General features: G+C 35.5%; 1 non-coding gene across 1 annotated transcript; it reads left to right on the plus strand.

Annotated features, from left to right (window-relative positions):
• Positions 1-31,734: 31,734 nt before the first annotated feature.
• LOC148549040 (small nucleolar RNA R71) lies at positions 31,735-31,842 on the plus strand. The gene has a single exon (XR_015897152.1). It is a non-coding gene; the product is annotated as a small nucleolar RNA R71 (small nucleolar RNA).
• The last annotated feature ends 40,247 nt before the right edge of the window (positions 31,843-72,089 follow it).

Below are 72,089 nucleotides of genomic sequence, written 5' to 3' on the forward strand. Positions count from 1 at the left end.
CCCATTGGGATACATAGTCGACTGCCACCAGAATATAAGTGTTTGAGTATGATAGTGGGAAAGGTCCCATAAAGTCAATACCCCATACGTCAAACAACTCAAACTCTAAGATTCTTTGCTGAGGCATGGCGTAACTGTGAGGCAGATTACCAGCTCTCTGGCAGCTGTCACAATTACGCACAAACTCTCGGGAGTCTTTATAGAGAGTGGGCCAGTAGAAGCCACATTGGAAGACTTTTGTGGCTGTTCGCTCACCTCCGAAATGTCCTCCATATTGTGATCCATGACAATGCCATAGGATCTTCTGTGCTTCTTCTCTAGGAACACACCTACGGATTATTCCGTCTGTACATCTCTTAAAGAGATATGGTTCATCCCACAGGTAGTACTTTGCATCAGTAATTAATTTTTTCTTTTGTTGCTTGCTGTACTCCTTGGGTATGAATCTTGCAGCTTTATAGTTTTCAATGTCTACAAACCATGGAGTTTCCTGGATGGCAAACAGTTGCTCATCCGGAAAGGTTTCAGAGATCTCAATAGAGGGGAAGGACGTCCCTTTTACTGGCTCTATCCAGGACAGATGATCAGCCACTTGGTTCTCTGTCCATTTTCTGTCTCTTATTTCTATATTAAACTCTTGCAGAAGCAACACCCATCTTATGAGCCTGGGTTTTGAATCCTGCTTTGTGAGTAGATATTTAAGAGCAGCATGGTTAGTATACACAATCACTTTTGATCCTACTAAGTATGATCTAAACTTGTCAATGGCATAAACCACTGCAAGAAATTCTTTTTCTGTGGTTGTGTAATTTTTCTAGGCATCATTTAAAATGCGGCTAGCATAATAAATGACATGCAGAAGCTTGTTATGCCTCTGTCCTAGTACTGCACCAATGGCATGGTCACTGGCATCACACATTAGTTCAAATGGTAATGTCCAGTCTGGTGCAGAAATAACTGGTGCTGTGACCAGCTTAGCTTTCAGAGTTTCAAATGCCTGTAGACACTCTGTGTCAAACACAAATGGCATGTCAGCAGCTAGCAGATTGCTTAGAGGTTTTGCAATTTTTGAAAAATCCTTTATAAACCTCCTATAGAATCCTGCATACCCCAGAAAGCTTCTGATTTCCTTAACATTGGCAGGTGGTGGTAATTTTTCAATTACCTCTACCTTAGCTTGATCCACCTCTATTCCCTTGTTCGAAATCTTGTGCCCAAGGACAATCCCTTCAGTCACCATAAAGTGACATTTTTCCCAGTTTAAAACCAGGTTAGTCTCTTGGCATCTTTTCAGAACCAGTGTCAGGTGATCAAGACAGGAGCTGAATGAGTCTCCATATACTGAGAAGTCATCCATGAAGACTTCCAGAAATTTTTCCACCATATCAGAGAAAATAGAGAGCATGCATCTTTGAAAGGTTGCAGGTGCATTACACAGCCCAAATGGCATCCTTCTGTAGGCAAATACTCCAGATGGACATGTGAATGCTGTTTTCTCTTGATCCTGGGGATCTACTGCAATTTGGTTGTAGCCTGAATAGCCATCCAAAAAGAAGTAATAATCATGACCTGCTAGTCTTTCTAGCATCTGGTCTATGAATGGTAAAGGAAAATGATCCTTTCTGGTGGCTGTATTGAGCCTTCTATAGTCAATACACATGCGCCACCCTGTAACTGTTCTTGTAGGAACCAGTTCATTTTTTTCATTATGAACCACTGTCATGCCTCCCTTTTTGGGGACAACTTGGACAGGGCTCACCCAGGGCTATCAGAAATAGGATAAATAATCCTAGCCTCCAGTAACTTGGTGACCTCTTTCTGCACTACTTTCTTCATGGCTGGATTTAGCCGTCTCTGTGGTTGAACCACTGGCTTAGCATCGTCCTCCAATAGGATCTTGTGCATGCATCTTGCTGGGCTGATGCCCTTAAGGTCACTTATGGACCACCTAAGAGCTGTCTTGTGTGTCCTTAGCACTTGAAGTAGCGCTTCCTCTTCCAGGGGATTTAAAGCAGAGCTTATGATCACCAGAAAAGTGTCACCTTCTCCCAGAAATGCATATTTCAAGGATGGTGGTAATGGTTTGAGCTCGGGTTTAGGAGGTTTTTCCTCTTCCTAAGGAAGTTTCAGAGGCTCTTTCAATTCCTCTGAATCCTCCAGATCAGGCTGAACATCTTTAAAGATGTCTTCTAGCTCTGATTCGAGACTCTCAGCCATGTTGATCTCCTCTACCAAAGAGTCAATAAGATCAACTTTCATGCAGTCTTTTGGAGTGTCTGGATGCTGCATGGCTTTGACAGCATTTAACTTGAACTCATCCTCATTGACCCTCAGGGTTACTTCCCCCTTTTGGACATCAATGAGAGTTCATCCATTTTCTAGAAAAGGACTTCCTAGAATGAGAGTAGCACTCTTGTGCTCCTCCATTTCCAGCACTACAAATTCAGTGGGAAAGGCAAATGGCCTAACTCTGACAATCATGTCTTCAATCATGCCTGATGGGTATTTAATGGAGCCATAAGCAAGTTGGAGACATATCCTGGTTGGTTTGACTTTTTCAGTTAAACCAAGCTTTCTGATAGTGGATGTAGGTATTAGGTTGATACTTGCCCCAATTTCACATAAAGCTGTCTTGGTGCAATCACCCTCTAATATGCATGGTATCATAAAGCTCCCGGGATCTTTAAGCTTTTCTGGGAAGCTTTTCAGAATGACTGCACTACATTCCTCAGTGAGGATAACTCTTTCAGTTTCTCTCCAATCCTTCTTATGATTCAAGATCTCTTTCATGAACTTGGCATAAGAGGGTATTTGCTCAAGTGCCTCTGCAAATGGAATCTTTATTTCAAGAGTTCTGAGATAGTCTGCAAAGCGAGCAAATTGCTTATCCTGCTCCTCTTGGTGGAGTTTTTGAGGATAAGGCATCTTGGCTTTGTATTCCTCAACCTTGGTTGCTGCAGGTTTATTTCCTACAGAAGTGGTTGGAGAAGCCTTTTTAGAGGGGTTGTTATCAGCACTTGTGTGTGTCTGATCCCTCACTGGCGTTTGAATGCCAGGGTTAGAAGCTTGATTGGCGTTAGACGCCAGCTTCTTACCTGTTTCTGGCATTTGATTGCCAGAACTGAGCTTCCATTGGGCGTTTGACGCCAGCTCCTTGCTTGTTTCTGGCCTTTGAACGCCAGAATTGTTCCTCTCTGGGCTCTTACTATCCTCAGAGGGATTTTGGATAATATTTTGCTCATCCTCTATCAGTTGTTCTTTCCTTGGCTTTCTGCTGCTCTGAAGTGAGGTATTTAATGTTTTTCCACTTCTTAATTGAACTGCCTGGCACTCATCTGTTATCTGCTTTGATAACTGCTGTTTTGTCTGATTCAATTGTGCCTCCATATTTTTATTAGCATTTTTAGTGTCTTGTAGCATCTCCTTGAGTTCCGCTAGCTGTTTTGTTAGAAAGCACAATTGTTGATTGAGTTCAGCAACTTGTTCTGGAGGACCAAGTTCAGTGGACACTGCTTTGGCTTCTTCTTTTATGGAGGACCCATTACTTATGTACAGATGCTGGTTTCTAGCAACTATATCAATAAGCTCTTGAGCCTCTTCGATAGTTTTCCTCATGTGTATGGATCCACCAGCTGAGTGGTCTAGGGACATCTGAGCTCCTTCTGTAAGCTCATAGTAGAAGATGTCTAATTGTACCCATTCTGAAAACATTTCAGAGGGGCATTTCCTTAGCATCCCTCTGTACCTTTTTCAGGCATTATAAAGGGATTCATCATCTTCTTGTTTAAAGCCTTGGATGTCCAGCCTTAGCTGTGTCATCCTTTTTGGAGGGAAATATTGATTCAGGAATTTGTCTGATAACTGTTTCCATGTCCTTATGCTTGCTGTGGGTTGGTTATTTAACCACCTTTTTGCTTGATCTTTTACAGCAAACAGAAATAGTAACAGCCTGTATACATCCTGATCTACCTCTTTGTCACGTACTGTGTCAGCAATTTGCAAGAATTGTGCCAGAAACTCAGTAGGTTCTTCCTGTGAAAGACCGGAATACTGGCAGTTTTGCTGCACCATGACAATGAGCTAAGGATTTAGCTCAAAACTGCCTGCTTTGATGGAGGGTATACAGATACTACTCCCATATGTAGCAATAGTGGGATTACCATATGACCCTAGAGTCCTTCTGGACTGTTCATTTTCACTTAGATCCATGATAGATAAAATGGAATTGATATGAATTGCAAAGAAAATATATTTTTAAAATCTTTTTTTTTTGAAAACTGAAATTAAATAAAATAAAATAAAACAAATAAAAAATTGACTATAATTTCGAAAATTAGAAGAAAAAGAAATAAAAGAAAATTGAAAACTAAATTAATTAATTAAAAAGATTTGAAAAAGATGTGGGTGAGGATTTTCGAAAAAAATTAAGAGAGAGAAATTGGTTAGGAAGTTTTGAAAAAGATATGTCTTAAAATTAAAGATACTTGTAAGAAAATAAAATAAAATAAAATAAAATAAAAGATATGAAAATGATTTGATTTTAAGATTTGAGATTAGAAAAGATAATATAAGCTAGGTAAGAGAAGATAAGGAATTTAAATTAAAAAGTTTTAAAATTTAAATTTGAAATTTGAAATTTGAAATTTGAAATTTGAAAATTGAATTTTGAATTTTCGAAAAAGTCAACAATATAAGATAAGGATTTGAAAAAGATTTAAATTTTGAAAAGATTTGATTTTTAAATTTGAAAAATTAGATATTGAATCTTAAATTTTGAAATTTGAATTTTGAAATTTTGGAAGTTGAAATTTGAAATTTGAAATAAGATAAGAAAAAATTTTGAAAAAGATATGATTTTTTTTTTTGAAAAAAAATTTGAATTTTGAAATTTTTTAAAACTAAGATAAGATAAAATAGAAAATTTAAAATAAAAATCTGAATTTTTTTTTGAAAAATTTCGAAATATTTGCTCAAAAATAGTTAGAGAATATATTTTTTTGATTTTTGAATTTTATGATGAAAAAGAAAAACACACAAAAGACACACAACTTAAATTTTTTAGATCTAATGCTCCTTGTTTTCGAAAATTTTGGAGGAAAAACACCAAGGAACACCAAACTTAAAAATTTTAAGATCAAAACACAAGGAAGACTCAAGAACACTTTGAAGACTCACAAGAACAACAAGAACATAAAGAAAGAACACCAAACTTAAAATTTTTAGAAAACCAAAATAAAATTTTTGAAAACTAAAGAAAAGTTAACAGGAGAACAGCAAACTTAAAGTTTGGCACAAGATTTATTCAAAAAAAAATTATTTTTGAAAAAGTTTTAAAAAGAAGATAGCCAATTACCAAGAACATAAGCACAACGCTCTAGCCAATTGAGCTATAAATTTAACGTGTTTTAATAAGGTATTTAATAAATAATTTTTTTTTGAAAACTGGTATTTTGAAAAAGCACAAGAAAAACAATAAAAGACACAGAACAAGAAAACTAAAGATCAAACAAGAAAAATTGACAAGAACAACTTGAAGATCAAGAAAGAACAAAGAACATGCAATTCGAAAAATGAAAGACAAAGAAAAGCATGCAATTGACACCAAACTTAAAACATGACACTAAACTCACAGAAAAACTAAAAATTGATAAAGAAAAATAATATTTTTGAAAAATTTTTTAAAAAGAAAATAAAAGACTCTGACCCAAAAGACAAAATTTTCCTAATCTAAGCAACAAGATGAACCGTCAGTTGTCCAAACTCGAACAATCCCTGGCAACGGCGCCAAAAACTTGGTGCACGAATTATAAATCACACTTTTCACAACTCGTACCACTAACCAGCAAGTGCACTGGGTCGTCCAAGTAATACCTTACGTGAGTAAGGTCGAATCCCACGGAGATTGTTGGCTTGAAGCAATCTATGGCTATCTTGTAATTCTTAGTCAGGATATCAATTATAATTATCAGTTTGGATTGCGAAAAATAAAAGAGCATGAATTAAATACTTGTTATGCAGTAATAGAGAATATGTTGGAGTTTTGGAGATGCTTTGTCTTCTGAATCTCTGCTTTCCCCCTGTCTTCTTCTTCACGCACGCAAGGTTCCTCCTATGGCAAGCTGTGTGTTGGTGGATCACCGTTGTCAATGGCTACCATCCGTCCTCTCAGTGAAAATGGTCCAGGTGCGCTGTCACCGCACGACTAATTATCTGTCGATTCTCACTCATGCTGGAATAGGATCCATTATCCTTTTGCGTCTGTCACTACGCCCAACCCTTGTGAGTTTGAAGCTCGTCACAGTCATTCAATCCCTGAATCCTACTCGGAATACCATAGACAAGGTTTAGACTTTCCGGATTTTCAAGAATGCTGCCAATGGATTCTAGCTTATACCACGAAGATTCTGAATAAGGAATCCAAGAGATACTCATTCAATCGAAGGTAGAACGGAGGTGGTTGTCAGTCACGCGTTCATAGGTTGAGAATGGTGATGAATGTCACAGATCATCACATCCATCATATTGAAGTGCGAATAAACATCTTAGATAGAAACAAGCGTGTTTGAATAGAAAACAGAAATAATTACATTAATTCATCGAGACACAGCAGAGCTCCTCACCCCCAACAATGGAGTTTAGAGACTCATGCCATCAAAGAGTACAAAGTTTAGATCTAAAATGTCATGAGGTACAAAATAAATCTCTAAAAGTTGTTTAAATACTAAACTAGTAACCTAGGTTTACTGAAAATGAGTAAACTAAGATAGATAGTGCAGAAATCCATTTCTGGGGCCCACTTGGTGTGTGCTGGGGCTGAGACTTGAGCTTTACATGTGCCTAGGCTGTTTCTAGAGTTAAACGCCAGGTTGTAACCTGTTTCTGGCGTTTAACTCCAACTTGTAACCCGTTTCTGGCGTTTAACGCCAGAATGCAACATGGAACTGGCGTTGAACGCCAATTTACGTCATCCATCCTTGAACAAAGTATGGACTATTATATATTGCTGGAAAGCCCTGGATGTCTACTTTCAACTGCAATTGAGAGCGCACCAATTGGACTCCTGTAGCTCTAAACAATTTATTCCGAGTGCAGGGAGGTCAGAATCCAACAGCATCAACAGCCCTTTTTCAGGCTGAATCAGATTTTTGCTCAGCTCCCTCAATTTTAGCCAAAAAATACCTGAAATTACAGAAAAATACACAAAGTCATAGTAAAGTCTAGAAATATGAATTTTGCCTAGAAACTAATAAAAATATACTAAAAACTAACTAAAGCATACTAAAACCTACATGAAATTGACCCCAAAAAGCGTATAAAATATCCACTCATCATAGGTCAGCTGAGGTGCTGATGGTGGTGGTGGCTGCCTGAAAGCTGTAGATGTTGCAATGGGTCTGGCTACAGCTGAAGAAGATGATGGCCCAGATGCTGCTGCTGCTGAGCAGGCTCTGGCTCTACACAGGGCTGGTCTGTCGTCCACCCAGGTCCCCTACGAAATAAATCTCTCCTTTCTGTGGATCGGGGGTGGTGACTCATCATCCTGATGCCATGGCACTCCGGCCCGCTGAGCCATCTCGGTGACCAAACTGGGAAATGGGAGTGTGCCTCTGACATGTGCTCGCCACATAAACTTTTTGATCAGGCAGGGAAAGTACAACTCCTTCCCCTCCATAATGCACCGAATCAGAACGAGCATGTCGACTGGGATCTCCGTGAAGTACGTGGTAGGCATAACATAATGAGCAAGAGTCTGCTGCCATACCCTCACCTCCCTAGTCAGATAATCAAACATCATCCCCTTGGGTTTCGTTTTATTGGCATCCATCACCCAAGGGGCGTCTGGGTGGGCAACTATACTCCTCAGTGCATCATAGTCATATGTCAGGCAATGCATCTCCACCTCAGCCTGCTGAAAATCATCCGTATCACTGGTCTTGGGCTGACAGTGGAGTGCCTCTTCAATATCCGCCTCCGTCATCAGAATCTGCCCGCCTCTTAGGTGAATCGAGTCAAGGGTCGGTGTAGAAAAGTTACAGTAAAACTCACGAACCCATGACTCGTTCACCCTAGCTAGCTCTCTATCCATGAAAGACAGGCCCAACCCCTCAATTTGAAGCTCAATGGACCGCCTCAAATCTGAAGGAATAGCCAGCTTCTTCTCCAGGTTGAGCTTCCGCTACTGAAAAAGCGAAAAGCGGAGATCACAGTACAGATTGGGAAATTTCTCTGGGTTGGAGGAAGGCAGGAGCTGATCCTCCTTATCCTTGTCAGAGAGGTATATCTTAGCATAACCGGAGGTCACAGAATTAGTGGAAGACTGAGACTTCTTCCTCTTCCTGGAGGTAACCTTTGCTTTTTCCTTGCCTCTGTCAAACATCCTGAAAAACAGAAATCACAGGATACAACATATTAAGCAAAGCAGAAGAATGGAAAAATGAGGAAACAACCACAGATAGAAAACAGACAACAGAAAGAAATTGAGATACTCTTATGAAGTGAGTCACAGGAATGAATTCTTGGAATGCAAGCAAAACAGAATTCCAACATCAATCAAAACACAATCTAAGAAATCATGCAATGATGGTAAAGGTGCTTGTTTGTTAAGCAACAACAATTATCATGCCTCAAAAAGGAAACAAAAAGAGTTAATTTGAAAACTGAAAGAAAAGTCAGAGAGTTAACTAAGTCAAAGTTAGAAAACTAGATTAGAAATCAGTGTCATAACAATTATTGAACTTAACCAAGAAAAATTCAAAGAGTATAAGAAACAAGCACACTCACATTCATGAGGACGATGCAAGTCATTGATGATGAAATATGAAATGCACAAAAGCATAGAAAAGGAATGCAAATCATCATCAATGTGGTTGGTCACTTAAGTGCAAAAGTTTGGGTTGCAAAATTAAGAATCCACTCATGTAGCCCGAAGTAAATTGGACAATAAAAACGGCTAAACAAGTAAAATTATATCAACAATTATAACTTAAAAGAACCTCAATTGAAAAGCATAAGATTAAAACACTTGAAGATAAATGAAAAGAACTACCATGGCAATGGAAACTACACTTGAAAACGACCATGGAGGATAGAGATTGGACCTAACTTGTGTAATTTAAAACATAGAAGAGGTTCAAAATGATTTAGTTAATCAAGATCCTAATGGACACAGAATTCCATCAATTAGTTCCTTGATTCCGTCAACACACATGAAAATGGAACCAAGAAGAAAACGGAAATGCTTACCAAATTAACTTATGAATTGAACTTGGTGTAAGCCAAATGAGTCTTAATTCAAAGAGTGCCAAGTTCAATTCCTAAGTTGCAAGTTAACAATAGGGAAGTTTCCCAAAATTTTGGCAGCCTTCCGGCAGTAAATCGAATATTCCCAGATAAACAAACAGTAACAAAACACTCATATGAATCCAGAATTAATCAAACATGTATAACAAGCAATGATTTCATATGATTCAGGCAGCATTAAGCAAAACAAAACAGCTCAAATCAGCATAGCAGCATTCCCTCTTTGAGAATGAACAGAAATAATGACTTGAAACATAACATCAAATCAGCAATAATGCACAAAAGCAGTAGATGCAGGCAGCATTTCTTCGTCGAATTCAGCAATCAATTCCAAGCAATAAAAACTCAAGCAATTACACATAGCTTAATTCAAGAATGAAGTTCAATTTGAAATACAGACTCAGCAGTGAATACAACTCAAATTCAAAAACTTATCAAAAATCATCATCACTGCAATAGTCATATCCAAATTAACATGAACATAAACCACTCAAATAGCATGAACGGTGCAATTATCAGACCTAAGTTCACTAACCACATCCTAACTACCTAACCACATGCAATTCTAACTAGCCTAATCAAACAAAAACTAATTAACTACTGATATAATCGTGAGAAGAAAAAAATGAACTAAAAGAAAATTAAAATAGAGCAGTAGTTGATAGGGGAAGAGCATGGAACCTGGGAGAGGAGAAATAGAGATGGAAGGGAAAGGGGCAGTGACCGAAAGGGGCTGAGACGTTACTCACTCAGTGGTGGTGCTATCACAGCGGTTCTGCAGTGACAGAGGGTGGTGCAGACTCAGAGAAACAGGGGACAGTGACGCAGAGCAGGGCACCAGATTCTACCCTGGGTGCGGAGACAGTAGAGAAAGAAGGAAAAGGGGGGGGAGAAGAAAGGAGTTGGTGGCAATGGAAGAGAGTTCGCTGGCGGCAATTGGTGTAGCCGCGGTGGTTGCTGGACGGAGCAGAGAAGGAAGAGGGTCGAACAGAATCAGGAAAGAAGAGAGAAGAGGGAAAAGAGAAGGGATGGAAGAGAAAAGTGTGATCAGCGGCTGTTTGGTTGCCGGAGTGGTGGCCGATAGTGGCGGTTGAAGAAACTTGGGAGTGGTTATGGTGGTTCTGAGTTTGGAGGGAGAAGAAAAGATGGAACGTTGAGAGGGGAAAGGGATGCGTCTGGCTAGGGCTTGCACGTCAGGGGTGTTAACGATTTCGAGTCCACGCGTACGCGTCACTGACGCGTGCGCGTGGGTGGGCAGAAGAAAGAATCGACGCATGAGCGTTAATCCCGCGTAAGCATAGATGTGCAAAAGAAGAATCGACGCGTATGCATCATAGACACTTACGTGTGCATGGAGAGAGTGTAAGTCGACGCGTACGCATGACATGGAGTTGTGCTAAAGGCACAGTTCCAGCACCACTTTGGCACAAGTCTCTAAAAAATGTATGGGGCTATGTTAGCACATCGACGCGTACACGTCGGGCACGCGTAAGCATGCCTGCCCCTTCTCTTTTTTTTTTTTGAAAACAGGGCTTAAAAAAATGAAATTCTCCATACACTATATACAACTTTAAACCAACCAAAATACAGATTAACAAGATTTTTGAGTTTTTGAGGATTTTTCACAAAATTTGAGAAAACTTGAAACTCAAGCAAAAACTCAAATTCAAAGAATCATCCTTAATCAAAACATAGAACCAGCAAACAACCTAACAACCATACAAAACATACAAAAGAGTAAAAGAACAAGACTGTAAACATTCTAAAGCACTAGAATTCGAATATAACAACACAGTTTTTAGTTTTTTTTTGAAAATTTCCACGTACACCACAAATACAACTCACACTTCAAGCAAAACACAATTCAACAACACTATTCTAATCAAAACATAAATCTAATAAACAACCTATCAATCAAAGCAATGTAAAGAGCATAGAAATTAAGGAAAACTACTTACAATGATAACTCAAATCATTCATTGATTATATCTACAAGAGAATGGAAAGAGGTTACTATGGTGGGGTATCTCCCATCTAGCACTTTTATTTAAAGTCCTTAAGTTGGACAACTTGGGAGGCTTCTTGTCAAGGTGGCTTGTGCTTGAATTCATCCTCGAACTTCCACCAGTGCTTGGATTTCCAATAGGCTCCAAAATTCACAATCAATAGCACTAAGCTTTGATGAAGTTCTACACAAGCTAAGGGCTCCCGAAGTTGATTTTCACATATTCCCGGATCCCATATCTTGTTTCTACCCGCATCTTCAAGTTGATCAAGACAATTCCACACGGGTGGCAAGTGATCCGAATTCTCAAGTAGACACCGAAAAATCCTCCTGGACCCATTCAATTTAAGAATCCTCCAACCTTGGGGCCTAAGCCTTGGGGGTTCAAACTTAATGAGCTTAACGTCATTTTGCCAACCACTACACGACTTTCTTTTACTCCTCAATCCACAAAGAGCTCTAAGTTGACCATCCGTTTTAAGCAACCCATATTCAAGTGGAATTATAAAGCTTAGAGATAGGAGATTTACCCACTTGAATGGTGTAAAGGATGATGGTGACTTAGGAAGGGTAACTTTCCCACACTTGGACGATGCAAGGTCTTCTCCCTTGTGCTCTTCTTTGAATTCCTCCACCTCTTGACAAGCATCTTCAATTTCAATTCCTTGTTCACCAACTTCTTTTTCACATCTCTCATTGCTCCAGTCATGTGTCGGAAGTTGTGCATTAGTCTCCTCAACATCAAATTCGCAACACAATGAGGGCGATTCAACGCCCTTCAATAACTCATCGGTTGGTGCGGAATGATCTTAATAGCAAGACTTGTCATTTTCTCAACTTCTTCCAATCCTTCATTACTTAACATTTGCCTTGGAGGTTGCACATCCTCCTTAACATCGCCTTCTACTCTAATGGAAGAAGGCTCAATAAAATCATCAAGGGGATTAATTAGTGTGGACAAAAAATCACTAATGATGGAATCTACTTCTTGATCAATTTCCCTCAACTCATTATCCACTTCCTTAACATCAATAATCTCAACTTCCTCCTCTTGATGCAAATCATGTTTTAACTCCTCTTCTTCCCCTTGAAGCACCAAACTCACTCTCTCACTATGCTCATTGGTTGCTTCTCCACATTCGACAATGGGTGTGCCTTGATCGCATAGGCTTAGTCGGGAGGAGACCATGTTATGAACAGCTTCCATCACAATAGTAATCTTGGCTTCTATCTCCTTGAACTCTTCGTCTTGCTTCAAACACCGAGCTTGAAGTTCTTGTTGCTCTAGCATTAGGGGTTGGAGAGACTCATCCATTGTAGGTGGTGTAAGATAGGGTCCATTGTTTAGGAAAAATGGCTCATAATTGGAAGGTAGTTCATATTGGTGAAAATTCTGAGGTGGGGAAATCTAGCGGTTCTTGGGAGTAATTTTGTTGGAAATGTGGTGGCTCTAAACATGGCTCATATGGTTGTTGGTATGGTAGATAAGAATTGTGGTCATATGGAGGTGGTTGGTGGTAAGGGACTTGTGAGTATGGTGGTTCAAAACTAGGTTGAGGGGGTAGTTCATAGGCATATGGTGATGGTTTTTAACAACCACAATGAGGATCACCACATCCATTAGATTGATATGCATTATGGGTGGAGTTATACCTATAAGAAATCGGAGGAGGTTGTTGCCAAGAGGAGTGATCAATTCCTTGAGGCCTCTCCCATCTTTGATCGTTCCATCCTTGATGCATGTTGTCGTTATAGCATCCATTCCCTACAACATAATTTGAACCAAACTCATAGCCAAAGGGGTGAGAATTCATAGTGAAAATAGAAAATAAAAACGAAACTAATAGGAAACAAAGAAAGACAAAGTCCTACAACTAACAAACCAACCAAAAACCCAAATATTTACAATATTAACATATGTACAATAACTAATAACAAGCACACATTGCAACTCCACGGCAACGGCGCCATAAATTTGATAGAAAAATTATTGTCGGTCTAGAATTTTTCTTAATAGAAAAGGAAATTTGTTGTAAGCATAGTTCCAAACCAACTAATAACTCTCAATCAAATCTAATTTTGGTTGTCACAAGTACAAACCCGAATAAAAATATAACCGAAGTATTTAAACCTCGGGTCGTCTTCTCAAGGAGTTGCAGTGAGGTATGCGTATCATTGGTTATGATATCACAAAAGGGGTTTGATTTGGTAAAAGGAGCAAGAAAATAAACCAAGCAAGCAATGAAAGAAAGCAATCAATAAAGAGAGACATTCATGACAAGGATTGAGAATATAGGCTTTCTATCCTAGTCACTAATCATAACAATAATTAATAAGAATTTATCTTATTTCGTCATCTCTAACAATGGAAGAAAGTATGATGTTATCTTCACATAGGGAGAAAGTCAAATAAGACTAGTTAATCTCAATCCAAAAGTCCTAATCAACTTACTAATTGAATTAGCAAGAGATGAGAGTCAATGGAAATAATATTAACTAACAACTCTAGATCACCAATCTAAATTTGGTATTAATGACTCAAGATTGCCCAATTTCTCTTTCCAAGCCAAGAATACTCAAAAAGCTACTCTAACATCCTACCAAGCAATTTGTCAAACACTTGGAAGGCATAAAAGAAAAGCATTATAAATTACAAGAAATAGTAAAATATACAACTACCCAATACAAGGAATCAAAAATAACAACTAAGGAAAGCAAAATTAACATGAAATACCTCAAATTGCATTAAAGGAAATTGAAATTGACAAGATTATTCATAACATAGAGAGTAACCAAAATGAGAAATTAACAAGAAAACATAGGGAAATCAAGACAATAGAATAAGAAATTATAAAGAAAACAAGATGAAAGTAAGAAATTAACCCTAGATCTAAGAGAATTTAACCTAAACCTAACCTAATTCTAGAGAGAAGAGGGAGCTTTTCTCTCTAGAAAACTAACTAAAGGCTCATCATAACTATTCTAAGTGCTCCCCCTTTGTCCAATCTTCAATTCTGCATGAAATAGTCCTTGGAATCAATTGGATTTGGGCCTGAGAAGCTCAGAAATCGCCCCCGACGTTTTCACTTAAATGATGTCACGTGCGAGCATCGACGCGTACGCGTCATGTCACGCGTACGCGTCACCATGCGACTCCATATCCACGCGTGCGCGTCTGGCACGCGTACGCATCGATGGATGCACTCCAAATCCTTGAATTCCATGATTTCTCCACTTTGCATGCTTTTCTCTTCACCCCTTTGATCCATTCCTAGTCTTTTCAACCTGAAATTACTCAACAAACATATCAAGGCATCGAATGGAATTAAAATGAATTAAAATTGGCAAATTTAAGGCCTAAAAAGCATATTTTCACACTTAAGCACAAATTTAAGGAAAATTACAAAACCATGCTATTTCATTGAATAAATGTGGAAAAAGTTGATAAAATCCCCCAAATAAAGCACAAGATAAACCACAAAATTGGGGTTTATCAGAGTGCCTATGTTCCATGTTCTAAATCTCAACATTCTGTCGCTTCGACCTTTACTTTTTGCTTTGTGAACTAGCTTATTTACCCTCGTTAACGTGGGAACTCTTGCTCATTTAACACTACATCCAGACACCGATACAACGGCTCTTGCTCATTTGACACTGTACTCGAGCCATAGAACGCGTTGCATAAAAAATACCGTGCAACCAAAAAATAAATTATGCTTGATAAAAATATCCAATTATTATATTTTTTTATTGACTCAATTTAAAAAATATGTTAAATTCCAAAATGAACCCTACTATCTTCAACCTTTTCTATGTCTCACTCTTAACTTGAACACACTTCCGATGGCAGATTGAAGAAACGAACTTCCATCTAATAATTAAATTGAACTTTAATTTTGAAGCCAACGTAAATCATTATTATTTTTATGGAATTTTTACGTAAATTACATTATTTAGAATAAAAATGTAAAATTTATTTATTTATAAAAAAAATTATATTATTTTAAAAATAAAATTATAAAAAATTAATTTATTTAGAATAAAAATAATGTGATTAGCTGTAATTTACTTAGATGTGATTAAAAAATAATTGAATATTATGTACAATAAAAAAATAATATTATTAAAGGATAAAATTAAAATTTATTTCTATTTATCATTTTTGTCTCCAACGTTTTCGTCCTATTTAAGTCCATAATATTTGAAAATCGTCTCAATTTTGTCCCGCCGCTAATTCTGTTGACGGATCCCTAACGGCAGAACAACATTGAGTCAATTTTAAAACGTTAGGGACTTAAATAGGACGATTGAAACGTTAGGGACAACTTTAGAACTTATTCCAAACGTTAGGGACAAAAACGATATTTTACTCATTAATATAAGTTGTTAACTGTAAGTGCATTCTATATGTAATCTTTAAAATAAATTTTTATTTATATTTAAAAAGATAATGTTGTTTATTTTTTATTTTTATTTTTTAAGAATATAAATAAAAATTAAAAAATATTTGTTTCAAAGTGTGGAAAATAAAAAAATCAATATTTTTATATATTATATATAATATTTTAAAAAATATATTAATATCAAAGGATATAGATTTTCTTTTTCTAACAACATGGTAGTAGTTGTGGTGCCAATTATTACAAAAACATGGAACAAAGAGAGAGAGAGAGCAGATTATAAACTTTGAAGGTGCCAAATTGTTGAAGGAGCCAATACTATGACTTTAAGGAATTGTCTTTGGCGAAAAAAGTATATTGTAGAGTTTGAAAGACCAATTTAAAATATTCTATTTGCGTGGCTGAAATTCATTGTTTACCCAATTTTTATAATTTATTTTATAGTTCATAAAAAGGCCAAATTAAAGTCATGCTCCAATTCTAAACCCTACCCAAGTGTTCATTCTTTATATTCTGAATGATTAAACCTACTTTTCAATTTTCACGCTCTCCATGACGCTTTTTTCTCATGTGCTCACCAACAATGACAGATACACAATTAGGCTTATGCTATGAAAAATAAATAAATTTAATGTATAAATATACCTATGCTGTATTACAAGTTACCACATTTATGCTCTCTTCCATTTTTTTATTTATAATTTTCAAAACCTGTTTAATGGAATTGAATTATTATTATTATTATTATTATTATTATTATTATTATTATTATTATTATTATTATTATTATCTGAAAGAAAAAAATGAATGAAATCTACTGAAAAAATTTCAACAAATTCATTGTTAGAGATCTATTCAATTCAAAATCTCAATCTCAGTTTTAGAATTACAATTGAAAGTTGATATTTCAACTTGCTCGTTGTCCACTTGAGGTAGAGGAAGGAAGAGCAGAGAATGTTGTTGAGCAAAGAGTAACTAAAAGAAGAGGAGAAAAAAAATTATTTTTGATGGACAAAGCAAAAGACAATTTGCCGGCAAAAGTGGAGTTGGAGTCCACAGTGGCAGCGAAGGAGTTGGAGTTGGCGTCATCTTCAGTACGGTCCTGTGAAGAATTTTTCGAAGTACTCTTTTTTTTTGTTGGAATTCGAAAAAGTTTAGAAGGTCGTCGACGGAAAAATTTTTGCCAACAACACAGCCGTCATTGACGCGTTGAAGCACAGGTGGCCGAGTGCATCTTTGGTGACTGAATTGGTTCTTGTGATGAGAACCCATATTTACGAAAGAACCCTAAAATGATTTCCTATTTTATTATGTCTCTTGGTCTTTTAAGATCATGAAGATACTTTTACCACCATAGAAAGCTCCATGATTTCAAATGTATATATAAAATTGTGGTGTGGTGAAGCAATTTAGTATAGATAGTGTAAAAAATGGCCTCTTTGTTTTTTTTTTTTAAAATTATCCAGTGACATTAGAAAATATATTATTATATAATAATTAATTTTGTTAAAATAATATTATATATAGTATTTTGAATAAAATATGAATATTTGAATAAAAAAATTATGTTATATAATAATATATTTTTAATAAAATTAACTATTAAAAAATATTTTTAATGAATAATCTAATTATTTTAAAATAATATAAAATAATTTAATTATTTTTAAATAATATAAAATAATTTAATTTTTTATATTATGTAATTAAAAATATTACAGTATAATAATTAATCTTAATAAATAAAAACTATTTTTGTATATATTTATATATTTTATATTTATTTTAAAGTAAAGATTATACTTGCTATTTTTAAAATATTCTATATTAAAATGTATTTATGTTTGTATATATAATATATTCTATATTTATAAAGTCTATCAATACTCCTCTTTTATAATATTTTTTTATTTTTGTTTAATAAAATTTAATAATTCATAAAAAGTGACGCATCTAATACACACAAAATAGTTGAACTGATTATAGTTATACCCATTGAAGTTTCATTAAAGAACATCATACACCAAAAACTCTTCCTATACATTCTTAATGCACACACTATATCTACCAATCAATAGTTGTACATAGTAAATTATTTTGAAAAATATGAGAAAATTGTATAATTTACTTGGTATCTTTTAAATAGAACCAGTGGATAGTAACATGTAATATCAAATCATTGTCCAGTCCGGGCGAAGTTTTACACTAGCAAATATAAAAATTAGCTGCTATTATGAGATGACAATAATAATTAAATATTTGCACAAATTTTTTACACTATGATAAATTCATATTTTACGATTATTTTTTGTTAAAAAAAGTAGATTTTATTAATTTATTGTGCACTTATTTTTTGAAATTATATGTTTTTGTGAATCTCTTTTTAATTGTGCTTAATTATAAAAAATATATTTTTTATGCTTAAAATTGCTAATTTTAATTTACGTTTCTCCGATTTGATGCCTTAATATATTTTTTTGAGTGATTTAAGGTTTTGAAGGCAAAAATGACTTGAAGAAATGAAAAAAAAACATGTAAAATTGGCGAATTCATGAAGAAATAAAATTTTAAAAATCTGCGCAATCGTGCGTATACATGCCTCATGCGTACACTTGACTTATATTTCGCGCGCAGTTGTTGCGTAAGCATGACTGCCAACACGTGATTTACTTAAGTAAACACAAAGGTCGCGATTTCAGGCTAATTTTGGGCCCAATCCAACTCATTTCTGAAGCATTTGAAGCCAAAACCAAGGGAGGATGAACCAAGGAGTGATAGAGTAGTTTAGGATGAGGCTTTAGTTTAGAATTCTAGAAAGAGAAGTTCCAACTTCTCTCTAGAATTTTGGTTTCTTAGTTGAATTTCTTCTTAATTTTAGGATTGAATCTTGTTTTAATTTGGTTTCCTTTACTTTTTATTGTTCTAGTATCCTATTTTATTTAGTTTCTCTTGTTAATTCCTTTATTTTGTCAATTTTAGTTCATGAACTCTCTTGTTAATTTCAAATTTTTAATGCAATTTTATGTTTTTATGTCTATTTGATATTTGTTTTAGTTGCTATTATTGATTTCTTGCTTTGGTTAGTTATGGTTTTTATTAATTCTTGCATTTTATGATGTTTGCTCTTATTGTATTCTAGGTGTTTGATGAAATACTCCTTTTAGTTTTAGAGTAGATTTTTGCATTCTTGGCATGGGTTGGTAACTTGGGTAACCTTGAGTTACTAATGTCCAAGTTGATTGATAATTTAGAGATCTTAATTAGTCTTGTTTCTATTGACACTAATCTTTTGCAATTAGTAAGTTGATTAGGACTTATGGATTAGGATTAATTAAGCTCATTTGACTTTCCTCCGATATTGGAGATGACAAAGTAGGTTTGCTCTTTATAATTATCATGTTGTGGTTAGTAACAAGGATAGTGATCCTTAACCATCAACCCTTGCCAAGAACTTTCTTAGTTGATTTTTTTAATTACCTTAGTTTAATTTCTTTTGTTTCTTTAATTTCTTGCTATTTACATTTAAGTTATTGTGACCAAAACCCCCAATTTTCCCATAACCAATAATTGAGCATTCAATTGCAAATTCTAGGAATAACAACCCATGATTCTACTCTAGGTTATTTTAGTTTGTATTGTGAAAATCTTTTAAACTTTGAGTGAGAGTCAATTGTTGGTTTTGAAATATACTATTGACGAAGCAATTCTTTTTGTAAAAATTCTAGACCGACGTTTGGCCCTTCATCACACTCATACTGTATTAAAAATTAAATTATAATATTTTTGCTGGAATAAATCATTTTTAAAAAATATATAGTGCAAGGAAAAACAAATTTTCAGAATAGTTTAAGAGAAAAAAAAAGGTAAGGAGAAAGGTCATATAGGTCTCCAAACTTTTAATTCGAAGACAATTTCGTCCCTCAATATTAGAAATTACAAAACCACTCTTTACCATTCAAAATGCATGACATATGGGCCTCTTATACAATCTGCTTGCCCAAACGTAATAGAGTCAGTTTACATGGTATTGACAGTAGAACCTATCTGTAATAGTTCATAGGTGTAAAGCTGGGAAATGAGTTTGGGATAAATACATCCCTGGGTGATAAGACGGCGTCATCTTGGTATGTACCTTAACTCTTCAAATTGAGAGCAATCACCATTACAACACTATTGATGCAGTTTTTATGAGAGATTGAGAGAGGTATTGTGCAGTGTTCCATGGCCAGCAAAGGAGCTTCGTCTAGCATATGATGAGTTCCACTGTCACCCACTATAACACCCTACCACATAGAATCTTATGCTTCAGTCATAAGACAGAGGTGGTGAGGTATTATGACCTCTAAAAGTAAAATTATATATATAGTATAGTCGAAGAAAATTTATATCTAGGAGCCATTGAAGAAAAGTTAAAAACAAAAGTATTAAACAAAAATATATATATATATATATATATATATATATATATATATGAGAACTCGAAAGACACCAAAATACAAAGTTTACGAAACTATTTCTCTAAAATAACCTCTAAGAGGAGATAATATATCATATACATAAGCAGTAGAGAAACCGGCCAGAGCACATAAGTATATATATATATATATGAGAACCCAAAAGACACCAAAATACAAAGTTTACGGAACTATTTCTCTAAAATAACCTCTAAGAGGAGATAATATATCATATACATAAGCAGTAGATATAATAAGCATCTATATAAATACATATAGCCAAAAGTAAAGCCCCAAAAGACAGAGATCTTTGCTATCAGAAGCTTCCAGCATACCTCAGCGAGGTGCCTCACATCCTACATTTGAAAACCACAAAATATGTATGGGGTAAGAACCAGAGGTTCTCATTATGGTAATAGTGCCCACATAGCTAACATATAATGTCCCAGGAAAGCCGAAAGCAATCCTAGAACTTCCGACATGAAATTAAACCGTAAATGAATCAGGCAACTAACTAAGGATCTTCAGACTATCTAGTACTCCCCTTTCCAACTCCTCTGTACCTCCCAACCGCCACAAGAATCATTTGTTTCAAGCACAATTATTACATGCAAGAAAATCACAATTAGAATTCAAATACAGCAAATAAACAGGTAGCAAGTAGTTTATGCAATTAGTTAGGCATTCCAAACAAAGCATACCAAACAAACACATAGATGCATTTGATGCATGCCTATCCTATGGCTGATGAGTCTCATCTGTCGATTATCAAGACAAACCCGACATGTCCGGTAGCTAACCCGGATACTGTCTCTCTGTTGCACATTAATATCATTAGAGGGAATACGTGCCATGTCGCCGTTAGAAGAATTATGTGCTCTGTCACCATTAGAGGGTATCTGTGCCCTGTCACCATTAGAGGGTATCTGTGTCCTGTCACCATTACAGGGTATCGCTGCCCTGTAACCCTTACAACCAGAGAGATAAAATTACAACCATACTGACATTCAACATTTTCCATCATGGTTAATTTACCACATACATTCATTAATCATATATGCATCTCTGGCATACTCGCCACATTTTCAAGCTTCCTCAATTAATCATAATTATTTAATCATCAATTAGATTTCAGTAATAATTCTTCTTTCATTTTCCCTTACATTCATTCATTCATTTTTCAAACTTTCTTCATCTCCAAGTTACTGGTCCTCCTTACCTTCTTCTCACCACTCTACATACAACTAAGGTTTAGGGGGTAAAAGAGTAAAAATAGAGATTTAGAGGTTCACAATTACATTTTAAAACACAAAACTCACTTTGCTGATTTCTGGGGTCACGCGTATGCGTGGGCGTGTTTTTCTTGCTCGCGTACGCAGCACTCTGCTCACGTACACGAGATGCTCAACCCGAAAGGGTTGGTCGTGTCGCGTGCAGTAGCTGCATACGCAAGATATGTAGAGTGGCCAAAATGTTGAATGCTGCAGAATTTCAGTTTTGTATTCTGAACTTCTGAAGCGCATAACTTTTTCGATTTAAAACATTTTTCATCTGTTCCTCGAACGGCATGAACTTCACGGACCCAATTTTTATATGAAATAAATTTGAAAGAATATGGGGGTCTGGAAGACAAGTTATGGCTCGCCAAAATTTGGCCGAAAATTAAATTTTCACAAAAATACTCCAACCTAAATTTTCATCAATTCACCATTCAATACCAACTTTCTATACTCATAATCAACACCAACTCATACTATAACACAGCAGCACAGCCTGCATCCTACCATAACCAATCATACCTCAATTCTAAATAATCTCATATATGAATTTCTCAACTATCGAAACAAATGCATCAATATACCACCTCATACATATTCATTCACATCACCTTATCTATCATCATTAAAATCATCATTTAACATTCCATTTTCATCATAGTCATCAAATATTATTCATATCATTATCAAACACCACATAGTCTCATCAACTTCCTCACTCGACACAATTATCATCAATCATTCACATACAATCCAATCACTCAACTCAACAACACTAACAACAAGTACTCATACGTTTTCCAATCAAATCAACACCTGTCAATTATTCCCCAACACACCAATTCACAATTATAATCACTTCCCACAATAATTCATATCCAAACAACTTCATACATAATCATCAACATCACAATTAATTCAACCTTATCCTACGGTCAACTAGCCTAAGTTTTCATGACACATTATATTTTAGATACGAGAAATCGAAACCATACTTTGGCCGATTTTCCGATAAACCTAGAACACCTCAAAATGATCTCAAGCTTCAACTTCCTCAAATAAGCTCCAATATCACAAGTTTTGACCTTCAATTGATTTTTCACCAACAATATTCAATCTAAACCACATTTATCACTATAGTTCATCCCTAAACTCAAAATCTCAATAATTTCACAAGAAGGTTAGGGTTCTTACCTTGTCCATAGCTCAAGTGAGCCACACCCAACAAAATCTGTAAGCTAATTCGAACCTAAACACCGAAATTAAACAACTTTCAATATAATTACTCATTAAATTCGAAATTTAGAGAGAAGAAAACTGAAATACAGAAGTATTTTTCTTACCTTACAAAGTTTTGGGATTTGTAGAGCTTGATGCTACGGTCGCATGACCGTAAACGGTACGGCGATCGGAGCTTGGAGTGAAAAGTTATGTGAATTTCATTATCTAAGTGTGTGGGTTTAGGTTTTGGAAGGTGTTCTTCCCTTCCCAAAGCTGAGCTTCAGCGTTTCCAGCATGCAAATGGAGAGAGATGAGCTGAGCTCATTTATTTAAGTGAGTAGGTTGGGCTCACAGGCCCGGTTTGGGCTTGGTTCATCCGATTTGGCCAATTCGGCCCAATCTTGGGCTAAAACCTTTAAAATTAATGTCAAAATTCATGTTTTAATTAAGTCTACCTCATTAAACTATAAAATTTTTAATTTTTTTAATTTTAAATTAATAATTAATTTATTAGCTAATTATTTACTAATTTTGCGGGTTTTACATCCTATCCCCCTAACAAAAATTTTTGTCCTCAAAAATTCACTCTCTCAGATTTAACCAACCTCATACCATTCATCTTGCTATTCTCCCAACATGAATTCAAACACTAATTCAATTCACATTTTCTAGTCTCAGGTACAAGATCATAAACTTAATCAAATTCAAGCCTAAGTTATATCCGTTTGTTTCACTCTTAACTTTGTCTAGTTCATTTTCAACGACTACAAATTTTCTTATCCTGTATATGAGCCATCTAATTCAATTTAAATCTCAAGTCCCTCTTAGCTATTTCAAACACTAGACAATTACTCTATCTCTTAGTCTGAGTCAAACCATTTTAACATAAATCCATTGATGAGTCCATATTTGACGATAATTTTTTACTTGAATTGGATGGATTTCATCACATAAACTCACACTTAATCACCAAAATAGCATATTTTTGTGTTTTATCACTAAATTAAACCCAAATGTGAAAACATGCATTTTTGAGCTTAAATTGAGCAATTTAATTCCACTTTTATTCCATTCGATGCCGTGATATGTTTGTTGAGTGATTTCAGGTCCTAGAGGCATGAATGGCTAGGCAAAAGTGGAAGGAAGCATGCAAAAAGGTAGAACACATAAAAAAAATAAAGGAGAAGCACAAACTGAAGTGTGCGTTCACACAACCTCCTGTGCGTACGCATAAGTGGTGAAAACAGCAAGTGTGTGTACGCATACATCTGTGCGTACGCACAAGTCCCTGCGCGTGACCTCATTAATGAAGCACGTGGCTCGCGATTTTGGGGGCCTCTTGGCCCAATCCTTGGAGTTTCTGAAGCTACATGAAGTGCTATATGAAGGGGACGTCACCACACATCAAAGGGAGAGCTCACTTAGATAGAAAAATGCATTAGGAGTAGGAGTAGAGTAGTTAGAAAAATTCTCTCTTAGGGTTTTTACTTAATTTTCATTGTAGCATTTTATAGTTAAGTTTTAATCTTGGATTTGCTCATCTTTATTGTAAGTACTCTTAAATATTCTCTTTAATTTTCCTACTTTTACTACATTTTGTTCATAGTTCAAGTCACTTGTTAATATATGTAATTTTGGTTTCTTGAAGTTTGGGTTGATGAATTTAATGTTTTATGCTTTATATATGCTTGATTGAATGTTTATGGTTGATATTGTGAATAGTTTGGTTATAGTTTTCATTTTCTTTTACAAATTCCCATATTTTGGTTTTATGCCCATCAAGTTTTTGTGAAATTGTCACTTGGTAATTTTGAGTAGATTTTCACACCTTGACTTGGGAAATGAGTTCCTAGGATACTAGAATCATAACATTCGACATTTAGTGGTATTTCTTGGGTAGTTAGTTGGCTCTTGTTTCCATTGATGCTAGCTTTTTACTAAGTAATTAGTAAGTTAGCTAGGACTTATGGATTAACGTCAATTATGCTTGTTTGACTTACTCCTCGATGCTAGGGGTTGACAAAGCGAGATTGACTCATCATAATTATCATATTTGTGGTTATGGTGATGATAGGATTCCTTAATTCTCATTTCCAAGTCAAGGCTCTTTTATGCAATTATAACATTTTCACTAAGTGTTGATCTTGTTTCCTTTTTAATTGCATTAAATTCCTTTTTGATAATTTCTTAGTTATTTTAATCTTTCGTTCCTTGATTGAAAACCCCATTTTTTTCTCACAACCAAGAGTGTGACATCTTAATTACATTGTCCGAGGGAGACGACCCGGGACTTCAAACTTCCGGTTTTTATTGGTTTGTGTTGTGACAAGCAAAATTAAACTTTGATTGGGAGTTAATTGTTGGTTTAGACTATGCTTACAACGAGATTGTATTCTGTGAAATTCTAGACCAACGTTTACTTTCCACATCAATTTTTTGGCGTCGTTGCTGGGGACAATGCAATTGGTGTCATATTTTAGGTTGTTGTGCATATGTTAATAGTGTAAATAGCACTTTTTGGTTGCTTGTTTGCTTTTGTTAGTAGGTTTTGTTCATATTTTCCTTATGACTTTTACACACCTTGGTGCACAAAATCGTGATAGTTCATTCCTTGGTAACGGTGCTGAAAACTTAATACGCATGTTCATAATCTTAGTTCTTTGTCACAACTTCGCACAACTAACTAGCAAGTGCACTGGGTCATCCAAGTAATAAACCTTACGTGAGTAAGGGATCCCATGGAGATTGTCGGCTTGAAGCAAGCTATGGTCATCTTGTAAATCTCAGTCAGGCGGATTCAAATGGTTATAGAGTTTTAATAATTAAAATATAATTAAAATATAAACTATGATAGAAATACTTATGTAATTCATTGGTGAGAATTTCAGATAAGCGTATGGAGATGCTTTTATTCCTTCTGAACCTCTGCTTTCCTACTGCTTTCATCCAATCACTCATACTCCTTTCCATGGCAAGCTGTATATTGGGCATCACCGTTGTCAATGGCTACTTTCCGTCATCTCAGTGAAAATAGTCCAAAATACGCTGTCACTGCACGGATAATCATTTGTCGGTTCTCGATCATGCTGGAATAGGATTCAGTAATCATTTTGCGTCTGTCACTACACCCAGCACTCGCGAGTTTGAAGCTCGTCACAGCCATCCTTTCTCAGATCCTACTCGGAATACCACAGACAAGGTTTAGACTTTCTGGATATCAAGAATGGCCGCCAATAATTCTAGCCTATACCACGAAGACTTTGATCGTAGATCAGGAGGCTAAGGGATACGCATTCAAGCTTGTTTGCATGTAGAACGGAAGTGTTTGTCAGGCACGCGTTCATAAGTGAGAATTGTGATGAGCGTCACATAATCATCACATTCATCATGTTCTTGTGTGCGAATGAATATCTTAGAGAAGAAATAGGCTTGAGTTGAATAGAAAAATAATAGTACTTTGCATTAATTCATGAGGAACAGCAGAGCTCCACACCTTAATCTATGGTGTGTAGAAACTCTACCGTTGAAAATACATAAGTGAAAATAGGGTAGACATGGCCAAGTGGCCAACCTCCTATGGAGGTCTCAGAACGTAAAAGTTACATAATGTGTTCCAGAGATGTGAAATAAATCACTAAAAGTAGTTTTTATACTAAACTAGTAACTAGGGTTTACAGAAATGAGTAAATAATGCAGAAATCCACTTCCGGGCCCACTTGGTGTGTGCTTGGACTGAGCATTGAGCTTTTATGTGTAGAGACTCTTTTTGGAGTTAAACGCCAGGTTGTAGCTTGTTTCGGGCGTTTAACTCTGATTTGCAACCTGTTTCTGGCGTTTAACTCCAGAATAGGGCAGAGAGTTGGCATTGAACGCCAGTTTGCATCGTCTAAACTCGAGCAAAGTATGGACTATTATATATTGCTGGAAAGCCCTGGATGTCTAATTTCCAACGCAATTGAGAGCGCGCCATTTGGACTCCTGTAGCTCCAGAAAATCCACTTTGAGTGCAGGGAGGTCAAAATCCAACAGCATCTGCAGTCCTTCTTCAGCCTCTGAATCTGATTTTTGCTCAAGTTCCTCAATTTTAGCCAGAAAATACCTGAAATCACAGAAAAACACACAAACTCATAGTAAAGTCCAGAAATGTGATTTTTATTTAAAAACTAATAAAAATATACTAAAAACTAACTAAATCATACTAAAAACTATATAAAAACAATACCAAAAAGCGTATAAATCATCCGCTCATCACAACACCAAACTTAAATTGTTAGTTGTCCCCAAGTAACTGAAAATCAAATAGGATAAAAAGAAGATAATATACTATAAACTCCAAAATATCAACGAAACGTAGCTCCAATTAAATGAGCGGGACTAGTAGCTTTTTGCCTCTAAACAGTTTTGGCATCTCACTTTATCTTTTGAAGTTCAGAATGATTGACATCTATAGGAACTCAGAATTCAGATAGTGTTTTTGATTCTCCTAGTTCAGTATGTTGATTCTTGAACACAGCTACTTTATGAGTCTTGGCCGTGGCCCTAAGTACTTTGTTTTCCAGTATTACCACCGGATATATAAATGCCACAGACACATAATTAGGTGAACCTTTTCAGATTGTGACTCAGCTTTTCTAGAGTCCCCAGTTAGAGGTGTCCAGGGTTCTTAAGCACACTCTTTTTTTGGTTTAGACCTCGACTTTAACCGCTTAGTCTCAAGTTTTCACTTGACACCTTCACGCCACAAGCACATGGTTAGGGACAGCTTGGTTTAGCCGCTTAGGCCAGGATTTTATTGCTTTAGGCCCTCCTATCCATTAATGCTCAAAGCCTTGGATCCTTTTTTACCCTTGCCTTTTGGTTTAAAGGGTTACTAGCTTTTTGCTCTTGCCTTTTGGTTTAAAGAGCTTTTGGCTTTTTTTGCTTGCTTTTTCTAATGACTTTTTTTTCTCTTTTTTTTCGCATTTTTCTTTTTTTTTTTTCTGCAAGCTTTTGTATTCACTGCTTTTTCTTACTTCAAGAATCAATTTTATAATTTTTCAGATTATCAATAATATTTTTCCTTTTTCATCATTCTTTTAAGAGCCAACATATTTAACATTCATAAACAACAAATTCAAAAATATGCACTGTTCAAGCATTCATTCTGAAAAACAAAAAGTATTTCCACCACATCAAAATAATTAAACTAATTTCAAAGATGAATTTGAAATCATGTATTTCTTGTTCTTTTGTTTTTAAAACATTTTTCATTTAAGAGAGGTGATGGATTCATAGGACATTCATAGCTTTAAGACATAGACACTTAAACACTAATGATCATATAGTAAAGACACAAACATAAATAAAACATAAGGCTCAAAAACCAAAAAACAGGAAAATAAGAACAAGGAGATTAAGGAACGGGTCCACCTTAGTGAGGGTGGCGTCTTCCTCTTCTTGAAGAACCAATGGTGCTCTTGAGCTCCTCTATGTCTCTTCCTTGTCTTTGTTGCTCCTCCCTCATAGCTCTTTGATATTCTCTAATCTCATGGAGAATGATGGAGTGCTCTTGGTGTTCCATCCTTAGTTGTCCCATGTTGGAACTTAATTCTCCTAGGGAGGTGTTGATTTGCTCCCAATAGTTTTGTGGAGGGAAGTGCATCCCTTGAGGCATCTCAGGGATTTCATGGTGAGGAATTTTCTCATGCTCTTGTTGAGGTCCATGATCTCTTGTTTGCTCCATCCTTTTCTTAGTGATGGGCTTGTCCTCATCAATGAGGATATCTCCCTATATGTCAATTCCAGCCGAATTGCAGAGGTGGCAAATGAGGTGAGGAAAGGCTAACCTTGCCAAAGTGGAGGACATGTCAGCCACCTTGTAGAGTTCTTGAGGTATAATCTCACGAACTTCCACTTCCTCCCCAATCATGATACTATGGATCATGATGGCCCGGTCTACAGTAACTTCAGACCGGTTGCTAGTAGGAATAATTGAGCGTTGAATAAACTCCAACCATCCTCTAGCTACAGGCTTAAGGTCTGGTCTTCTCAATTGAACCGGCTTGCCTCTTGAGTCAGCTTTCCATTGAGCTCCTTCTACACATACGTCCATGAGGACTTGGTCCAACCTTTGATCAAAGTTGACCCTTCTAGTGTAGGGGCGTGCATTTTCTTGCATCATTGGCAAGTTGAACGCCAAACTTACATTTTCCGGACTGAAATCTAAGTATTTCCCCCAAACCATTGTAAGCCAATTCTTTGGATTCAGGTTCCTACTTTGATCATGGTTCCTAGTGATCCATGCATTTGCATAGAACTCTTGAACCATTAAGATCCCGACTTGTTGAATAGGATTAGAGAGAACTTCCCATCCTCTTCTTCTAATCTCTTGTCGGATCTCCGGATATTCGCTCTTTTTGAGCTTAAAAGGGACCTCAGGGATCACCTTTTTCTTGGCCACAACTTAATAGAAGTGATCTTGATGGACCTTTGAGATGAATCTCTCCATCTCCCATGACTCAGAGGTGGAAGCAATTGCCTTTCCTTTCCTCTTTCTTGAGGTTTCTCTGGCCTTAGGTGCCATTGATGGTTATGGAAAAACAAAAAGCAATGCTTTTACCACATCAAACTTAAAAGGTTTTCTCATCCTCGAGCAAAAGAAGAAAGAAAGTAGTAGAAGAAGAAAAAAATAGAGGAGATGGAGGGAGAAGGTGTATTCGGCCAAGGGGGAGAAGTGGTGGTTGTAATGTGTGAAAATGGAGTAGTGTTGAGGGGTTTATATAGGAGTGGGGTGGAGGGTAGGTTTCGGCCATTAGGGTTGGGTTTGGGAGGGAAAAGAATTTGAATTTTGGAGGTAGGTGGGGTTTATGGGGAAGAGTAGAGGGATGTGAGTGGTTAAGGGTATTTGGGGAAGAGGTATGGAGGTGATTGGTGAAGTGTATTTGGGGAAGAGAGTTATGAAAAGGTGTGAAGAGGAGAGAAGAAGAGGTGGGGTAGGTGGGGATCCTGTGGGGTCCACAGATCCAGAGGGGTCAAGGACTTAACATTCCTGCTCTATTTAGGCGTGTAAAACGCCCTTAGAATGCATGTCTAGTGTTAAACGCCAGCTTGCTGCTTGTTTCTGGCGTTTAACGCCAATTCCATGCTCTGTTCTGGCATTAAACGCCAGTCTGGTGCTTGTTTCTGGCGTTTAACGCCAGCTTGATGCTTCTTCCTGGCGTTAAACGCTAGTTTGATGCTTCTTACTGGCGTTTAAATGCCAGTAAGCTCTTCCTCCAGGGTGAGCTATTTTTAATGCTGTTTTTCATTCTGTTTTTTTACTTTTCAGTAGTTTTTGTGACTCCACATGATCATCAACCTAAAAAAAATAAAATAAAAATAGAAAATAAATAGATATAATTAAATAACATTGGGTTGCCTCCCAACAAGCGCTTCTTTAAAGTCAATAGCTTAACAGTGAGCTCTCATGGAGCCTCACAGATGTTCAGAGCATTGTTGGGACCTCCCAACACCAAACTTAGAGTTTGACTGTGGTGGCTTTGGTTGACTCTGCAGTGAGAGAAGCTTTTCATGCTTCCTCTCTATGGTTACAGAAGGAGATCCTTGAGTTTTAAACACAAGGTTGTCCTCATTTAGTTGAAAAACCAACTCTCCTTTGTCCACATCAATCATAGCTTTTGCTGTGGCTAAGAAGGGTCTTCCAAGGATGATGGATTCATCCTCATCCTTCCCAGTGTCTAGGATTATGAAATCAGCAGGGATGTAAAGGCCTTCAACCTTTACTAACAAGTCCTCTACTAATCCATAAGCCTGTTTCATTGATTTGTCTACCATCTCTAGTGAGATCTTGCAGCTTGTACCTCAAAGATTCTCAGTTTCTCCATTACAGAGAGTGGCATGAGGTTTATCCCTGACCCAAGGTCACACAGAGCCTTCTCAAAGGTCATGATGCTTATTTTGCAGGGAATTAGAAATTTACCAGGATCCTATTTCTTTTGAGGTAAAGTGTACTGAACCCAGATATTCAATTCATTAATGAGCAATGGAGGCTCATCCTCCCAAGTTTCATTACCAAATAGCTTGGCATTCAGCTTCATGATTGCTCCTAAATACTGAGCAACTTGCCCTTGAACAATATCTTCATCTTCTTCAGAAGATGAATATTCATCAGAGCTCATGAATGGTAAAAGGAGGTTCAATGGAATCTCTGTGGTCTCAAGATGAGCCTCAGATTCCTTTGGTTCCTCAAAGGGAAACTCCTTATTGGTCAGTGAACGTCCCAGGAGGTCTTCCTCACTAGGATTCACGTCCTTCTCCTCCTCTCTGGGTTCGGCCACACCAAGTAAGGTTATGGCCTTGCACTCTCTTTTTGGATTCTCTTCTGTATTGCTTGGGAGAGTACTAGGAGGAGTTTCAGTGACTCTTTTACTCAGCTGGCCCACTTGTGCCTCCAAATTTCTAACGGAGGACCTTGTTTCATTCATGAAACTTAGAGTGGTCTTAGATAGATCAGAGACTATATTTGCTAAGCTAGATGGATTCTGCTCAGAATTCTCTGTCTGTTGCTGAGTGGATGATGGAAAAGGCTTGCTATTGCTAAACCTATTTCTTCCACCATTATTAAAGTCTGGTTGAGGCTTTTGTTGATCCTTCCATGAGAAATTTGGATGATTTCTCCATGAGGGATTATAGGTGTTTCCATAGGATTCACCCATGTAATTCACCTCTGCTATTGCAGGGTTCTCAGGATCATAAGCTTCTTCTTCAGAAGATGCTTCTTTAGTACTGTTGGATGCAGCTTGCAATCCATTCAGACTCTGAGAAATCATATTGACTTGCTGAGTCAATATTTTATTCTGAGCCAATATGGCATTCAGAGTATCAATTTCAAGAACTCCCTTCCTCTGAGGCATCCAATTACTCACAGGATTCCTTTCAGAAGTGTACATGAACTAGTTATTTGCAACCATGTCAATGAGTTCCTGAGCTTCTACAGGCATTTTCTTTAGGTGAATGGATCCACCTGCAGAATGGTCCAATGACATCTTTGATAATTCAGATAGACCATCATAGAATATATCCAGGATGGTCCATTCTGAAAGCATGTCAGAAGGACACTTTTTGGTCAGTTGCTTGTATCTCTCCCAAGCTTCATAGAGGGATTCACCTTCTTTCTGTTTGAAGGTTTGAACATCCACTCTAAGCTTGCTAAGCTTTTGAGGAGGAAAGAACTTGGCTAAGAAAGCCGTGACCAGCTTATCCCAAGAGTTTAGGCTATCTTTAGGTTGAGAGTCCAACCATATTCTAGCTCTGTCTCTTACAGCAAACGGGAAAAGCATAAGCCTGTAGACCTCGGGATCAACCCCATTGGTCTTAACAGTATCACAGATCTGCAAGAATTCAGTTAAGAACTGAAAAGGATCTTCTGATGGAAGTCCATGAAACTTGCAATTCTGTTGCATCAGAGAAACTAATTGCGGCTTTAGCTTAAAATTGTTTGCTCCAATGGCAGGGATTGAGATGCTTCTTCCATGTAAGTTGGAATTTGGTGCAGTAAAGTCACCAAGCATCTTCCTTGCATCTCCACCATTATTATTGGTTTCAGCCATCTCTACTTCTTTTTCGAAAATTTCAGTAAAGTCCTCTTCAGAGTGTTGTGTTTTAGCTTCTCTTAGCTTCCTCTTCAAAGTCCTTTCAGGTGCAGGATCAGCTTCAACAAGAATGTTCTTATCCTTGTTCCTGCTCATATGAAAAAGAAGAGACCAGAAAAGAAAATATGGAATCCTCTATGTCACAGTATAGAGATTTCTTATATGAGTATAAGAAGAGAAGGATGGAAGAAAGAAAAGATAAGAATTCGAACACAGAGGAGAAGAGTTGGTTCGAATTTTTGAGTAGAAGAGAAGTGTTAGTAAATAAATAAATAAATAGAAGGAGATGAGAGAGGGAAGAATTCGAAAAGTAAATAAAATAAAATAAAAATATTTTTGTTTTTAATTTAAAATTTGAAGTTTAAAATTCGAAAGTTAAAAGAGAAACAAAATAAAATAAAAATTTAAAACAATTAGTTAATTAAAAAGAATTTTGAAAAAGGGGTTAGTAGTTTTTGAAAATTAGAGAGGGAAAAGTAGTTAGGTGGTTTTGAAAAAGATAAGAATCAAAATAAAAAGTTAAGTAGTTAATTGAGAAAGATTTGAAAATCAATTTTGAAAAGATAAGAGGTTAGAAAAGATTTTGAAATTGATTTTGAAAAAGATGTGATTGACATTGAAAAAGATACGATTGAAAATAATTTTGAAAAAGATTTGAATTTAAAAAGATTTGATTTTGAAAATTTAAGTTGATTACTTGACTAACAAGAAACAAAAAGATATGATTTTAAAATTTAAAGATTGAACCTTTCTTACTAGGCAAGTAACAAACTAAAAAAAAAATTTTGAACCAATCACATTAATTTTTAGCATTAATTTCGAAAATATGAAATAGAAATAAGAAAAAGATTTTGAAAATTTCGAAATTATGAAAGAAAAAAAATGAAAAAGATTTGATTTTTGAAAAAGATAGAATTTTTAAATTAAAAATTTGATTTGACTCAGAAGAAACAATTAAATTTAAAAAAGTTTTGAAAAAGTCAACTCAAATTTTCGAAAATTTATGAGTGAATAAGGGAAAGATATTTTTTTATTTTTAAATTTTTAATGAAGAAAGAGAAAAACAATAAAAAGACTCAAAACATGAAAATTATGAATCAAAACACATAATGCATGCAAAAACACTTTGAATGTCAAGATGAACATCAAGAACACTTTGAATGTCAAGATGAACACCAAGAACTTATTTTTGAAAATTTTTAAGAAAAGAAAAAACATGCAAGACACCAAACTTAGAAATTTTCAAACTTTAGACACTAACAAATTGAAAATGCATATGAAAAACAAGAAAAGACACAAAACATAAAAATGCAAAGATCAAACAAAGTAAATCATCAAGAACAACTTGAAGATCATGAAGAACATTATGCATGAGTTTTCAAAAATTTTTAGTGAAAGTTAAAAATATGCAATTGACACAAGACTCAAACAAGAAACACAAATTATTTTTGTTTTTATGATTTTATAAAAAAAATTTTATTTTTTGAAAATTATTTGAAAAAATAAAAATAAGGATTTCAAAATTTTTAATGAGAATTCCAGGAATCATGCAATGTTAATCTAAAGCTCCAGTCCAGGAATTAGACATGGGTTACTAGCCAGCCAAGCTTTCAGTGAAAGCTCCGGTCCAAAATACTAGACATGGCCAATGGCCAACCAAGCTTTAAGATACAAATCAGGCATACAACAGCTGAATTGATGAGAATAAAAAAAGCTCTTGTGATGATGAGTTGAAACCTCAGTCCAAAAGGTTAGACATGGCTTTACAGCCAGCCAGACTTCAACCGATCATCATGAAACTCTAGAATTCATTCTTAAAAGTTCTAAAGCCATAGAATAATTTATTTCTTTTTTTTGAAAATTTTTTGAAAATAAATAAATAATATAAAAAATTAAAAAGCTTAAACATAAAATAAAAGTAAATAATCTGAGCAACAAGATAAACCGTCAGTTGTCCAAACTCGAACAATCCCCGGCAACGGCGCCAAAAACTTGGTGCACGAAATCGTGATCGTTCATTCCTTGGTAACGGCGCTGAAAACTTAATACGCACGTTCATAATCTTAGTTCTTTGTCACAACTTCGCACAACTAACCAGCAAGTGCACTAGGTCATCCAAGTAATAAACCTTACGTGAGTAAGGGTCGATCCCACGGAGATTGTCGGCTTGAAGCAAGCTATGGTCACCTTGTAAATCTCAGTCAGGTGGATTCAAATGGTTATAGAGTTTTAATAATTAAAATATAATTAAAATATAAAATAGGATAGAAATACTTATGTAATTCATTGGTGAGAATTTCAGATAAGCGTATGGAGATGCTTTTATTCCTTCTGAACCTCTGTTTTCCTACTGCTTTCATCCAATCACTCATACTCTTTTCCATGCCAAGCTGTATGTTGGGCATCACCGTTGTCAATGGCTACTTCCCGTCATCTCAGTGAAAATGCTCCAAAATGCGCTGTCACCGCACGGCTAATCATCTGTCGGTTCTCGATCATGCTGGAATAGGATTCAGTAATCCTTTTGCGTCTGTCACTACGCCCAGCACTCGCGAGTTTGAAGCTCGTCACAGCCATCCCTTCCTAGATCCTACTCGGAATACCACAGCCAAGGTTTAGACTTTCCAGATCTCAAGAATAGTCACCAATAATTCTAACCTATACCACGAAGACTCTGATCGTAGATCAGGAGGCTAAGAGATACGCATTCAAGCTTGTTTGCATGTAGAACGGAAGTGTTTGTCAGGCACGCGTTCATAAGTGAGAATGATGATGAGCGTCACATAATCATCACATTCATCATGTTCTTGTGTGCGAATGAATATCTTAGAGAAGAAATAGGCTTGAGTTGAATAGAAAAATAATAGTACTTTGCATTAATTCATGAGGAACAGCAGAGCTCCACACCTTAATCTATGGTGTGTAGAAACTCTACCGTTGAAAATACATAAGTGAAAATAGGGTAGACATGGCCGAGTGGCCAGCCTCCCATGGAGGTCTCAGAACATAAAAGTTACATAATGTGTTCCAGAGATGTGAAATAAATCACTAAAAGTAGTTTTTATACTAAACTAGTAACTAGGGTTTACAGAAATGAGTAAATGATGCAGAAATCCACTTCCGGGCCCACTTGGTGTGTGCTTGGATTGAGCATTGATCTTTCATGTGTAGAGACTCTTTTTGGAGTTAAACGCCAGGTTGTAGCTTGTTTCTGGCGTTTAACTCTGATTTGCAACCTGTTTCTGGCGTTTAACTCCAGAATAGGGCAGAGAGTTGGCGTTGAACGCCAGTTTACGTCGTCTAAACTCGGGCAAAGTATGGACTATTATATATTGCTGCAAAGCGCTGGATGTCTACTTTCCAACGCAATTGAGAGCGCACCATTTGGACTCCTGTAGCTCCAGAAAATCCACTTTGAGTGCAGGGAGTTCAGAATCCAACAGCATCTGCAGTCCTTCTTCAGCCTCTGAATCTGATTTTTGCTCAAGTTCCTCAATTTCAGCCAGAAAATACCTGAAATCACAAAAAAAACACACAAACTCATAGTAAAGTCCAGAAATGTGATTTTTATTTAAAAACTAATAAAAATATACTAAAAACTAACTAAATCATACTAAAAACTATATAAAAACAATGCCAAAAGCGTATAAATTATCTGCTCATCACACACCATTACCATAATTCACCCCCACGGAACCCAAACATCTATCTTTCTAGTCACCAATTTTGTATACCATCACCTCACTACATACAAAACCAAAACCCTCACCCTTATGAGTTTTATTGTCAACCTTCATCATCTCAAGTTTCATCTTCGTATATGGATCAAGCCACGCAAGAAGAAAGAGCATGTTATGTCTACAGAGACCTTAACCCAATTAGCTTCATTGCGTTCATGCCACAACCAAGAAATTCTTGTGGATGACTGTGAGGAATCAAGCAAAGAGTGTGGAGTGAAGGAAAGATTGCAAAATCAAGTAGAAGATAAGGAGTTATAACATGAAATGCAAGACGAGGTAAATGAAGAGTTGATGGAAAGTGATCAAATAGATTCCATCATTCATGATTTTTTGTCTAACTTGGTCAATCCCTTCAATGATCTTCATGAACCTTCCTCCATAGAATTTGAAGGAGATGTTGATATGGACTTCACACAACCTCCAATGTTTGACTTGAGTGATGATGAGGAAGATTTAAAGGAGGTTGAGAAAGAGTTCAACTACCAAGGAGTGCAAGGACTTGTCCGAGAGCAAATTGAGTGGGTGAAAATTTCACCAATGAGCTTCCTAGGCCCATGTGCTAGTAAAGAATTCACAAATAAATTCTCGTTGTAAGTATAGTTTCTAAACCAACAAAGAATCCCTTCGTGCAAAAGTTTTGGTTGTCACTAAAGCAAACCCAATAAAATTTATAACCGAAGTATTTAAACCTCGAGTCATCTCTCAAGGAATTGCAGGGAGGTGTATTTATTATTGGTTATGGAAAGGTATATTTTGGGGTTTTTTTAAGATAAAAAGCAAGAATAGTAAATGGCAAGAAAGTAAATTAATAATCATGAAAACCCTTGCAAGGTGTAAGAACTGGAAATCCCATCCTAGTTATCCTTATCAATTGTGATGAGAATTGTTTATTGCTCCCAGTTAGTTAACCCTTACTAAATAAAGGAAAGTCAAGTGGACTAATCAATTTGATTCCTCAAGTCCTAGTCAACTCCTAGGGAAAGACTAGCTTTAGAGGGATCCAAACTAATCAGCAAATTCTAATTCTCAATCAACAAGGAGTTTGATAACTCAAGTGTCACCAATTACTCAACCCAAGCCAAGAGGGGAAAAATCCAAATTATTTATATCATAAATAGAAGAAAGCAATCATAAATCTGAAATACCTCAAATTGCATTAAATAAAGAAAATCAAATCTAACATGGAGTTCATAAATCAAATTGGGAAAATAAACGAACTAAAGTCATAGAATAGATAAAAGTAGAAGAGAAACTAAATTAAAGGAACATTGAACCTGGAATGAAGAAGAAGTAAACCTAACCTAAGAGAATCCTAAATCCTAAAACCTAAGAGAGAGGAGAGAACCTCTCTCTCTAGAAAACTACATCTAAAACCTAAAATTATGAATAATGAGAAGTTGTATCTATGAATGAATCGATTCCCCACTTTATAGCCTCTAATCTGTGTTTTTTGGGCCGAAAACTGGGTCAAAAATAGCCTAGAAATCACCCTCAGTGATTTCTAATACGTCCAGCACGCGGCAAAGTCACGCGTACGCGTCGTCCACGTGTACGCGTGGATTGAGTTTTTGCCAGGTCATGCGTGCGCGTGATCCACGCATGCGCGTCACCTATATTCGGAGGAGCTATGGCAAATTATATATCATTGCGAAGCCCCGGATGTTAGCTTTTCAACGCAACTGGAACCGCCTCATTTGGACCTTTGTAGCTCAAGTTATAGTTGATTTAGTATGAAGAGGTCAGGCTGGACAGCTTAGCAATTCCTTCAGCTTCTTGTATTCCTTCCACTTTTGCATGCTTCCTTTCCATCCTCTAAGCCATTCCTGCCCTGTAATCTTTGAAAACACTTAACACACATATGAAGGCATCGAATGATAATAAGAGAGGATTAAACATAGCAAACTTAAGGCCAAAGAAACATGTTTTCAATCATAGCACAAAATCAGGAAGGAAAATGTAAGACATGCAATTTACATGAATAAGTGTTAGAATAGTGGATAAAATCCACTCAATTAAGCACAAGATGTACCACGAAATAGTGGTGCATCAAATCTTCCCACAGTTAAACATTAGCATGTCCTCATGCTAAGCTCAAGAGAAGCTATAACGGAGTGAAGAGGAATGGTAGAAAGTATGAAATGCAACCTATCTATATGAATGCAACTACATGCAAAATGTTTCTACCTACTTGGTTAAAAGTAAACAAATATTTTAAGAACAAATATGAACTGGATTTCACTAATTCAAATCACAAAATAAAGTACAGGTGATCTTGCAGAAGAAAATAGCTCATGAAAGCCGGGAACAAGGAATCGAGTATCGAACCCTCACTGGAAGTGTATGCACTCTAATCACTCAGGTGTTTAAGGTTTGATCTCTCAATTCTCTAATAATCTTGCTTTCTAAGGCTTTCTTTTCATCTAACAATCAACAAAAATTTAATGCACCAATACACATATCAAGAGGTCTTTTAAGGGTTGTAATGGGGTTAGGGTCAAGGTAGGATTGTATTTGGCCAAGTGGACTAAAATCTGAATCCTTAATTAACTTAAACTTTTTCCACCTAACTTAAGACAATCCATGTAATTACAATACAAAATCTAACTACCCATTTACTATCTTTACCACATATTCATGCATCCGATTTTGAGTACAGTACATATGCATTGCTTTTACCATTTACTTTGGGGCATTTTGTCCCCTTTCACTTATTTGCTCTTTTCTTTTCTTTTTCTCTTTATATATATGATTAAATTATTGAATGCATGAACATGTTCTAAACATTTATTTCACATTTTCTCAAGAATATACAACACCCAATTCTCAAACCAAATGTTTCTAAATCCAACTTCTTCACACTTAAATCATGAACACTCTCACTAGTCTAAGCTAACCAAGGATTCAAATTAAGGACATTATTATTTTCCGCTTAGAGTTAGTGATGAGCTAAAGTAAAGAACAAAGGGGTATAATAGGCTCAACATTGGTTTGCAAAGGATAATGAAAGGGTAAGGCCATGTGGGTATGTAAGCTCAGTGAAACAAAGGCCTCAATCATATAAGTGCATGCATACATCAAACAATGAAAATCTAGAATTAAGCAAGACAAAGATCACAATTTTTAGAGAGAAAAACACACACCAAAAATAAAATATTGGTTGATAGAATGCAACCAATTAAGTAGGCTCAAAATCTCACTGATTTTGTGTGTTCGAGCTCTAAACCATGTTCCGGTATAATATTTCTTCAAACAAGTTCAATAAAAATTTTAATTCAAATTAGTGAAATTCTATAAAAAGTTTCTTGAAAAAAAGAAAATATTACTCCAACTAAGTAGTGGTAAATTATGCACAAAATCAAACAAACATGCAGTCAAACATGCAAATGCAACAACTAATAAAGAAAATTAAACATTGGTGTTGAGAAGGAAATATCTAACCCACGAAAGTCGATATCGACCTCCCCACACTTAAAGAGTGCACCGTCCTCGGTGCATGCTAAGATGTGCAAGTAGACGGGTTGCTACAACTGATGCTTTTCTCCAAAGATTTTGCAGATGGACTTGTCTGTTGCCCCATATAGAAGTTCTTCCTTTCCTTTCTTTGGTGGCCATCCTGAAAGAAGATGAAAAGGAAGAAAAGTAACCCAAAAACAAAGATAGAAAACAAATAAAGTATGGGTTGGTTAATGCCAAATAATAAGGGTCTCAATTACATGATAGCTACAACATGCAAGTGAGAAAATAGTAGAAGAAAATAGCATATCAATAGTGCAAAAGTTGCAACAATGGGGGAGAGAGTGTGGGTAATGCAAGATAGTGTAAGTTCATGTCAATGCAAATGGAATGCAAGTATCATAAAAGAATAGCATTGACTTATGAATAATAATACCCAATCAGAATAAAACAAGTCATGAAGCACCAGAATAATTCAAGAAAAGATGTAACAGTTGAATAAGAAAATTTAACACCAATGGAAAAATAATAAATTTAGAAAAGAAAATAAAAATATGCACAAAATTAAAATGCAATGAATAAAAGAGTACAAATAAATTAAGTAAAATAGAATGGAAAAGAATAGGGATGAGAAGTTGAAGAGATGAAGAAGTAGAAAGTGAGAAAGGAGGAGGAAAGGAGAGAAGAAAGAAGTAAGAATTTAAAAATGGGGCGCGACGCGTACGCGTGGAAACTGAGTTGGCCGTTCGACGCGTAAGCGTCGCCCACGCGTACGCATGGGTGGTCTGAGAGCAAAATGACGCGCACGCATCAGGGACGCGTACATGTGGGTGATTTTGTGTCTCTAGCACAGTTCCATCGCAAGGGTAGCACAACTCTCTAGTCAGGTGCTCTTTACGCCGATTTTCATCCCCACGCGTACGCGTCGCTGACGCTTACGCGTGGGTTGAACTTTCTGCAGGGGACGCGTACACATGTGGTACGCGTGGGGTGGCTTGTGCTTCACGCACCCCACCCCCCCCCCCCCCGTACGTCTCTCGTGCAACTCTCTGTCTAGTTGCGCAGACACATACGATGCGTGCACGTCGTTGACGCTTGCGCGTCGATCCCCTTTTTTTATTCTCTTATTTTTTTTAATACAGAATGCAAAATGCAGAATGCAGATGACTATGAAGAAATTATGAATGAACACGAATAAAAATAAAATAAAATAAAACTAAGAACAAAAAGGAAAGAATATACCATGATGGGTTGTCTCCCACCTAGCACTTTTAGTTAAAGTCCTTAAGTTGGACATTTGGTGAGTCCCTTGTTATGGTGGCTTGTGCTTGAACTCATCCAGGAATCTCCACCAGTATTTGTAATTCCAATAGCCTCCGGGATCCCACACTAGTTGCATAAAGCCTTCAAGCAAGTTAAAGCAAGTGACAAGGCCCCAAGAGTGTTGATTGCTAGAATGAATTCCAGGGTCCCAAACCTTGCTTTTGCACCCGTCTTCTTGTTGATCATCATTTTTCCATTTGGGTGGTGAGCAATCGAAATTCTCACTGAGACATCCAAACAGCTTCCTAGACCCATTCAATTGAGAATTATACCAACCCTTGTACTTCAAATTGGAGCATGCAACCATATTGAACCTTGCATGACAACTCTTACCACTAACCATCTCCCTCTTACTCTTAAAGCCACAAAGAGCTCTAAGTTGACCATCTGTCTCAAATAAACCATATTCAAGTGGGCTAATTAAGCTTAGAGATGAAAGATTTACCCACTTGAATGAAGGAATGGATGGTGATGGCTTTGGGGAAGAGGTCTCCAACAACTGTGGCAAGGTAATTTCTAGCTCCATTCCCTTGAGCTCTTCCTTGGCAGCTTCCACCTCTTTGCAAGCTTCTTCAATTTCAACCTCTTCCTCTTGGTAGCTTTCTTCCAATTCAATCTCTTCTTCATTACTTACCAAGGACATGAGAGGTTGTGCTTCTTCATTTTTAATCTCCATCTCTTGATCAACCTCTGCAAAGTCTTCAACCATGATATGTTTCAGAGGTTGTACACCCTCCTCAACATCAAATTCAAACTCCTTAGAAGGAGGATCTATGACTCGAGGTTCCCATGGAGGTTCAGCATCTCCTAGATCTTCAACTACTTCCACCTCTTCTTTGGCAAGTGCAGCTTTTTCCAATTGTTCCAATACAAAATCACGCCTCTCACTGTCCACCAGAGTTTCTGGTGTCTCCTTCCTGCTACGTTCTTCATTAGATTCTCCACATGAAGCCATGGGGGTTCCTTGAGTATCCAAACATTGGGAAGCTATCAGTTTATCGCTTGCTCCAGTTGATGAAGAGTTGCATGAAATTGATCCACTATTTTCTTGAGACGATCATTTGATTCTTGTTGCGCTCCGATTGCATGATTAGGATCATATGGATCTTGGATGGATGGATATGGACATGGTGTATATGGAGGTGGTGGTTCCTGGGAGTAGTTGGGTTGGAAGTGGGGTGACTCTATGTATGGTTCATATGGCTCATAGGGTGGTTGGTATGGTGGGTAAGGATTAGGGTCATATTGGGGTGTTTGGTGGTAAGGGACTTGTGAGTATGGTTGTTCAAAGGTATGTTGGGGAGGTGGTTCATAAGCATATGGTGGGGCTTGTTGGTAACTACAACGGGGTCCACCATATTCTTCATCTTGGTACGCTCTTGACCATAGTAATTTGGTGGAGGTTGGTTGTCACGAAGAAGTCCACCATAACTATTGTCTTGGTATGCATCATATAATGGTTGTTGGTTATAGCGCATTGGAGGGGGTTGTTGCCAAGAGGGTTGATCAAATCCTTGTGGCTCCTCCCATCTTTGATTCTTCCAACCTTGATGCCTGTTCTCATTATAGATTCCATTCCTTACAACAACATTGGAATCAAACTCAAAGCCAGAGGTGTGAGAATTCATAGTAGCAAGTAAAAACAAAAACTAATAAAAATTAATAAAAATAAACTCCTAAAACTAGAAACACTAATAAAGAAACGAAAAAGCAAATATTTACAATAACCAATAATAGGCACACGTTTGCAATTCCCCGGAAACGGCGCCATTTTTGACGAGACAGATTTTCTGCTAGTAAAGAATTCACAAATAAATTCTCGTTGTAAGTATAGTTTCTAAACCAACAAAGAATCCCTTCGTGCAAAAGTTTTGGTTGTCACTAAAGCAAACCCAATAAAATTTATAACCGAAGTATTTAAACCTCGGGTCGTCTCTCAAGGAATTGCAGGGAGGTGTATTTATTATTGGTTATGGAAATGTATATTTTGGGGTTTTTTTAAGATAAAAAGCAAGAATAGTAAATGACAAGAAAGTAATTTAATAATCATGAAACCCTTGCAAGATATAAGAACTGGAAATCCCATCCTAGTTATCCTTATCAATTGTGATGAGAATTGTTTATTGCTCCCACTTAGTTAACCCTTTCTAAATAAAGGAAAGTCAAGTGGACTAATCAATTTGATTCCTCAAGTCCTAGTCAACTCCTAAGGAAAGACTAGCTTTAGAAGGATCTAAACTAATCAGCGAATTCCAATTCTCAATCAACAAGGAGTTTGATAACTCAAGTGTCACCAATTACTCAACCCAAGCCAAGAGGGAAAAAATCCAAATTATTTATATCATAAATAGAAGAAAGCAATCATAAATCTGAAATACCTCAAATTGCATTAAATAAAGAAAATCAAATCTAACATGGAGTTCATAAATCAAATTGGGAAAATAAACGAACTAAAGTCATAGAATAGATAAAAGTAGAAGAGAAACTAAATTAAAGGAACATTGAACCTGGAATAGAAAAGAAGTAAACCTAACCTAAGAGAATCCTAAATCCTAAAACCTAAGAGAGAGGAGAGAACCTCTCTCTCTAGAAAACTAATCTAAAACCTAAAATTATGAATAATGAGAAGTTGTATCTATGAATGAATTGATTCCCAAACTTTATAACCTCTAATCTGTGTTTTCTGGGCCGAAATTTGGGTTAAAAACAGCCCATAAATTGCCCCCAACGGTTTCTGATACGTCCAGCACGCGGCAAAGTCACGCGTACGCGTCATCCACGCGTACGCGTGGATTGAGTTTTTGCCAGGTCACGCGTGCGCGTAATCCACGCGTGTGTGTCGCCTATCTTCCGGGAAGCTATGGCAAATTATATACCATTGTGAAGCCCCAGATGTTAGCTTTCCAAAACAACTGGAACTGCCTCATTTGAACCTCTGTAGCTCAAGTTATGGTCGGTTTAATACGAGGAGGTCAGGTTGGACAGCTTAGCAATTCCTTCACCTTCTTGTATTCCTTCCACTTTTGAATGCTTCCTTTCCATCCTCTAAGCCATTCCTGCCCTGTAATCTCTAAAAACACTTAACACACATATCAATGCATCGAATGGTAATAAGAGAGGATTAAACATAGCAAACTTAAGGCCAAAGAAACATATTTTCAATCATAGCACAAAATCAGGAAGGAAAATGTAAAACATGCAATTTACATGAATAAGTGTGAGAATAGTGGATAAAATCCACTCAATTAAGCACAAGATGTACCACAAAATAGTGGTGCATCAGCCCACATCAATATGCCATCTTGGAGACGGATCATCAACTTCAACCCATTCTTGGAGTATTAGATGGTGGAGAGAAGAATGTCAATTGGCAAGGAAATAGAAAGTTCATCAAAGAAGCTAATTCAACATTTGAAGTTCAATTTTGGTGCAAGATTCAATTAAGTGGATTCCGGGGAGTGTGCAAGTACTCCAATGGTGATTCAAGAGGCTGTTCATCCAAGTGCAAAAATGAAGATCAACAAGAAGGTGAACAAGAGACTAGAGTGTGGGATCCGGGCATTAGCTTCAAGAGTCAACACTTAAGGATCCCAACCGCTTTCTTGGAATTGCTTAAGAGTTTGATGTATTTAATTTGGGACCCCAGAGGTCAAATCAAGAGCAAACTTAGGTGGCAATTCAAGGAGGAGTGGAAGCACAAGCCACCTTGACAAAATGCCTCACTCAAAAATGTCCAACTTAAGGACTTTAAACCAAAGTGCTAGGTGGGAGACACCCCACCATGGTAATATCTTTCTAACCCTTTCCTTCTTTTACCTTTTGTTCCTTGAACAATTGCTTATCTTGCTTAGCTTAGTTTATTTGCATTTTGGTGTTTGTTAGATAATCTTAGTAGAATAATGTGTTTTTGGGGTTTTAATATGTTTTGGGGCTTGAAAAGTTGTTTTGGAAGTCATGTTTGGTGCCTTAGAGGCATTAATTTTTTTTTTTTTTGCAAGAAACAGAGCGTTGTGCGTACGCACATACCTATGCGCACGCACACTTCCTCCATTTTTCATCATATGTGCATACTCATAGATGGTGCGTACGCACAACCCTTAGCATCTCTTCTGTCCAGGGCGCTCGCACACTAGTGTGCATGTGAACAACCCTTTGATTTTCCAGGTGTGCGAGCGCCCTGGACAGAAGGGGTGATAAGGGTTATGCGTACACACCCATCTGCGAGTACGCACATATGACGAAAAATGAAGGAAGTGTGCATGCGCACAGGTATGTATGTATGCACAATGCTCTGTTTCTTGCAAAAAAAAAAAATTTAATGCCTCTAATGTGTTTGTTGGCTGATTTTTCTGGGTTGTGGCCCCTTCAATTGAACTCAATTTCACTGCCCTTATATTATGCACACCACATGCTCGATGAAATGCCTGAGTGTAACTTTTTGTTTATTTCTTATGTTTATCCAGCATATGTCTTAAATTTTGTTATCCTTAGGCATTATAATTCACAGTTGTGCAGTTTTATGTGATTTTTGAAGATGATTGAGATTGAATTTTATTATGCACTTGGTTGTTATTTTGCTTGGAACGCCAAATTGGATTGAAATTTCAGGTTTGGTCATTTGTTTTGTGTGAATTCAAAAGTGCATATCATGTTTTGTTTAGTGAATCGAATGACTTGCTTATTTATGTTGGTTTTGAATATAAATTATCACATACATAGTCACTTGTTCTTTGAAATTTTTGAGCAATTCAAAAATTGACTTTCATCAAGTTTATTGCTTTTTGAACAAGTGTTGTGCTTGTTTGATTATTTTCCACTTTTGACATGACTAAGTAAGCTATTCTCATGTTGAATTGGTTATTCTCTTTGTGCCAATTTTTTATTAATCTTACACTTTCAAGGCACAATTGTGCAATAACCAAGTTTTTAAATCAATTCACTTCCATTGCTTTTACCTAAGATTGATTGTGCTTTAATTGTCATTCATTATTTATTCACTACTTAGGCTTCTTAATGGTGGAAAACTTCATTTTCTTTTGAACATATAACATTTTCAACATGTTTTCCTCAAGTAAGTATTTGTTTACTTTATTGGCTCTAATTTGCATTTTCATTATTCCCTCTGTTGCTTTTGTACCAAATTATCTATTCTCCTTAGTTGTATTCCATTTTTCTTCTTTTTCAGGATGCGTCGTAAGGGCAAAGCACCGGCTTCTTCATCGGCTCCCATCGATGTTCGTCCTAGTACTCAGCCGGACACTTTTGTAAATGAAGAGGCCCAGAAACAATATAAGAAGTTAGAAAAGAAAGCCTTCCACTATGAGAGAAAACTGGATATACCGGCTAAATATGCGGACACTATCCACAACCGGCTTGATTACTACCATTGAAAATTCATAGAACTCGATCCGGTGGAAATTAATGAACACCTGGTTAAAGAGTTCTATGAAAATCTACTAAGGGTGGACGCCGAGACAGTTTTCCTCCGAGGGGTGCAATTAGACACCTCAACTCATGCATTTGAGGCTCTCTTTCAGTTTCCTCATATTCCGCCAAGCCATGATGCTTATATCAAGATAGCGGCAGATTTGATTCAGGACAAGATTTCGCTAGACACGATTCTGAAGAAGATTGGCCGACCGGAGGCCCAATAGGAGTACAGCAAGGGAGAGAACGCAGTTTCCATTAGCATTGCGTGCTCTGATCTCCATCCCGAGACGAGAATTTGGCAGCAAATCATTACCAAATACATACTGCCGAGTACACATGCCACGCATATCCGAGTCCGAATGGCGGTGCTCCTTTGGGCCATTCTGGGGGATAAGAAGATTTCTATTCTGTCCCTTATCAGAGAAGCAATGTGGAAAGTGAACAATAATCAGAAATACAATGTTCCTTTCCCATCGATGATTATGAGATTGGCTACATTATCTGGGGTAGAACGGAGGCCAGATGACCGGATGTCCTGCCTTATCAGTATGCACCCATTTTTGCCATTTGGGGAATGGGAGGATCCGCCACAGAAGAAAAGGAAGACTACTGAGCCGTCATCATCATCAGCACCACGAGCACCTTCAGCTCCCGCCCCGGCAGCTCGACCAATTTATGAGTTGGTTCAAGATATTCTTCAAGAGCTCCACCGCAGTGAGCGTCATTTTCAGTGGATAGTGGCGAGACTTGATGGACGAGACCTTGGACCACCTCTTAGACACAGACTTGAGCTAGAGCCTGAAACTGAGCCGACAGCACAGGAGGAAGCAGCTGAGGAGGTAGCTTCGGAGATTATTTTAGAGCCGACCCGAGATATCGTCGTGTACCAGCCACCACAACACCTACCACCGCCAGATGGTGGAGCTTCATAGAGCTAGTCATCCCCATCCTGATTTTTTGACAAGGAGGACCGTACAGTGCTTAAGTGTGAGGGAGGATTCACTACTTTTGGGTGTAAAAACTCTCTCCTAAACACTTTGTTATCCAGTTATTTTAGTTTTTTTTCTTATGCTTATGTGGATATTTACAGCACTTTGATTTATGCACTATATACTACTATTTTGGTCGTTTGTATATATGTTAGTTTGCTTCTAGTTTATTTCTAGTGATGCATTTTCATTTTGGTTGATATATATATTGCACTTTATATTACTGGGTATATATTATATATATTGGTTGTGATTGGATGATGTGAATAGCATAGTGCCTAGTTCAATTTTGTCCTAATTGTTCATTTTGGTTTTTGGATATTGAAAATTGGGAATAGAACTAGAAAAAAATTTCAAATTGCATCCATCACATCATACATACATATAGAAAATAATTTTGGTGAAAAACAACAAAAATTTCCAAGAATTTTGTTTTTAGGACATTCTATTGAATTGATTTGGAAAATTCTTTCTTAAAACTTGCTTGAATGATTATTTATGGAACATAGAAGAGAGATAAAACAAAATACCTTGTGAGTTTTTGAGCTTTTATTGAGTGGTTATGCATTTTTTACCATAATTTTTGTTCATTGTGTGCTATGCTCCTTCTATGATTATGATCATGGTTTTGCTTGATTCTTTATTTCCAATAGTTGATGTTTGAGTGCATTGAGCATGATTGAGACCATCGTTGAATTTAAGCTCACTAACCCATATGGCCGTAACCCTTTGCATCTACCATTGTTAACCCCTTTGAGCCTTATTGACCCCATTGTTTTTAATATCACCACATCACAATCTTAAGTGGAAAATCATGATTTACCTTGATTTAAAACCTTGATTAGCTTAGGTTGAGAAGTGTGTTGCATATAAGTGTAGGGGAATTCTGGAAGAACTTTGGTAGAAAGGATAAAAGTAGTTTGGGTATACATTGAAAAAATTTCAAAAATTGGTGCATTCATGTATGAATTCTAAGGGCATATGCATTTCAGTTCTTGAAAAAAAAATCAAATCAAAAGGATACAAGAATTTCCCCAACGAAAAAGAAAATATAAACAAGGAATGCATATGCCGTTTGAATGAAAGAGCGTACATGAATGTGTGGGAAAGAAAATGCTGGAAGGTTAGGATGCATTGTTGTTATTGGATTGATATAGGTTGAGTTGGATACCTAAACTAATCAAGGATTCAATTTTTAGTCCACTTGACCATAATTATCCCACCTTAACCTTAACCCCATTACAACCTTATGAAGTCCTTATGAAAATTGCATTCATACAACACCTGTTTGTTGATTGTTAGATGAAAAGCAAATCCTTGAAAGCATGATTAGAGGAGACTTGAGTGAATCGAACCTAAACACCGAGCGATAAGAGTGTATACACATCCAGTGAGGGTTTGATCACTCAATTCTATGTTTCCACACGTCTTATTATGTTTTCTTGCAAGTTGCTTCATTTTGAAATTTGAATCAATTCTTTGGATTTTGATTGCATTGAATTATTTCTTTGCTTATCCCTATATATTCATATACTTGCTTGAAAATTTGTTGGTTTATTTTCACCAAATCAATAGAAACTATGGTATGGATAGTATAATTGCATGCATATAGGTAGTTGCATTTAATAAGTTGTCCTTTGATCATTCTCCTTGTTTGTGTTTAGCATGAGGAAATGCTATTATTAAGTGTAGGGAAATTGATGAGTCCAAATTTGATGATAATTTTTGTCTTGAATTGGATGGATTTCATCACATAAACTCACACTTAATCACAAAAATAGCATACTTTTGTGTTTTATCCCTAAATTGAACCCAAATGTGAAAACATGCATTTTTTTAGCTTAAATTAAGCAATTTAATTCCACTTTTATTCCATTCGATGCCGTTATATGTTTGTTGAGTGATTTCAGGTCCTAGAGACATGAATGGCTAGGCAAAAGTGGAAGAAAGCATACAAAAAGGGAGAACACATGAAGAAAACAAAGGAGAAGCACACACTAAAGTGTGCGTACACACAATCTCCTATGCGTACGCACAAGTCCCTGCGCGTGACATCATTAATGAAGCACGTGGCTCATGATTTCCGGGGCCTCTTGGCCCAATCCTTGGAGTTTCTCAAGCTACATGAAGTGCTATATGAAGGGGACATCACCACACATCAAAGGGAGAGCTCACTTAGATAGAAAAATGCATTAGGAGTAGGAGTAGAGTAGTTAGAAAAATTCTCTTAATTTTCATTGTAGCATTTTATAGTTAAGTTTTAATCTTGGATTTTGCTCATCTTTATTGTAAGTACTCTTAAATCTTCTCTTTAATTTCCCTACTTTTGCTACATTTTGCTGATAGTTCAAGTCACTTGTTAATATATGTAATTTTGGTTTCTTGAAGTTTCGGTTGATGAATTGAATGTTTTATGCTTTATATATGCTTGATTGAATGTTTATGGTTGATATTGTGAATAGTTTGGTTATAGTTTTCATTTTCTTTTACAAATTCCCATGTTTTGGTTTTATGCCCACCAAGTGTTTGTGAAAATGCCACTCGGTAATTTTGAGTAGATTTTCACACCTTGACTTGGGAAATGAGTTCCTAGGATACTTAGAGTCATAATGTCCAACATTTAGTGGTAATTCTTCGGTAGTTAGTTGGCTCTTATTTCCATTGACGCTAGCTTTTTACTAAGTAATTAGTAAGTTAGCTAGGACTTATGGATTAAGGTCAATTATGCTTGCTTGACTTACTCCTTGATTCTAGGGGTTGACAAAGCGAGATTGACTCATCATAACTATCATAGTTGTGGTTATGGCGATGATAAGATTCCTTAATTCTCATTCCCAAATCAAGGCTCTTTTATGCAATTATAATATTTTCACTAAGTGTTGATCTTGTTTCCTTTTAATTCCATTAAATTCCTTTTTGATAATTTCTTAGTTCTTTTAATCTTTCGTTCCTTGATTAAAAACTCCCTTTTTTCCTCACAACCAAGAGTGTGACATCTTAATTGCATTGTCCGAGGGAGACGACCCGGGACTTCAATCTCCCAGTTTTTATTGGTTTGTGTTGTGACAAGCAAAATTAAACTTTGATTGGGAGTTCATTGTTGGTTTAGACTATGCTTGCAATGAGATTCTATTGTGTGAAATTCTAGACCAACGTTAACTCTCCACATCACCCATATACACGCACTCTCCGTTCCTCAATCCTATGTCAATCCTCAATTAATTCTCACATCCCAATACCCCTTTCTCATATCAGTACAATTCTAGAGCCACCAAATTCACCGCACTTCCACAGCGTTACTCTGATTACGAGCCACTAAGATCTTAATCATTCACATGCGCTGCCAAAATACTCCTTGAATCTCTTCATCTCTCTAACTAAATGCTATCGACCATTTGTTCAGCTGCACGAGTTTCTAATTCCTTGGTAGTGTCCCTACCTAATCCACCACTGCCTCCATCACAATTCCTAAGTTACTTGCTCTATCCCTTCAGCATTAGCTCGCACAGCAACAACCTAAAATTAGCCGTATCATCTCACTTACGTCCACAATATTAGGGTGATTAGTCTTAATATCTCGAGTCTAGTGCTTCAAATATCCAAAAGTATGCTCATGAATATGTATGCTATATATGCAAGCAGACATTCTAAATAGCATGTACACACAACCAAGGTATGCTTAGAAGTATAGTCAGTCCATTCCCCAAGCTTTACGGAAACGAACTGCTCTGATATCATAATGTAACACCCTACCACACATAATCTTATGCTTAAGTCATAAGACAGAGGTGGTGAGGTATTACAACCTCTAAAAGTAAAATTATATATAGTATAGTCGAAGAAGATTTATATCTAGGAGCCTTTGAAAAAGTTAAAAACAAAAGTGTTAAACAGAAAAGCGCAACACTCACGGCACATAAATGGTAAACGGAACAAGATAAGATTAAGCTAAACATGGATATATACTATAGAGTTCCAAGATACAAATAACAAGGCTCAAGACTAGGCTCGCAAATATAAACCGGCCAGAATATATATATATATATGAGAACCCAAAAGACACCAAAATACAAAGTATACAGAACCTGTTTCTCCAAAATAACCTCTAATAGGAGATAATACATCATATAAATAAGCAGTGGAGATAATAAGCATATATATAAATACATATAGCCAAAAGTAAAGCCCTAAAAGACAGAGATTTTCGCTATCAGAAGCTTTGAGCATACCTCATCGAGGTGCCTCACGTCCTGCATCTAAAAACCACAAAATATGTATGGGTGAGAACTAGAGGTTCTCAGCATGGTAACAGTGCCCACATATCTAACATATAATGTACCGGGAAAGTCGAAGGCAATCCTAGAACTTCCGACATGAAATTTAATCTTATAACACAACCGCCACAAGAATCTTTTGTTTCAAGCACAATTATTACATGCAAGGAAATCACAATTAGAATTAAGATACAGCAGATAAACAGGTAGCAAGTAGTTTATGCAATCAGTTAGGCATTCCAAACAAAGCACACCAAACAAACACATAGATGCATATGATGCATGCCTATCCTATGGTTGATAAGTCTCATCTGTCGATTATCAAGCCAAACTCGACATGTCTGGTAGCTAACCCGGACACTGTCTCTTTGTTGTGCATTAATATCATTATAGGGAATACGTGCCCTGTCACCATTAGAGGAATTATGTGCCCTGTCACCATTAGAGGGTATCTATGCCCTGTCACCATTAGAGGGTATCTGTGTCCTATCATCATTAGAGGGTATCGTTGCCCTGTCACCCTTACAACCAGAGAGATAAAATTACAACCATACTCACATTCAACATTTTCCATCATGGTTCATTTACCACATACATTCATTAATCATATATGCATCTCTGGCATACTCGTCACATATTCAAGCTTCTTCAATTAATCACAATCATTTAATCATCAATCAAATTTCAGTAATAATTCTTCTTTCATTTTCCCTTACATTTATTCATTCATTTTTCAAACTTTCTTCATCTCCAAGTTACCACTCCTCGCTACCTTCTTTCCACCACTCAACATACAACTAGGGTCTAGGGGCTAAAAGGGTAAAAATAGAGGTTTAGAGGTTCAAAATTACATTTTATAATACAAAACTCACTTTGCTTATTTCATGGGTCACGCGTATGCGTGGGTGTGTTTTTCTTGCTCGCGTACGCAAGCACCCTGCTCGCGTATGCGAGATACCCAATGGTGCGCGAAATTAGAACCCGCACAACTTAACCGGCAAGGGCACTGGATCATCCAAGTAATACCTCAGGTGAGTGAGGGTTGATTCCACGAGGATTGTTGGACTGAGCAAACAATAGTTATCCTGTTGGTCTTAGTCAGGCAACAATAAAGGATGGTTGTTGAAAACGCATAAAACAGATAAATAAGAAAAACAATAAAAGGTTGATGTAGAATTAATATACAAGAACAGTTAAGGTCTCAGTGATGTTTATCTTTCCGGATTAAAACTTCTTACTAACTATTTTAACGCTGAATGATTCATTCTATGACAAACTGTAAGTGATTACACCCTAATTCCTTAGCAATTTAATCTCCTCTGATTCTCATCAAATGCCACTTTCGTGGTCATTCAATTCGAATTAGAGGGTGAAATTCAGTAAACTAGTTTATACCACAAAGGTCCTAATCACCCTAGATCCCATATGAACAGATTTTCCTTGTCCCCAACAGGTTTTGGATTAGCCGTCTAGGAGGTGTATTCTCAAGCTGTAGTTCAAGAGATCTCTTCCGAGTCTCACAGAAACTCATGTAGAAAAAGAGTCATACTTCCATTCCACCCAATTTCATTAGATTAAGAATGAAAACACATCTTAGACTTGAATTAAACATATACTAAAATATAAAAGTAAAAATATTAATCCATAGAAATAAATAGAGCTCCTAACCTTAACCAAGAGGTTTAGTTGCTCATAACTTATAGAGAAAACAGTATTCTGAAAAGTACGGGAGGAAGAAGATTCTAAACCTAGGTGATCTTCTCCTTTAAATACTAACCTAATAAAAAATGATAAAACCTAAAAGATATTATTTAAATATAAAAATTACAAAGATGAGATAAAATAAAACTAAGAAGTGCTAAATCCACTTGGAGGCCTAAAAGTTGTGCAACTCGGACAGCAGGCTGGCGTTCAGCGTCAGGATTGGGCTTTGAATGCCAGAGAGGGAAGCGCGCCTCTGACTTTATGCCCCCTTGCTGGCGTTGAACACTAGGTTGGGCGTTCAGCGCCCAAGGGGGAGCTGTCAGCATTTCCCTTTTTTGCTCCAGGCTTCTCTAAACTGCTCCGAATTTCACCTAAACCATAAAAACACAAGAAAAACTCAAAGTATCATCCAAAAGTGAATTTTGCACTAAAATTAAGTAAAAGTAAATAAAATTTAACTAAGAACAATATAAAAATATCTAGAAAAAGGGTATAAGATGCTCATGCATCACAACACCAAACTTAAACTGTTGCTTGTCCTCAAGCAACTAAAAGCAATATAGGACCAAGGAAGATAAAATACACAAGATTAGAGTTGTCAGTCAAGCTTAGGTCTAATTACTGAATGGAACTATTAACACTCTATTTCTGAATAACTTTGGCATCTCACTATCCTTTGAAGCTTAGAAATATTGGCATGCTTCAGAACTGGAACTCAGATAGTATTATTGATTCTCTTCTTTAGGCTCTTGTTGATTCTTGAACATAGCTTTTTATTCACTTTTGGTGCTTTGCACCTTTGAGCCTAGCCATGACTCTAAGTGTTGTGTCTTCAAGCCTTACTTGAAACAGAACTACCACAAGCACTTAACTGGGAGAACCTTTTGGGTTCAATTTTTTCTTTGCTTTTATTCCCAGACAGTGATGCACAAAGCCTTAGGCGTACTCTTTAACAGTATTGGGTCATGACTTTAAGTGTTCAGTTTCAATTATTACTTGACACTTTCACACCACAAGCATACGGTTAGGGAAAACCACTCTTTTGAGCTTTATATCAGTTTTGACCCTCCTAACAATTGATGCTCAAAGCCTTGGACTTTTTTCTTTTGATTTTTTTTATTTTAATTCTTTTTGTTGTTTCTTTTGCTTCAAGAATCAATCTTTTTCTTATTTCAGAAAATCAATAATATTCTTTAAATTCCTGTTCCTCAAGAACCAATATACTCAACTTCAATATCAAATATGTACAGTTAATTCATACATTCAGAAAATAGAGATCAGGCCACCACATCAAAGTAACTAGAACACACAAGGTATATATAGCTCATATTCTTATGCACTTCATTATTACTGTCCTTTTTAAAACTTTATTTAAGTTTAGTAGGTGGTACATGTGGCATTTTTCAAATTAATTTAAAATTTCAAAATCAAAATTAAATTACTAAACTAGAAAGCAAGGAATCCTAACAGTGATCATGTAATGCAGAATGGAAAATAGAAAATCAAATAAAATACTAAAAACAGAGATAAGATAGGGAAGATGTGGTTGAAAACTCAACCTCCTTAGTTATGGTGGCCGCTGTTCTCTCCAGAGGGTTCTTTTTGGCGCTTCAACTCTTCCAATTCGCGCCCTTGCTCCTTTTGCTCCTCAGCCAGCTTATGAAGGATGATAGATTAGCCTTTATGTTCTTCTTTTAGTTGGTCCATGGTGGATATCAACTGTCCAATGGATACTAGCAGTTGAGTCCAGTACTCGCGTAGAGGGATGCTCTGCTCTTGAGGCCATTCAGGTTGCTTCCTCTTAGGAGGGGGAACTGGCTTCCGGATTGGTGCTTGCCCAAGTTCCTGAGTATACTCCATGCTCTTCTTTGTGATTAGGTTGTCCACTGCAATAAATATATCTCTGTCAATCTGGACTTTGTCCTCCTCACATAAGAGATAGATGAGATGAGGAAAATCAAGCCTAGAGAGGGCTGAAGTCTTTGCTGCAATGTTGTATACTTCCAAAGAAATCACTTGATGAACTTCCACTTCATTTTCCAGCATAATAAAGTGGATCACCATAGCTCGCTTCACAGTGACTTCAGATCAGTTACTAGTGGGAAGGATGGAGCACTGAATAAACTCCAGCCATCCTCTAGCAACTGGCTTGAGATCATTCCTTCTCAGTTGGAACAACTGACCCTTAGTGTCGTTCTTCCATCGTGATCCTGGAAGACATATATCCTTGAGGACTTGATCTAACCTCGGATCAGCTTGCACTCTCCTATTGAAAGAGTGAGGGTCATCCTTTGATGGGGATAGCTTGAATATTTCTCTCACTTTTCCATTCTTAACTGTAGGGTCTTCCCTCAGACCATAGTGCGCCAAGTTTTAAACTCTGGGTGATCCTTCTTGGGTTTGTCCATCATCTATAGATTTGCATAAAATTCTCGAATCTTAGGCTGCGTTTGTTTATAAGAACAGAACAGGACAAGACACTGAGAACAGGACAGGACAAGACATTGATGGAGAGAGACACAAAATTTTGTGTTCTTGTATTCTGTTTGGTGATAAACTAGAACAAATTATGAAAATTTAATTTATTCTCATTTTTTCATTCAAAAAATTTGAGATTAAAAATATAACAATAAAAAATATAATTATGAAAAAATTAACAAGAATAATGAAATAAAAAATAAAAAATAAGTTGTGTCCCTTATTAGTGTCTCCGTGTCCTTCCTGTCAGAATGGACACAAAATACACTAATTCAGTGTCTCTGGACACATTGTCTTTGTTCATGTCTCCTCTGCCAAACACGATTTTGTGTCTCATTGTCCCTGTCTCAATGTCCTGTCTCTACAAACAAACGCAGCCTTAGAGCTCCAACTTCAGTCATGGGGTTGGCCAAAACTTCCCATCCCCTAGTTCAAATTTACTCTTGAATTTTCGGGTATTCATCAGCCTTCAATTCAAATTTTACTTCCGGGATTACCTCTTCTTGCTTACGACATTGTAGTAATGTTCCTCATGAAGCTTGGTGTAAAACCGGTGAAGCTCGTAAGCGACTCTTGAGGATGATTCCCCAACCTTTGATGCCATGGAGAGTCAAAAAGCGGGGCATCCTCAACACCAAATTTAAAATTTTTGCTCGTCCCTGAGCAAAGAGGGAAGAAGAGAAGGAAATAAGAAGCAAAGTGAGAAAAAGAAAGAAGATGAGGGACGACATGTGAGAGGAGTGAAGGAAGGTTGTGGATTTATAGGTGTTGGGAGGTGGTGAATTTGGCTATGGGAGGGGTGGTTGAGGAATTGGAATGAATATTTGATTTATGGAGGGGTGAGGTGGAAAGATATTAGTAGGATTTAGGGTGTTTTGTTTGTCCTGCTGTGCTTTTCTGTTTCTATTCTGAGTGCTATATATGATCACAAACGTTAGAAAAATGAAGAAAACTATGAAAATAAATAGAAAATAACTCCATATAAAATCAAACTTGAATAAACGAAAATAGAAAAAAGAAAAAGAAAGTGAAAGGAAACTATAGGATACATATGGTTGGGTTGCCTCCCAACAAGCGCTTCTTTTCTGTCATTAGCTTGACATCCACAGTTGTCATGTCAATAAGAGGGTGGATTGCTCGCGAACCATCTCATCTCCTAAGTAGTGTTTTACTCTCTGGCCATTGACTTTGAATATTTTATCTGAATATCTGTTTTGAAGTTCCACATGACCATAGGGTCCTGTCCATCATGACTTGAGCTTTCCAAGGAAGAGCTTGAGCCTAGAATTGAAAAGTAAAACCTTCTGGCCAGGCTCAAAGTGTAACACCCTCACTATTAGAATGTCACCCTTCCAGCTGCGCCACTCTAATAGCTTGAGGATTATGACGACTCTAAACATATTTAATACTAAAATAGGAGCCTGTTTAAAACTTAAAACATGCAACCTTTTATAACAAACTTTTTAGGTTGAAAAACTTAAATACGTACACACAGACCGGAAGCAATACTTAAAATTTATATATATACATAGTAATAACTTACAAACATTCATATCAATAATTCCTATCCCTCTTACAAAATTGGTAAAGATAAAAGGCGAGGAAAAAAATATAACATCTAAAACAATACAAAATATCGTATAACAAAACTAGAAATAAAGTCTTCATAACCTCTTCGTTCGTGTCCTAAAAAAGAAAAATCTATAAGGGAGTGAGAACATCATCCTCGCTGGTTCTGACTACAAAGTTACAGAATTGTTATAATAAGATACTAAAATAAAACTATTTTAAAAAAATACAACGATCATTTCTCGTCTTATGTGCCTTTTCAAAAATCAAAGGTTCACTTTCAAAAATCTAAAAATTCTTTTTAAAAGAGAACTTAGTTAATTCCTCAAAGTCCAAAACCTTGTTCCTTTCTTGAAAAATCTTAAACGTTTTCCTAGACAATATGAATGACCAACCTCTCCCAAGCATAGGTTCATTAACTTTATGCTGAACCAGTTTGATTTTTCATACAGCACTAGACTTCAAACATACCAATCACGGCCTCAGGCCCATCCAAAATCAAATACGGCCCCTGGCCTAAGCAACTCAATCATCAACCAATTCATCACAAACCAACCGATGAAACACAATCACAATTAATGTAGTTCAAGCACAATCAAGAGCAATTACAACAAGTATAATAGTTAGCAGTTAACATAAGTATTCACATAGGCAAACCAATTACAATATGCACGCCCAAACAATGTCACGCAGATGAAAATGATGAATGTTTGTCCTACTGGCTGTGATATCACATTGTCGGTTGAACTGCTAACCCGACACATTCCCATGGGAATGTCGCTTTCGGTTACATTTATAAAAAGGGGTACCCTCCCTAGGGTTATAGTTCCCAGCCACTTTCCCAAAGATATAGTGCTCGGCTCACTCTTATAATCGAAAGATTGTTCGGCGTACGGGATTTATCACAGTATTTACACTTACTCCTAGAGATATAGTGCTCGGCTCACTTTTCCAAAGATATAGTGCTCGGCTCACTTTTCTAGAGATATAGTGCTCGGCAACTTTGTAGAATACATATGTACCGGTCAAAAACAGAATATCATTTTGAAAATAGTTCGATTGTCACTGGTCATATTCTCAGCTCGTCCCCAATCTCAACATTTATTCATCATTCAATCATAAGTTCTAAAATCAATCTCAAATCATAATCAAACTCATCCTTGGTCTATTCACTTTCAAATAACAAATGTATTCAAGAACCACTTTTTCTCAAATCAATTTCCTTTCACAACAGAGCCACTTTCTGCAACATCTTTCCAAAACTCTCAAACGAATGCAAAACCATGCCAAATTAAAAATTTCTTTTGAAAGAACTCAAATCATTCATTTTAAATCAGGATTTGGTCATAAAATTCCTCAGCAGAGTCTCAAGACTTTAAGGGAGAATAACCTAACTCATTTTCCTAATTTCCTTGAAAACCTCTAAAACCTTAGCTTCTTGATTTGAATAAATAAAATAGAATTTAAACAAAAACTAAGTCATGTATCTAAATATTCCGAACCAATTTCAAAACCAACTTGTTTAAACCAAAACCAAATCATTTAAACCAAAAACCAATTTCAATTTCATTCTTAAATCTGAAGCATTTCCAAAGGCTCAGAAATTGTTTTAGTTCTGCTAAATCAAAATTTCAAAAAATATTTAAATTTTTCCTAAAAAGTCGTAAAGTGAAATTAGTTAATCGAAATTCAAGTTTTTTTTTAAATCCACTAAAACTCCTCATAATCTGTTTACTTAAATCAATTTCCCAAAACATAAGAATTTTCATCTTTAAATCGACTTTAAAACATCATTCTTTTCTTAAATAGATTACATTCAAAATATAATAAGTTTCTTAGTAAAATAAGCTCAAACATAATTTATTTAACAATAATTCATTTCAAATCATAATTCATTATTTTTAAAATAACGCTTCAAACAAAGTCTCAGATTTTATAGAAATTTTGGCATCATCTCCCCTAAAACTTACTTTGCCACCCTTTTCGGGTCCCAACCAAACCAATCCTCAACTCTTTCCAACGGGTTCAAGACCAAATCAGTTTCCAATAAAACAAAATTCAGACCTTTCAAATTATCAAAATCATTTCAAATCAACCAATCTAGAAATCTCATATTTAACAAAATCAGATAATATTCCAATCAAACAGACAACCATATTCATCCAAGACAAATTAGACAATTCATAAGACTTACGTAATCACCAGAAAAGCATTTCGCATATCATATTAATTTATAACAATTCAAATTTAAAATAAATTGGTTTTTATAAAAAGCCCCTACCTCGACTCGTTGAAATCATAAACCAAACACGTCAACAGAACTCTTTTCTCTCAACCCGAAACCAATAGCAACCGAAACTTTAGCCCCTGATCACTTTTTCAATAATCACAGTGACTTAAAAGTGACATGCAATTCTCAGAACACGACCCTACGTTACCAGAACCTCAGAGTTTATAACCAAACATAACAGAATACTAACGCAGGGGTTTTCAAAACATAAATACTTACTGTAATAAGAAAACGAAGCAGCGGAGGTCTCTGAACCGGTTTGGCGGTGGCCCCCGATAGCCACCTCAAGCGGCAGCAGCGACCAGACTCCGGCGACGACTGAAACCGACATGCAGTGATTGAAACGTTTTTGAAAACTCAAAAGAAACGAAACCCAATACTCAAAACCTTACCGGCAGTGGATCTCAGCAGCGGCAGCTGCGTTTCTTGGCGGCAGCAGCACGGTAGTGGTTGAGCACGGGTCTCTCTCTCTCTCTCTCTCTCTCTCTCTCTCTCTCTCTCTCTCTCTGCCATAAGTGATGACGACTGACTCCACGACGAGGATGATGACGGGGTGGGTACAGCAGCAGTGGCGACGGGCTTCACGGCAAGGGCAACCGCTTCAACACGACGACGGCAGATGTGAGGCAGCTTCATGACGATGGCGGCACGATAGTGACGGTACAGGGATGGCAGCCCGACTCCCTCTCCTCGCGGCTCTGGCGGTAGCAGCAACGCGGCCCTCTCTATCTCTTGTCGGTTCTTCGCGTGCTCTCCCTCCTCGGTGCAACACGGTGGTGCGGCGGCAGTGACACCCGCCGGCACTGTCCTTCCTCTTCCCCCCTTCCTTCCCTTTTCCACAGCTCCCCTCCCCTTTCTTCCTTTTCTTTCTTTCTTTTCTTCTTTCTTTTCCTGACCGTGGGTTATGGGGGGGCTAGGGTTAGGAAGTATGAGTGAGGGGGTTGTGTTGAGTTGTGTGGGGGTTGGGTAGCTAAGGTTTCACTTAGGTAAAGGGAGAAATGTATGTTAATAAAATTAGGGTTTGTGTATAAAATTGGGGTTTTTTGGGTTTAATTTGAAACTAAATGAATCCTTAAAATTACTCTCAAATATTATTTGTTGTATCAAATTGCTATTTAGTTTTTCACTCAAATACTCTAATTGAAAATATAATACAATATAATTAATTTTATTTATTAACAAAACCTAAAGTGTTTATCTATAAAAATATTATCATATAAAAATCTTATTATTTTACAACTACTAACTTTATAATTTAAATACAGAAAATAATTCAAGAATTATAAAATTAGATAAAAAATTCAAATTTAAATAGCTAAACCTCGTTATTTTTGAATTTCTAAAACTTTAAATTGTAAATAGAAAAATAATCCATAATTATAGATTTGGATGAAACTCCTTAATATATTTCAAATCCAATTAATCAAAACTATCGTTAATTATTTTCAATAAAAATAATTTTTGAAATTAAAATTGTAAATAAATATATGATTTGAAATTAGTTCAAAGAGGATTTTTTAAAAGTTCTGGCTCTTACATTCCACCCACCTTATAAAAATTTTCGTCTTCGAAAATTAAAGTACTACATAAGATAATATATAGCCTTAGTGTTCTACTTTTTAAATATTTTTAGAAAAGTAAGAAATCTTAGCACATATATATAAAAGTTCAAATACCGGATAGCCATAAGATTTAAATATAAGGGTAAAGTATGGTGTAAGGCAGAAGATACAAGATAGGCTCGATGCAAAAAAGTTATATGGTTTCAAAACTTTACAAAATCTTGGAGGAACAAAATAGGGGGCAAGTCAAGATGGGCATTTACAAAGCAAAGCTATAGTTATTATGGCAAAAGGCTACAAAGCAGGCTGGTATTAAAACAATGGAGATAACGTCCTCTCACAAATCTGTTATCCACTTCAGAACTTCAACTCCTCAACTCCATCAATCACTTCACAACTCCATAACTGGTCATAAGCCTAACATCCGCAAACTCTTTCACAAGAAACAAAACTCCCACAACTTCTCATAATGTTAGACATTTACTACTTCACCTTCTATATCCACAAACCGCGTCTTAAAGAACTAACGCATCGTATTTCTATATCTAAAGGTCGCACGTGACATAAAAAAAATAATTCTCGAGTTTATTCAGAAGGATACAAGATTTTGAAAGAGAAGGACGGGCAACAAAGATAGTCTCCCCGTAAGAGTTTTGAAAGAACTAATGAAACTACAAGTAAACAAGGATGTACAATCGATGAAGAGTATTGGAAAGAAAAATCAGTTTAACAACCTCAAGGATGACTCCTGACTCAGAGATAATTGATAGAAACAATAAAAGAAAAACCAAGGCAGTAGTTTGAAACAAATTCAAGTTGAGTTAAAAAGTATAAAATCATAGAAGAAGATTAACTAAAGCTAGTGATGACGCTTACAAGGCTTAATACATTTACCAAGAAGGTACAACGATTAAAAACAGAAATTTATTTTTGAAAAACAGGGGTTGTGCGTATGCATAGGGGTTGTGCGTACGCACACACCAATAGAGTTTTCTTAGCTTGTGTGTACGCATAGAGGTGTGCGTATGCACACAAAGTAAAAAATTTTATTTTGTGTGCACGCATGAATACGTGCGGACGTCCTCAACAAAAGGCACTTTTCCGCTTGTGCGTACGCACAACTTGCAAAATTTTCAGGGTGTGTGTGCGCACCAGAGTGTGTGAACGCTCTCAACAATAGGCATATCCTTGTGTGTGCATGCACACCAGAGTGTGCATATACATGTTTTTCTGAAATTCACTGGGTGTTAAAAGTTAGGGTATTACATTATGGTATCAGAGCAGTTTGTTCCTATTAGAGCCTTGGGAATGGAATGACTATGCTTCACTGCATACTCTGAGTGTCTTTCATGTGATATGACTTGTCTTAATGATAAAAGTTTGAGTTTTATATACTTGATTGTCTGTTGATTAACGTCGTTAGCTTACCATTTCACACCTCATGGTATTAAGTCTGGCCAACTTAATACTAATGACTTATGTATATGGGAACACTAATGGGTTATCATGGACAAAATAGAAGTAATAGGTAATGTAAATTATGGAGTTTGGAACGTTAGAGGTTACGAAGTTCGCTTGGTTCTGAAGTATAGTCTTTATTCGTGTTACACGAACTCGTGCGATCACTTCCTTCATTATCTTCATTGAAATTCTTGCATTGAATTTTCTCAGAATGTGATTTGATTATTTTCCAACCATAACTTATCATTCCTATGTACCCTTGTTTGCCTGTAAATCTAATTGCCTACCTGACCTCTTTCGAATATTATCTTTGACATTTCCTGTACTTCTCTTCATGGACCCTATTTTCTTTGATTTGAGTTTGATCATGTTTCAATGTAACAATTTTCGAAGGCAAAAATTTTTATAAGGTGAGTAGAATGTAACGACCTGCATTTTTGAAAATCTAAATATAAATAAATTATAATTTATTTTATAAATTGGAGTTCCTTATTTTTAGAAATTATTTAAATAAAAGTAATTAAATTAATTTCATAACTATTTGAATTCAATTAAATTCATATTCTTATATATATTTTTGTTATAATGGAATATTTTACATAATTAAAATTATAATTCTAGTAGTTTATAAATAATAAAAATTATATATATATATATATATATATATATATATATATATATATATATATATTTGAGTAATTGATATTTCTAATTTAAAAATAGAGTTTAGTTAATAATATTATTATCGAATTTGATATTCGTCGATGAGTAAATATTGGTACTCTTCGATGAACTTAACTATGTTAATGATTCATCATATATCTTTTATCATTATATTACTAATGTTATTTATGTTAGTAACTCATATATATATATATATATATATATATATATATATATATATTCAACCCTATATATATTATTATTTGTATTTTAATATATTCAATTTTCATAAATATCCATTTGAAATTTTTATAACTTGAACCACTGGCTTAGCAGCTCCAAAACATGACACCTAGCCTATAATCATCCTTAATCATGATGTAATATATCATTTCCTTGATTCCTTTTCTTTGGACGAATGCCATTAAGAAAATAAGATAAATAAAGCCAAGCATGGCTATTATGTGTACATGCACACATATTCACTATTTTCTTAATCACCATCATCATCTTTCATTCATTCTATTGAATCACCGAACCATAAGGAAAGAAAAGAAAGAAAGAGAGAGCGTGGGTGAGGGAGAGAAAATGTGACTTTCTTGACCTTTTGGCTTCGATTTCTTGCTATATGTAACTCTACTAAAAAATATAATTCGATAAAAGTGTTTGTATTCTCCTCCTTTACATGTTGACACTACTTTTGTTTAGTAGAAGTTGACAGTAACGTAATTATCTTATATTGAATTTTATCAATTTTTTCTACATTTATTCAATGAAATAGCATGGTTTTGTGAATTTCTTTGAAATTGTGCTTAAGAATGAAAACATACTTTTTAGGTCATTAATTTGCTAAATTTAATTATCTTTAATTCCATTCGATGTCTTGATGTGTTTGTTAAGTGATTTCAGATTTATAAGGCAAAGATTGGATTGAAAGAATGAAGAAAAAGCATGTAAAAGTGGAGAATTCATGAAGAAATAAAGTTTTGAAAATCTGCTATGCAAGGCGTACGCATGACCCACGCGTACACGTGACACTTGTCACGTGACTTCATTAAAGGCAATACGTTGGGGGCGATTTATGAGCCCATCCAAGTCCGATCCAACTCATTTCTGATACTATTGAACCTAGGGATTGGAAGGGAAATAAGGGAAGTAGTCATAGAATAGTTTTTACAATGTTTTAGGTTAGAATTCTAGAGAGAGAATCTCTATCTTCTCTCTAGAATTTAGGATTCTGGATTCTAGATTACATCTTTTCATAAATTTAGGTTTCAATTATTGTTTCAATTTAGTTTTCTTTACTATTTCATGTTCTCACATCTTGTTTCTCTTAGTTTTACTTGTTATTTCTTTTATTTAGTTATTTTGTTGTTGATGCACTCTTGTTGATTTGGGTTTTCTATTAATGCAATTTTATGTTTCTTTGTTTATTAGTATTTAATTGAGTTGTTATTATTGTTATCTTGCATTTGGTAGTGTTATATTTTATATTCTTGCTATTTTAATATGCTTTCATTTTATGCCTTCTAAATGTTTGATAAAATGTTTGGTTGGACTTTAGTGTAGATTTTTGTGTTCTTGGCTTGGGATGGTAACTTGGGTGACCTTGAGTTACTAATGTCCAAGTGATCGATAATTTGTTTCCGTTGACACTAGCTTTCGCTAAATTAATTAGTGAGTGACTAGGACTTATGGACTAGGATCAATTAAGCTCACTTGACTTTCCTCTAATTTTGGGGATGACTAAGTGAGAGTGATCCTTGCAATTATCATATTGTGGTTGGTAACAAGGATAGTGATCCTTAACCATCAACCCTTGCCAAGACTTTTTTACCATTTGATTTCCTTTCCTTTGTTAGTTAATTGTCATTTACTCTTTTGTTATTTACATTTCTTGTCCCTTATTACAAAACCCCAAAAATATTTCCCTATAACCAATAATTGAGCACTCGATTACAATTCCTAGGGAGAACGACCCAGGATTAATACTCTCGGTTATTTTGATTTGTATTGTGACAACCTTTTAAACTTTGATTGAGGATTAATTGTTGGTTTGGACTATGCTTACAACGAAGTTCTTTTTTATTAAGAAATTCTAGACCGACGATAATCCCTACATCAGTAGCTCCCCTTTTCCTTGAGTTTGGCCAATTAGAGTTCTAGGAGGCACAGACGATTTCTGACGTTTCCTTCTTTGGCAGCTCGGTCAAAAAAATTTTTCAGAGTTTTCGTTGTTTTAATTTTGTACGGAGGTAGGGTTTGGTAATTTTATAATAATTAAATGTGAATTAGATAAGTGAATGTTGGTTTGATTGATTACTGTTTGAGTTTGAATAAGTTTATGTTGAATTATTGTTAAATTATTGTTGTTTGCTTGAGAGTTATGTATTTTAGGATTTTTTTACAACGGAATTAAAGAATGGATTTGTTGAAGTTGATTTGAGACTTTTGTTTTGGTGAAAAGGAGATTAATGAAAGAGAAATGGATTTGAATTGTTTTTAAAGAGAGATTTTGATATTTGGAAAAACCTGGGCAGTATGCAAGGATTGTGGTTTAATCCCACTTGCTCTAGATCAAGATTTTAAAAGATTGTGATTTTGAATTTGAGCTATAACCTGCCAAGGATTGTGGTGGTATACCGCTTGTCCAGTGTCGCGATGGACGTGGGGATCGTGGTTATTTATCGCCCACGAGTGTGTTGTTTTCTAATTGAAAACATTTGTGGGGATCGAGGTGGTTTACTGGCCGCATATGGTGGGGATCGAGGTGGTTTATGGCTCACCTGGTGAGGATCGTGGTACTGTACTGCTCAACAGTTTTCAAGAGGAGGATATCCGGGTTAGCTACCGGGTGTGTCGGGTTGGCCGTACAACCGACAGATGAGCTCATTGACCATAAAACAGATATGCATCATACTTATTTGCGCATACTTCTCTGTGATATGTGTTTTCTATTATTGTGTGTGTGCTTCTTGACTTGTGTTTTTCTCTATATCTATAGTGTGTTAAAGTTGTCTGTATTATGAGGTTTGCTATTATTAGCCAACTGTTGAAGATTGTAAGTATGCTGTTGTGGAATTTTCGTGTAACAAATAATAAAATGAATATAACTATATACTCTGACCCTACTAAGAACTCTCCAATTCTTACCCCCTATTTCCACTCCTTTCAGCTACATGTGCGAAGGTTTAGTGCAAAGCTATAGGAGCATAGTAGTAGATTGTGTTTACAAGTTGAGTTGCTAGAATTTATTTTCCTCTCGTTGTTTATTATTTTAATTTTTAGAGGGATAGGACGTGTATTTGAGGATTTTTAAATAAGTCTATGTATATAATGTTATCTGAATACATACTAATGTAATTAAGTGGTTTAAATTAAAGGCTTTTCGTCTTTTTAATTAAGATCCTAGTTTGTATTCGCGAAGGTTCAATATCAAATAAAAATAATATAAAATAAAAAAAATTTAAAAATAAGTAATACTTGAATTTTTAGTACCATCATAAAATATTAAAAATTATGATGTTATAAATACTATACTATATATATTTTGTTTGTAGTGAGAACGAAATAGATAAACGTGTCTTAAACTCATTGTAAAAAAAAAATATGTAATTATGTATAGTGTAGGTGTTTAGCTTTTTGTTACTTATTTCGTCTTTTGTAAGGATGAGATACAATTATAAATAATTTGTCTTTTGCATAGTTAAAATATGTAAGGAAGGAGAAAAACGTAATTTTTTTACGTTGTATCTATATATATAAAAGTGAATACTCTACTCGATCTCTGACAATTATCTCGAAAGGATAACGAGGTCCCCAAAAAAAAATACCAAATTCGGCTCCTAATGTTTTTTTTTTATATTGATTAGCTCCTGTGCCAAAAAAATAACATTGACTTTTTTTTTTTGACACAGGGGTTTCGTTGTCCTTTTGAGGTAATTGTTAGGGACCAAATTAGGTTTTTTTTTATCAAAGGCCTCGTTGTCTTTCGAAGTAATTATCAGGGGCTATTTTAGATTTTTTTTTCATATATAAATATGACATTTATTTTAAAAATCCAATTATAAAGTGACATTTTTTTATATCATTAAGTCACAAAAGTTTTGAAATTAAATATTTTTTATTGAACGCACGTGCCAAATTCGAGACATGGAAAAACGCAAAATACCAACTCAGTGACGTTGAAAGCGATGCCAAATCCAGTAGGACCGGTTGCAAATCTTAATACGAGAAAATGCCGAGCACAAAAATTAAATTAACGAAAATAATAATAAAATAAAAGAAAAAAAAAGAACAAGCAAAAAGCTCATAATCGTGCAACGTGGCTTTCGAGGGAAGGTCAGATAAAGTCCTTGTCGTTATACCGCTCATTATCTCACGACAAAATTCACGTTGTAGGAGAAAAATACACATCTTTCCTTTATCGCAACAATATCCAATTCGACTCCTAAAATTTATAATAATAATTCAGATTAAGAATAATTTTAATTTTTAAAGTAGGATTTAAAAAGTTTTTTGTTTTTAATTTTTTTTTATTTTTATTACTAAATTATTCCTAATTTAAAAAAATATAAAATAAAAAAAACGAGAAAAGGGAGAACGGGAAAGAAAATCACGCTTGTGGAATTTTTCTAGGGAAGAAGAGGGAGAAGGGAAGGTGGGAAAGAAAAGAAGAAGGGAATTCGCCGTCGCTGCTCCTCGTTGTTCGGTCTTCGCTGTTGGATCTCATTGCCAATTTCTCGTTTCTTTCTTCCTCAGCACACACTCACACTAACGGCAAGAGATGAGAGAGCAGAGAGAGAGAGAGAGAAAGAGAAGCGAAGAGGAAGAGAAGAGAGGAACGGAAGTGCTGAGGGAGACCGCGTCCAGCTTGCCACGCCCTGCGGTCGTCCTCATCGCGAACCGCCGTCATCGGTCGCCATCAAGCCATGTCCCGTCGCCGCCACTGGAGTGAGATCACATCGATGCCAGCACATCCGCGAGGTTGGACGGTCGTCGATGCTCCTCGTCGTCGCTGCTGCTCCTCGTCCTCCTTGCCGGTTGTTGTTGTTGTTGTTGTTCTGATTCTATTATCCATTGTTGTTGTTCTTCTTCTGATTCTGGTTGTTGTTGTTTCATTGTTGTTGCTTCTACTTTCTACTTTCTGCTTTCTGCTTTCTGCTTCTGCTTCTGCTTTTATTTTTGTTTCTGCTTCTGCTTCTGCTTCTGGTTCTACTTTTGTTGTTTCTCTGATTCTATTATCCAGTGTTGTTGTTGTTGTTTTGCTTTTGGTTGTTGTTGATTCTGCTTCTGCTTCTGCTTATGTTTCTACTTCTACTTCTGGTTGATTTTGGAAAAGAAAGAAAAGGATATTTTAGTCCAAAAGACAATTTCAAAACTAAGTTAAACCTTATGGACGATTTTGTAAGCAAAAAGATGTTGGGGACGAAAAAAATTTTTAGCCCCTACCTTAGGGATCAATGTCGTACTTAACCCTAATAACTCATGTTAGCCTCTGAGTTGATTTTGTATGCTAACTTGTCAAGATTTGGATTCTTCGCCTAGATTTTATATAACTAAGATCTACTAGACCTCCTAAAAATTTGATTGGCTCCCCAACATCCTTACGAAGATGACAATAATAATATAAGTTTAATTTAAAAATTTTGCAGCTTTAGAAGCAGCAATCAAATTTTTGGAATTCTAATAAATCTTGATCACATTTAAGTTAGACAAGAAATCTAAATCAACACGTTGTTACGGAGATTAGCTCAAAGGTTAATGTGAATTACGATTATAAATTTCGGAATCCAATTTAAGTCTATTGAAATTTTGAAGATCAAATTAAATTCAACTTTAAATTTTAGGACCATATTGAGTATTGACTCGTGAAATATATAAAAGTTTTAAATTAAATATTTTGTAGCAAGTTAAAGTATTTATATAATGTGATAAAATAATTAAATAAATAAAATTTCATACAATAATAATAAATATATTTTTTATATTATTATTATTTGAATCAACGAAATAATAATCATTAGTTTATATATATATATATATATATATATATATATATATGAAAAAATAATATTTTCTCATACAAATACAACTAATTTAACAGAGATTCAACAAAAAAGTTATATCATACAAAAGAAAAAAAAAAGCCTAAAAACATACCCTTATGCCCTTATGTAAATTCAAAATACATCAACATTAAAACTTCAAACACTATCAACAAAAATTTCCTAAAAATATTTAATTGAAATAACCAAACTATTGCAAAATTATTTGTTTTATCTGGTTTAAATATATAAAAATATTAGACAAAAATTTATTTTGTCAGCCACACAAATTTATTAGAGAACATCTAGTCATCTAGACAAGATATTTATATTTATGGAACATTTTAAATATTTTTAAAATGTTAATATTCTAATAATTTAGTAACTAATATATATTAATTAAAATTAATAATTAAAATTACTACAGGATTTCAGGACATTTGAAAGTTTTTCTCTATTTTATAGAGTCATCCACAGAAGATTTAAAAGTTAAATTTTATGATACACTGACACAGAATACGCAGACACACGAATTTAAAATTTTTATATATATATATATATATATATATATATATAAAGTATTTTTTAGATAAATTATAATAATATTTTAATATTTTATTGATATTAAAATATAAATTAATTTTTAATTATTTTTAATCTCTTTTTTTAATTATATAAAGCATTTAAAATATTTTTTATTTTAATAATTAATAATATATACTATTTCTAAACTCATTTCAAGAATATATCTTAAGAATAACACTGGATATGCTGATACACGATGATATTTAGGTGCATCCAAGTATGTGAGGAAAAGAATCTTTTATTTTTTATTAATATACGGTTAGACACAGTAAACACGCATATCGTATCAGACAAGTGTCGTGTCCAAAAATAATCAGAAAAGTATCCTTGCTTCTTGGCAAAGAATTCGATGGTCCCATAATGTTTGGACTGTTTAATGGTCTGAGTCACAAAACATATTTTTTAAGTTTTTTTAATAACTGCCAAATAATCTTTATTTAATTTTAGTTATAAATGAATCCTTTATATATTATTTAATTATAAAATCTACTTTCTATTTTATAAATTATTATTTTATCATTCATCTATCATGTTTATTAACAATAAAAAACAAAAACAATATCGAAATAGATCTTCCATTAATCGTCATACATATTTTGGCAATCTAAATCAATTGGTTTTTTTTTTATCCTTGATCCGTAAAAACTAGTGAAATCGTGTTTCTTAATAATTCAATCGATTAGACGTACAACACAATCGATTGAATGTTGGATGACAATATGGATTCTCAAAATTCAATCGATTAGAATTGTTACACAATCATCAATTGAACCATGCTTAGAATTTTTTCTTATTCAATTGATTGTTCGTGTTACTGATGTGTGAGCATCTTATACCATTTTCTAGTTGTTTTTACATTGTTTTTAATTAGATTTTAAGGTTAACCACCAAAAATACCCCCGAATTATTCAAACACTGACAAAAATGCATCCGAATTTTACTATCGACAAAAATGCCTTCAAATAATTTAAAAACACAACAAAAATACCCAACAGTAAATATATATTTTCAGAAGATACCTTAGAGATTGAATTTTTATGCAACTTTTTGCAAACATGATTATAAAATTGAGATATTATTATCCTTAAAATTTGGTGATTTTTCGTTAAGTATATATTTTTCTTATAATTATTTTGTTAACAACCAATAATACTTTTAAAAACTTACAAAAAAAATTTATACTTAACAAAAAATCACCAAATTTTAAGAACAATAATATCTCATTTGTTTAATCATGCTTGCAAAAAATCGCATCAAAATTCAATCTCTAATGTATTTTTTGAGAAATACATATTTAATGTTAGTTTTTTTGCAAGATTATCTAACATTAAATATGTATTTCTCAAAAAATACATTAGAGATTAAATTTTGATGCAATTTTTAGCAAAAATGATTAAAAAAATGAGATATATTTATCCTTAAAATTTGGTAATTTTTTGTTAAGTATATAATTTTTTTGTAATTTTTTTGTTAACAACCAATAATACTTTTAAAAAATCACAAAAAAATACATACTCACCAAAAAATTACCAAATTTTAAGGATAATAATATCTCATTTTTCTAATCATTCTTACACAAAATTGCATCAAAATTCAATCTCTAAGGTAATTTTTGAAAATTCATACTTACTGTTGGGTATTTTTGTTGCATTTTTAAATTATTTAAAGGTATTTTTGTCGATAGTAAAATTCGGGTGCATTTTTGTCAGCGTTTGAATAATTTGGAAGCATTTTTGGTAGTTAACCCTAGATTTTATTAAGTTTTACTATGTTTTAGTACAAAATTCATCTTTGAATGCTATTTTGAATTTTTGTGGTATTTTTATTATTTTAGGTAAATTTCGGACGAATTTGGTAGAGTCTCGTGCAAAGACGAAGAAAGGATAGCAGATGTTGTTAACTCAAACCTCCTTGCATTCCAACGAGTATAACTTGAAGTACGGAGGTCCAATTGATGCAGTCTCAACGGCGTTAGAAATCTAACTTTATGAGCTTTCCAACGATATATGATAGTCTATACTTCTCTTCTGGAATCACTACCAAATCAGGCGCTAAACACCAAGCCTGGCGTTTAGTGTAAGACCCAGAATCTTTGAAAAGTATTATTATGATCAAGTCTCAAATCATATAGTTATTTATAGCCTTAATTTCAGAAATTATTTTATTAAAGATAATTAAGGCAAGTTTTGATTTATTGGATTTGAGATAAGTTATGATTATTATCCAATTTTACAA

Source organism: Arachis ipaensis, chromosome B8 (assembly GCF_059453495.1).
Source record: "Arachis ipaensis isolate K30076 ecotype BB chromosome B8, ASM5945349v1, whole genome shotgun sequence".
NCBI classification, from domain to species: domain Eukaryota; kingdom Viridiplantae; phylum Streptophyta; class Magnoliopsida; order Fabales; family Fabaceae; genus Arachis; species Arachis ipaensis.